This window comes from Apium graveolens, chromosome 5 (genome assembly GCF_009905375.1).
Source record: "Apium graveolens cultivar Ventura chromosome 5, ASM990537v1, whole genome shotgun sequence".
Lineage (NCBI taxonomy): Eukaryota > Viridiplantae > Streptophyta > Magnoliopsida > Apiales > Apiaceae > Apium > Apium graveolens.
In genome coordinates, this window is record NC_133651.1 from 231,357,162 (window position 1) to 231,429,250 (window position 72,089).

At 38.1% G+C, this 72,089-nt stretch overlaps 2 non-coding genes across 2 annotated transcripts; both read left to right on the forward strand.

The window, feature by feature from the left end:
- Window positions 1-32,144: 32,144 nt before the first annotated feature.
- On the forward strand, window positions 32,145-32,251 carry LOC141662912 (small nucleolar RNA R71). Its single transcript, XR_012551014.1, has one exon. It is a non-coding gene; the product is annotated as a small nucleolar RNA R71 (small nucleolar RNA).
- A 12,282-nt stretch (window positions 32,252-44,533) lies between these two features.
- On the forward strand, window positions 44,534-44,640 carry LOC141662439 (small nucleolar RNA R71). The gene has a single exon (XR_012550556.1). It is a non-coding gene; the product is annotated as a small nucleolar RNA R71 (small nucleolar RNA).
- The last annotated feature ends 27,449 nt before the right edge of the window (window positions 44,641-72,089 follow it).

Sequence of the window (72,089 nt, forward strand, 5' to 3'; positions counted from 1 at the left end):
AAAGTTTGCCAAATTGATGCAAAGTAAGTATGAAATGAGCATGATGGGAGAACTAACTTACTTTCTTGGTTTACAAGTGAAGCAAGTTAGTGATGGAATATTCATTAGTCAAACTAAATACATTTATGATCTTTTAAAGAAGTTTGAACTAATGGATTACACATCTGCAAAAACTCCCATGGCCACTGCAACTAAACTTGAATTAAACACTACTGAAAAGTTTGTGGATATTTCAAGTTATAAAGGCATGGTTGGCTCACTTCTATACTTAACAGCTAGTAGGCCAGATTTAATGTTTGCTACATGTCTTTGTGCTAGATTTCAGGCTGATCCTAGAAAATCTCATTTAATTGCTATTAAGAGAATTTTCAGATATCTCAAAGGTACACCAAAACTTGGCATTTGGTACCCTAGAGATTCTGGTTTTGATCTAACTGGTTATTCAGATGCCGATTATGCAGGTTATAGAATTGATAGAAAAAGTACAACAGGAACCTGTCAATTTCTAGGAAACAAGCTTGTGTCCTGGTTTAGTAAAAAGCAAAATTCAGTTTCTACTTCTACAACTGAAGCTGAATATATTGCTGCTGGCAGTTGCTGTGCACAGATTTTGTGGATGAAAAATCAATTGCTAGACTATGGTCTGTAAGTGGAAAGTATTCCTATTTTCTGTGATAAAACAAGTGCAATTGCCATCACTGAGAATCCAGTACATCATTCAAGAACAAAGCACATAGACATCAAGTACCACTTCATAAGGGAACATGTAATGAATGGTACTGTGGAACTACATTTTGTTCCAAGTGAAAAACAGCTTGCAGATATATTTACCAAGCCACTGGATGAATCCACCTTTTCAAGTTTGGTAAGTGAGTTAGGTATGCTTAATTACTCTTGAATCTTTTCAGATAATTTGCAAGTTGTGATGCAGCAAGAAATTTAATTAATTTTTCAGTCTTTGATAAAATTTTGGCTAAGTCAAAATTTACATCCCGACGGATGATCATTATCCATCGGGTTCGATCATCCGTCGATATACAATTTATTAATAAAATCAATTATTTTTCTGGAATATTTTATATCTCGATGGATAACTGATTTATCCTCATCCGTCGAATTATCTCATTCCTAGCCGTTGATTTTCTGAACATTATCCATCGAGTATACTTACAGTTTGTAAGCATAACACGGCGGATAAGTGATGGAATTTTTATAGTTTATTTTTAAATGACTATTTTGGGTAATTTTTATTGGTCACTTTATTTTACTTCATTATTTTTTACAGTTATTTTTGAGATAGTATAAAAGCAAAATTTATTTTCATTTCTTTTCTTTTGATCATTCTCAATTCATCTGCTCTAACTTCTTTCTTTCTCAAAAGCAATTACCTTCTCTCTCTCTCTGCAACTTTTACTCTCTAACAATGGCACCAGTCGTCAAAATCATGTCTCAAACTGGCTTTATCTATGAGAAGGACAATTTAATGGCTCTAGTGAACAAGGGGATTCAACATTCTGGCGACTACCACAAAATGATGGATTTTATGCAAGGCTATAAGCTCAAATATGCCATGTTAGAGTCTCCCACTATCTACTGTGAGGTTGTGGAGGAAATATGGATGACTGCAGTGTACAACTCAACTGACAAGACCATCACTTTCACTATTAAAGGTAAGGAATTATGTGTTAATAGTGACATTGTTAAAGCATGCTTTAAGATTCCTGATAATATTATCACTACTCCACACACAGATACTGATATTGTTAACATGTTAAACTTGTTAGTCCCTAACAATGCAACAAGAATTACAGAAGGGGGTTGAATGGAATTCTTGAAACTTTTTCACAAAGATATAAAATGTTCTATCTTAATAATATATAACTGTGTGAATTGATTTGCAAACTGTGGAATAATAACTTGGAATGAATCAATACACAAGTAATTAAAAACATAAGTCTTTAAAAACTTTCTGGTGGATTTGAATGTATCCACCAGAGATATATATTATATCAAGAGAACTCTGTGTAGCAATTAGCTCACAGCTGCTTACAAATTTTAACAACTAAGAATGCAGAAAAATGCTAAGAATACAGCTTATAAATGTTTCTCTCTTGGTTGCCTAGTTAGTTGTTCTATTTGCTACTTCTTGGTTTATATAACACCAAGATTACAAAGTAATAAGATAGGATAATAAAACAAAAACTATCAAGTCTAATAGTATGCTACTTCATTACTCTTTTCTAGCATCTTTTAATATATATCTTCATAATAGCAAGGAAATGGCAATGCTTCTTTGTTCTCTAAAACCCAGTTGAATAGGCTTCCACATTCTATTTGCATACACTCGACGCATGTGACTGTGTTGTCACTGTCAACAGATGTTTGAATTCTTTATCCGTCGGGTTCATGATTATCCGTCGGGTTGCATGGTTGATCATCCGTCGAGTGGCATTGTTGTTTATCCGTCGGGTAGCAATCTGGCACTTGACTTCATTTCATTTATGCAGAATTACAGGACATCATCTATGTACAATTAATCAATCTATTCTGCATATCTAGTTAAAGTCAACATGACTTGAGTACTACTTACGGAATCTAAACAATGTGTATGCAGAAATGTGCTATAGACTTATTATTACACAAGCTACTCACTCAATGGATAATAAATCATCATCCGTCGGGACTATATTGAGTCATCCATCGGGACTATAATCCTTATCCGTCGAGTGCTACATTTTTCACTTAGTAAAATCTACTGAGGTGTTTTGTTAATGAAATCATCAAGTTCACAACATATTCACAACAATCTCCCCCAATTTATGTCTACTGGAATTGTAGCCATAAATTAAGAGAAACTTGATGATAACAAAACACCCTAAAAATACAACTTTAAAAGAAAGTAGATAATACTGTAACGTGCTTCAAATAACAAAATGTACAAAGTTTTGCTCACAGTCATTTTCAAGGTTCTCCTCTAGCCTTAGTAGATTAATCTATTTTTTTAAAAATCTGGATCTCTTTCCAAGCTTTCTATTATTTTCTTCTATCTGATTTTGGAGTTGTCTGTGGAATTCCAGTTCATCAGATTTTGAGAGATTTAGCTTTTCTTGCATTTCCAAAAGAGTCTCATTGCTAGAGATGCTCAATTGGTCTTCTAATCTAAAAAATCTTCTCACTCCTTTGTCATCCATGAACTCCATCAGCCAGTAGGGCCTTAGATTCACTCTTTTCCCTGTATAGGGAATGATTAGAGTCTTTGGGAGTGCATCTTTAGCTCTAATACTCCTCAGTTCTTCAATCTTCTTTAGAACCAGTCTTCTTGTAGTTACATTGAACCCAAAGTTCTTCTTGAAAGATGAATAAACCTTTATCAGTACAGCTTGGCTTTCTTGAAGGATCCTGTGAAGTGGCCATTGAATCTCCTTTCCTCCCTTGTACTTGAAAACCAACCTTTCAGGTAGAATCCTGTGGGCATCAATTCCTCTCACTTCTTCTAGTTCATCTAGATAGAGATTTAGATCAGAGAATTACTTGATGTCACATAAGTACATGTAATCTCCCTTGTTGACTTTGGATTGAGCTTTAGTTAAAGATTTGGATTTGAGAGGTGACAACTTCACTTTCTTGACTGCTCTTGACTTTGTTCTTTTTGGCTTGCTAAGGATTGGCAAATTGAAGTCAGGAATTGGTAGACTCTCCCAGTCTATTGGTTCATCTTTAGGCACAATTGGTTCACCATGGATGTTCCTGTAAGGATCCACCACTTTAATGTCTTCAAATACCACAAGGGTTTTGATGCTTGAGTTGTAGTTGGAGTGGATTCCTTGGGAAACTGATCCTCCAATTCCTTACCAACAAAGTTCAATTTCCTTTTGGTTCTTTTAACCAATTCCTTGTATCTTTGAGATTTCTTCTGTTGTGGTTCAGCTTGCTTCTTTGGATCTTGAGATTCAGTGATTTCAGATGGCTGAGCAGGAAATTGTTGTGTTGGTTTCATAGCTTGTAGCTTGGCCAAGATAGCAGTTTGCTCTTTCTTTTGTTTATTCTTTTTAGCATCTAGAATAGCTTATTTCTTTTCCTGCTTTAATCTTGCCTTTTCTTCTCTCTTTGCTTGAGCAAATTGAGGATGTCCAGCCACCACACAAATTTCTTTCCCATTCCTGAAAACTTTAGCAATCCTCCTTTTTAAAGCTGAATCAGCTGGATCCTTGTAGAAGGCAATTGATCTTGACAGAAGCTTCTTCTGATCAGGCTTAGATGTCTCATACACTGTATCCAAAGGGTTCTTTAATGATGATTTTGGATAGTTCACCCTTGGATTCAGAATTATTTCAGCCTTTGGAGATTTGATGCAAGATGGCTGTTCACTTTCCAGATAATTCATGCTCATTTCATTCACATAATTCTGCTGAACTTGAGAGTGATGAATGGCTGACTTTTCTGGCTTCTTTACTAGCCCAAACTTCTTTTGTATGTCATCATCAATTTTCTCCCAATTGATTGGCTTCAACTGCTCCTTTTCAGCTTCTCTTAAATTGGATGTTGCTTCATTGATCAGATCAATACTGTCTGTTACTGGTGGCTTGATGAAAGCAATTGTAGGCACAATTACTTTACTGATTTGAATTTTGAGTTGTTTCTTCCCCTCACTTGGTCCTTTCTCCCCCTTTTTGTTATCATCAAGTTGAGTAGAGGAGGAGGTTTGTGCAACCACCAGTTTCTGAAGCAAGTCTATCTGTTGAGCTTGATGCAGATGAATGGCTGTTAGAGATGCTTCCATAGCTGACATTCTTGTATCTAAGGCATCTATCTTTGTGGCAAGATCAGCATTTTTTCTGAGTTGTCTCTTGATGTCAAACATTGTAGATTCTGGAAGTTTAGAGTCCATTTTGTCAGAAATAGCCTTCTTCATCTCATCAATATCTCATTTGATGGTGTTAACATCTCTAGCATGTTGGAAGCCTTGAATCTGTTGTAGTTGTAGAGAAGCAAGATGTGCTTGAAGGAGCTTCTTGGTGTTGGCGTTTATAGTGGTTTGAAGAGCAGAATTTGTCTGATTTATGAGTTGGATCAGGGTTGTCTTGAAGTAGTGTTCATCATAATGTTTTGAAAATTCCCATGATGGCATGCCTGATCTTGAACTAGAACCTACTTCTCCCCCTATGTCCAATGGCTCTTCTTCACTATCTCCACCTTCATCTCCAAAGAAATCTACTGAACCACCAGTCTCATAATCAACATCACCAGTTGTAGAGGGCAAAGCTGTGATGGCATCCTTAGCTCTTAGCATTGACTGAGTGGTATGCACCAAATTGAGCATCCTTTCTGTATTGTCATTGCCCTATTCAGTTAGAAGTTGATAAGCTGGAACAGGGTGAGTAAATGCCTCAGCATCAAGGGAGGTGGATTCTATAACAGCTCGAGGTTGCTGAGATAGTCCCTCCCTGTCTGCATCTTGGACATTCATTAACTCACTAGCAATGACATTCATCCTTATGGCTCCTATACCTGCATTTCTCTCTTGTTCTCTCTTTTGTTGCATCAGGGTCTCACCCTGGCTCCCCAGCCTCACACCCTCACCTTCACCATCTAAGGTGGGACTCCTCTCACACTCTTTTGCCAATCCTGAAGAAATGGATTGCATATTTTCACTCTTTTCCTCTCCTTTTTCCTGGGAGCAACCCAGACTCTCACTCATAACACTCTCTTCCCTCAATCCTAAGAGTGACTGTACAACCACTAAGTGTTCTGCACTGGAGATAATGGATGAAATTTGAAGTTGTGTAGAGACTCCCGATGGATGAAGAACATCCATCGGGTTAGCAGTTTGACTATCTGACGGATAAATATTGTTAAGCGTATCCGTCGGGATGCAATCACTACTCGACGGATTAGCAATATCCATCGAGAGAGTAAAAATGAGTGAACTTGGAATTGAAACTATTGTGGACTATGTGCTGATTGATGAGATTTTGGGCACGGATGTTTCAACAGTTCCTGAAAGAATTGGCAAGTGACCCACAAATTATTCAAAAGATGATGCTCACTTGCACTAGATTTTGGCTTCCCCAACAAAGTTAAAGAAGGGGAATCAGGAATTGATGTGTTGATCATATCCATATGCAGAGAGTTTGTGGGAGAATTTAGTTTTTGAGGTGCTTCTATAACTAATGATTTTGGCTGTGACTCCATATTTATTGGAGCCACATCAAGCTGAATTTGTGAAGGTGCAGTGACTGTGTCTTTAGCACCAGTTTGTACAGTGTGTGAACCATGTGCATCCCCAGAGGTTTTGCATTTCTTCTTTCTGGAATAAGTTTGGGGTGAGCTAGTGTCCCTTACCCTTTTGGCATGTGCTCTTGGTTGAGAGTTTTGTTCAATAGTCACATCCTTTTGGGAGGATGCAACTAGAAATGAGCTTTTGTCCTTATTAATCATTGAAGTTTGTTGGGAAACTGCAGTGTGGTTAGGCTGGGAACCACTCAACTCTCCATCCTTATCCTTAGGGTTTCTTTTATGTTCACCATGTCCCTCACCTACCTTTCCCACCTTCATACTCCCCTCCTTGGTTTTGGTGGATTTTACAACTGGCATCTTTTGAGAGATACCAAAGGGGATTTTCTTTGATTTGGATTTTGAGACTTTTGATGGTTTGGTAGCTTGGGTAGGCAACTGTTAGGTCATTGACACAGTTGCCATAGCTACACTAGAATTCAAAGAAATTTGTGAGGTTGGAATAGTAGGGGCAGATGAACTTACCTCACTTACCTGAGGTGCTTCCATTACAGGGAAATAGAAGAGTGGCCTCTCCTTGTGATGATTTACCCTGTTCAAATCTGCAATAATTCTTCTCTCTTGAACCCAACAATCTAATTTGTTATTTGGGTTCTCAAGCACAATTTCCTCATAGAGGTGGTTAGCTAACATCATGAAAAATCTAGCATAATAAACATTTTTACCCCTCTTATTTAACTCTCCTAATTTAAATCCCAACTTAAACAAAACAAGATCACTAAAATTAAAGAAGTTATCTGTAACTAGCATGTTAAGCATGGAAATATTGACAGAATCAAAATTACCGATTTTACCAGAAAAGACCTTGGTCACTACATCACACATGAAACTCCATTCCTTCCTAAGACCTAATCTCCTAATGTCACTTAACTTAGAAGTAGAGAGTGCATATTTCATGGAATTAAGCATATTAACTATATCATTATTTGTGTGTGGTGAGGTCACAGTATTATCAGGAATCTTGAAACATGCTTTGATAACATCACTATTAATACAGAATTCCTTACCTTTAATGGTGAGTGTGATGGTCTTATCTATCGAGTTGTATGAAGCAGTAGTCCACATCTCTTCAACAACCTCACAGAAGATGGTGGGTGATTCTAGCATTGCATAGTTGAGTTTACAGTTCGTCACAAAATCCATCATTTTGTGGTAGTCACTTGAATGTTGAATCCCCTTGTTTACTAGAGCCGTGAAGTTGTTCTTCTCATAGATGTATCCAGTTTGTGACATGATCTTGACTACTGGTGCCATTGTTAGAGGGTGGAAATTGCAGAGATAGAGATGCTAATTGCTTTTGAGAAAGAGAGAATTTAGAGCAGATAATTTGAGAATGATAAAAGAAAAGCAATGGAAATGAAATAAGCTTTTATACTATCTCAAAAAGAACTGTCAAAAATAATAAAGTAAAATAAAGTACCCAATGAAAATTGCCTAAAATAGCCGTTTAAAATAAACTGTAAAAATTCCATCAATTATCCGTCGTGTTATGCTTACAAACTGTAAGTATACTCGATGGATAATGTTCAGGAAATTAACGGCCAAGAATAAGACAATTCGATGGATAAGGATAAACTGTTATCCGTCGAGTTATAAAATATTCTAGAAAAATAATTGATTTTTATTTACAAACAATATTCCGACGGATGATCAAACTCGATGGATAAAGATCATCAGTCGAGATGTAAATTTTGACTTAGCCAAAATTCCATCTTAGACTGAAAAATTAATTAAGTTTATGGCTGCATAACAACTTGCAAATTATCTGAAAAGATTTAAGAATAATTAAGCATACCTAACTCACCTACCAATCTTGAGAAGGTAGATTCATCCAGTGGCTTGGTAAAAATATCTGCAAGCTGCTTTTCACTTGGAACAAAATGAAGTTCCACAGTACCATTCATTACATATTCCCTTATGAAGTGGTACTTGATGTTTATGTGCTTTGTTCTTGAATGTTGCACTGGATTTTCAGTGATGGCAATTGCACTTGTGTTATCACAGAAAATTGGAATCCTTTCAACTTGCAAACCATAGTCTAGCAATTGATTTTTCATCCACAAAATCTGTGCATAGCAACTGCCAGCAGCAATATATTCAGTCTCAGCTGTAGAAGTAGAAACCAAATTTTGCTTTTTACGGAACCAGGACACAAGCTTATTTCCTAGAAATTGACAGGTTCCTGTTGTACTTTTTCTATCAATTCTACAACCTGCATAATCTGCATCTGAATAACCAGTTAGATCAAAACCAGAATCTCTAGGGTACCAAATGCCAAGTTTTGGTGTTCCCTTGAGATATCTGAAAATTCTCTTAATAGCTACTAAGTGAGATTCTCTAGGATCAGCCTGAAATCTAGCACACAAACATGTAGCAAACATTATATCTGGCCTACTAGCTGTTAAGTACAGAAGTGAGCCAACCATGCCCCTATAACTTGAAATATCCACAGACTTTTCAGTAGTGTTTAATTCAAGCTTAATTGTAGTGGTCATGGGAGTTTTTGCAGATGTGCAATCCATTACATCAAACTTTTTTAAAAGATCAAAAATGTATTTAGTTTGACTAATGAATATTCCATCACTAACTTACTTAACTTGTAACCCAAGAAAGTAAGTTATTTCTCCCATCATACTCATTTCATACTTACTCTGCTTCAATTTGGCAAACTTTTTGCAAAGTTTTTCATCTGTAGATCCAAAAATAATGTCAACTACATAAATTTGAACAAGTATAATAGAGCCATTAACATTTCTAAAGAATAAGGTTTTATCTACAGTACCTCTTGTGAAGTGATTTTCCAAAAGGAACTTTGATAAAGTGTCATACCAGGCTCTAGGTGCTTGTTTCAGTCCATAAAGTGCTTTCAAAAGATAGTAGACATATTCTAGAAAATTCGTATCTTCAAAACCAGAAGGTTGACTGACATAGACTTTCTCCTCCAAATCTCCATTTAGAAAGGAACTTTTGATATCCATTTGATAGACTTTGAAATTGGCATGGGCTACATAGGCTAGAAGATTTTGATGGCTTCAAATCTTGCAACAGGAGCAAATGTTTCATCAAAATCTATTCCTTCTTATTGACAATAGCCCTTAGCAACCAATCTAGCTTTGTTCCTGACTACTATGCCAATTTCATCCATCTTGTTTCTGAATACCCATTTGGTGTCAATTGGATTCTTTTCTTTAGGCTTGGGCACCAGCTTCCATATCTTATTCCTCTCAAATTGGTTTAGCTCCTCCTGCATAGATAAAATCCAATCAGGATCCAACAAAGCTTCTTCTACTTTCTTTGGTTCTTCCTTAGAAAGAAAGCTGTTGTATAGACATTCTTCTTGAGTTGCTCTCCTTGTTTGAACTCTAGAAGATACATCACCAATGATAAGTTCAAAGGGGTGATCCTTTGTCCATTTTCTTTATTGAGGTAGATTAGCTCTAGATGAAGAGGCCTCATTGTTGTCTTGATGTGTGATTGAGTTTTGATTATTAGAAACTCCCCCTGAGTTAATGGATCTTTGATTTGAGAAAGGGGAGCTTTTTGTAAGTGATCTATTCTGACTTCCAGCTTCTTTTGATGACCCGACGGATGGTGATTCTTGAGTACCACTCCCGACGGATAAGGCAGATTGTCTCCCGACAGATGAAGCATTATGCAACTCGACAGATGTTGAATTTTGTGCTTCATTCGTAGTAAATTTTTCTGCATTATCCTTTGATATTGTTCCTTGATCACTTTCATCATCACTGTCATCACTAACCATCTCCACATTATCAAATTTGAGGCTCTCATGGTAATCTCCATTTTGCAGTCCTTCAAACTTTTTATCATCAAACACAACATGTATTGATTCCACAACAATGTTGGTTCTTAGATTGTAGACTCTATATGCTTTACCAACAGCATATCCAACAAAAATTCCTTCATCTGCTTTAGCATCAAACTTCCCATTCTGATCAGTTTGATTTCTCAAGATATAACATTTGCAGCCAAAGACATGAAGAAAATTTAGAGTTGGATTCTTGTTCTTGAACAATTGATAGGGAGTCATGCATTTTGCTTGATTAACCAGAGAAATATTCTGAGTGTAGCATGCATTATTTACAGCTTCAGCCCAGAAATATGTTGGTAACTTAGACTCTTCAAGCATTGTCCTTGCAGCTTCAATAAGTGATATGTTTTTCCTTTCTACTACTCCAGTTTTTTGTGGAGTTCTTGCTGCTGAAAACTCATGCAAAATTCCATTTTCTTCACAAAATGCTCTCATGACAGAATTCTTGAACTCAGTTCCATTGTCACTCCTGATTCTTCTAACTTTGAAATCAGGATGATTATTGACTTGCCTTATGTGGTTGATGATGATTTCACTAGCCTCATCTTTAGACTTTAGGAAATATATCCAAGAGAACTTTGAGAAATCATCTACAATTACTAGGCAAAATCTTTTCCTTGAGATGGACAACAAATTGACAGGTCCAAACAAATCCATGTGTAGCAATTACAAAGGTTCTTCAATTGTTGAATCAAGCTTCTTTCTGAATGATGCTTTGATGTGCTTTCCTTTTTGGCAGGCATCACACAATCCATCCTTAGAAAACTCCACTTGAGGAATGCCTCTTACCAGTTCTTTCGTTACTAGTTCATTCATGGTCTTTAAGTTTAAATGGGATAGCTTCTTGTGCCATAACCAACTTTCATCCTGACTTGCTTTGCTGAGAAGACAAGTAACAGATTCTGCATTTGATGAATTGAAGTCAGCTAGGTACACATTTCCTTTTCTCACACCGGTGAGAACCACTTTGTTGTTCCTCTTGTTAGTCACAACACAGGCTTCTAAGTTGAAGGTTACTGAATTGCCTTTATCACAAATCTGGCTAATACTCAACAAATTGTGCTTGAGACCATCCACTAAGGCAACCTCTTCAATGATGACATTGTCTTTTGAAATCAAGCCATATCCCACAGTATAACCCTTGCTGTCATCTCCAAAGGTAATACTTGGGTCAGCTCTCTCCTTGAACTCTATGAGCAGGGTAGAATTACCAGTCATGTGTCTTGAACAATCACTATCCAAGTACCATAGATTCTTTCTGTTTCCCTGCACACATCAAAATCAAATCAAGTTGATTTTGGTACCCAAGTTTCCTTGGGTCCTGCCTTGTTAGCTTTCTTTTTCTGTTTCTTAGGCTTTATCTCATTTGACTTAGGGATTTCACAGTCATCCTTAGTCATTTGAGTTAGGCCTTTGAAACCATTCATTGCAACAGAATTATCATGCATATTTTAATTAACAGGGAATGGCATGCTATTAGTAAATATGTTATTCCAGTAAGGCATGCTAAATGGCATTTGTGGCATACTAAATGCAGCATAATAAGGATTAGGTGCAAATGGCATATTAGCAAACTGTGCATTCATATTCTGTGTAGACATGGCATTCATAGGCATATAAGGCATGGCATTCATGTTGGGAAAATGAGGTGACACAGATATGGAAGTTGGCATGGCAGTTTTGCAATTAACAGATAAATGATTTACACTACCACACTTGACACAGATTTTTCTAGGAGCATATTTATCAGGTGTGTAGTTATTGTGTTTGTTAATTCCTACTTTACCATTTCTATTACTTTTCCTTTTAGCCTCTATTTTAACCTCAATCTTTTCAAGTCTGTCACTCAATTGCTTGACAGTCATATGTCCAACATTTGCCTTTTTCTCCTTCTTCACTTGACTGGATTCTTCTGGAACAAAATTCTTGGAAACTGATCCATATTTCTCATTTAACTTGACAAGTTTGGCTTTACTGAAAGGCTTGCTCGCAGTCGACGGATGAGGATTTATATCACTCGACGGATAACCTTTTTTGTTATCCGACGGATGATCCTCATCATCCATCGACTCTACATCTGTTAGCAGTCCTTCCACCAAATTGGATTCCAGCTTCTCCTTGTTCTTCTTCCAGGCTGCATCACAAAAGGACTCAATCCCTTGAACTTTGGTGATTTGAGCATGAACATCTCTTGATGTTTTCCATGCATTAATCACCTCATGTTCTCGTTCAAGCTGCTTCTTCAAGATCTCTTATTTCTTCAAGGACTTAGTTAATTCATCCTTAGCAATTTTACACTCAATTCTTATTTTTCAAATTCAATGAATTGAGACTCTAGCATATTATTCCTCTCACTTAAAAACAAATTGTTTTCTTTGATTTTAGCATTTTCCTTAGTAAGAGACTTAAGTGTAACACGTAAATGATATAATTCTATAGACATGTCATTTATGGCATCATTACACTCAGCTTTAAATAAATATGCAAGGTTAGTGGTGATTACCTGATTACTTGAAGAACTTGTCTCTGTTTCATTAGACTTGGCCATTAGGGCTAGATTGACATAGCTGACATCTTCATCTTCATCCAAAGCATTTGCTGCCCAGTCATTTTTATGTTTAATGAAAGCCCTTTCCTTTTGTTTGAGCAACTCAAAATATTTCTGTTTATAATCAACAGGTTCAAACTTCTTCTTGCTGGAATCTGACTTTCTACACCCACTGGCAAAGTGCCCTGCCAAGCCATATTTGAAACATTTGAATTTTGATTTATCCACCATGTTTCTATTTGGCTTGGCTGCTCCAAAGTTCTTCTTGAACTTGAGCTTGGCAAATCTTCTGGAAAGAAATGCTAGATGTTCATCAATATCTTCCGTATCATCTTGGCTCAAAGAATCTTCATTTTCTGCTACCAGCCCCTTGCCCTTGTTTTCATAAACCATTGAAGTTGATTCAACAGCTTCCATCTTCATCTCCTTCTCTTTCTCTAACTCAGCAACTAGTGCAATGGACCCTCCTTTCTTCTTTCCTCTCTCCATCCTTTCATCTTGCTCTATTTCAAGCTCATAAGTCTTCAGGATTCCATCCAGTCTCTCCAAAGTAAACTCCTTATAATCTTGAGAGTTTCTCAATGATACTGTCATTGGTTTCCATTCCTTTGGAAGAGATCTAAGAAACTTCAGATTGGAGTCTTTTGTCTGATAGATCCTTCCATGCAACTTCAGAGCATTTAGTAGTTTTTGAAACCTACTAAAAATGTCAGTGAGAGACTCATTTTCTTCACTATGAAAATGCTCATATTGCTGAATCAGTAGCTGCATCTTGTTTTATCTAACTTGCTCAGTGCCATCACAAATGATCTATATTGTATCCCAAACATCCTTGGCAGTTTTTTAATTGATGATGTTGTCAAACATATCACCATAAACTCCATTGAACAGGATATTCATGGCCTTCTTATCTTTCCTGACTTGTTCAATATCAGGATCAGAACCATTCATGCCTTGGCTTGGGGATAGATGGCTCATTTCCAGTTGCAGCTCTCATTGGTACATGAGGGCCTCTTTCTAGGCAATCTACATAGGCCTCGTCTTGAGAAAGTAAATGAAGATGCATCTTTACTTTCCAATTATGGTATTATCTTTATCCAGAAATGGGATCTTGACTCCAACATCCTTCTTGTTCATCTTGCTGTTTTGTTGTGATCTTTAAACTCTTTGTTTATCAAGAGCTTGCTCTGATACCAATTGTTAGTCCCTAACAATGCAACAAGAATTACAGAAGGGGGTTGAATGGAATTCTTGAAACTTTTTCACAAAGATATAAAATATTCTATCTTAATAATATATAACTGTGTGAATTGATTTGCAAACTGCGGAATAATAACTTGGAATGAATCAATACACAAGTAATTAAAAACACAAGTCTCTAAAAACTTTCTGGAGGATTTGAATGTATCCACTAGAGATATATATTATATCAAGAGAACTCTGTGTAGCAATTAGCTCACAGCTGCTTACAATTTTTAACAACTAAGAATGCAGAGAAATGCTAAGAATACAGCTTACAAATGTTTCTCCCTTGGTTGCTTAGTTAGTTGTTCTATTTGCTACTTCTTGGTTTATATAACACCAAAATTACAAAGTAATAAGACAGGATAATAAAACAAAAACTATCAAGTCTAATACTATGCTACTTCATTACTCTTTTCCAGCATCTTTGAATATCTTCATAATAGCATGGAAATGGCAATGCTTCTTTGTTCTCTAAAACCCAGTTGAATAGGCTTCCACATTCCATTTGCATACACTCGACGCATGTGACTGTGTTGTCACTGTCAACAGATGTTTGAATTCTTTATCCGTTGGGTTCATGATTATCCGTCGGGTTGCCTGGTTGATCATCCGTCGAGTGGCATTGTTGTTTATCCGTCGGTTAGCAATCTGGCACTTGACTTCATTTCATTTATGAAGAATTACAGGACATCATCTATGTAAAATTAATTAACCTATTCTGCATATCTAGTTAAAGTCAACATGACTTGAGTACTACTTACAGAATCTAAACAATGTGTATAAAGAAATGTGCTACAGACTTATTGTTACACAAGCTACTCACTCGATAAATAATAAATCATCATCCGTCGGGACTATATTGAGTCATCCGTCGGGACTATAATTCTTATCCGTCGAGTGCTACATTTTTCACTAAGTAAAATCTACTGAGGTGTTTTGTTAATGAAATCATCAAGTTCACAACATATTCATAACAAAGCTCCATGGGTTATGCACTCACCATCTCTAAATTAAGTAAAAATTAGGAGATTGGGTCTTAGGAAAGAATGGAGTTATCTGTGTGATGTAGTTACTAAAGTATTTTATGGTAAAATTAGCAATTTTGATTCTGTTAATATCTCCATGCTCAATATGCTATACATGCTAGTAACTGATAAATACTTCAATTTTAGTGATCTAGTCTTGTTTGAGTTGGGGTTTAAGTTAGGGGAGCTTAATAAGAGGGGTAAGAATGTTTATTATGCTAGATTTTTCATGATGCTTGCTAACCACCTCTCTGAGGATATTGCGCTTGAGAACCCAACCAACAAGTTAGATTGTTGGGTTCAAGAAAGAAGAATTATTGCAGATCTCAATAGAGCAAATCACCACAAAGAGGTGTCACTCTTCTACTTTCCAGTAATGGAGGCACCTCAGGTAAGTGATGTAATTTCAATTGTCTCTACTCTTCCAACCTCAACCATTTCTTTGCCTTCTAGTGTAGCAGTGGCATCTGTTTCAATGACCAGACAGATACCTACCCAAGCTACCAAAACCAAAGTTTCAAAACCAAAGACAAAAAAAGCCCCCTCTGGTGTCTCTCAAAAGATGCCAGTTGTAAAATCCACTAAACACAAAGAGGGGAGTGTGAAGGTGGGAAAGACAGGTGAGGGACAGGGTGAAAATCAAAGAAGCCCTAAGGATAAGGATGGTGAGCATAGTGTACCCAAACCAAGCCACACCACATTTTCCCAACAAACTGTGGTTGTTAATAAGGATAAAAGCTCAATTCTAGTTTCATCCTCCCAAAAAGATGTAACTATTGAAACAAGCTCTCAACCAGGAGCACAGAACAAAAGGGGTAGGGACACAAGTTCACCACAAACCTATACAAGAAAGAAGAAATCTAAAACCCTTGGGGATGCACAGGGTACACATACAGTGCAAACTGGAGCTAAAGACCCAGTCACTACACCATCTCAAAGTCAAATTGATGTGGCTCCAATAAATGTGGAGTCACAACCAAATTTTGTACAAATTCAAACACCTCAAACACCAAATTCTCCCGCACACTCTTTGGATGTTGACATGATTCAAGCATCACAACTATATTCTTCATCTTTAACTCTGTTGAAGAAGCCAGAAATCCATGCAAGTGAGCATCATCTTCTAGATGATTTGTTGGCTCACTTGCCATTTCTTTCTGAGACTGTTGAGACATCTGTGCAAAAATTTTCATCAATCTGCACAGAATCCACAATAGTCTCCACTCCAAACTCATTCATTTATACTCACTCGATGGATATTGTTCATCTCGAGTAGTGATTGTATCCAGACGGAAGCAGTCATCCGTCAGATAGTCAAATTACTACCCTGATGGATATTTCTCATCCGTCAGGTCTCTGCACAACTCCAAAGTTCAACTATAGTTACAAGTACAGATGATCTAGTAATTGTGCAATCACTATTAGGATTGAGGGAAGGTAGTGCATGAGTGAGAGTCTGGGTTGTTCCCAAGGAAAAAGAGAGGAAAAGAGTGATCCAATACAGTCCATTTCTTCAGGACTGGCAAAAGTGAGTGTGAGGAGTCCCATCTTAGATGGTGAAGGTGAGGGTGTGAGGGTGGGGATCCAAGGTGAGACCTTGATGCAAGAAAAGAGAGATAATGAGAGAAATGCAGGTACTGGAGATATAAGGGTGGATGTCATTGCAAGTGAGATGAATGTACAGGATGCTAACAGGGAGGAACTATTTCAGCAAAGATTCCACCTCCTTGGATGTTGAGGCATTTACTCACCCTGTTCCAGTATATCAACTTCTAGCTGGATAGGGCAATGACAATGCAGAAAGGATGCTAAACTTGGGATACACCACACAGTCCATGCAAAGAGCTAAGGATGCCATCACAGCTTTGCCTTCAATAGCTGGTGATGTTGATTATGAGACTGGTGGCTCAGAAGAATTCTTTGGAGGTGAGGGTGGAGATAGTGAAGAAGAGCCATTGGACATAGGGGGAGAAGTAGGCCCTAGTTCAAGATCAGGCATGCCATCTTGGGCATTTTCAAAGCAGTGTGATGAACACTATTTTAAGACCACTCTCATCCAACTTATCAGCCAAACACAGTCTGCACTTCAATCAACCACAAATGCTAGCACCAAGAAGCTTCTTCAAGCACATCTTGCATCTCTCCAACTACAGCAAATATCAGGCTACCAATAAAGTCAAAATGTCCCCCTCATCAAAAAAGAAGTTGATCAACTTAAGAAAGACATGTCTGACAAGTTGGAAGCTAGACTTCCAGAGATAAAAATGATAGACATCAAAAGACAGCTCAAGAAAAACTCTGATCTTGCAACCAAGGTGGATTCCTTGGACAGAAGAATGGTTGCTATGGAAGCTTCTCTTACAACAATCCATCTACACCAAGCACAACAAACAGACTTGCTTCATAAACTGGTGGCTGCACAGACCTCCTCCTCTACTCAGCTTGATGATAACAAAAAGGGGGAGAAAGAGAGTTCTAGGAGTGAAGGGGAGCAAAAGGTGCTTAACATTCAAGTGAGTAAAGCAATTGTGCCAACAATTGCTTTCACAAAGCCACCAATCAAAGATAGCATTGATCTGATAAATGAAGCAACAACCACTTTGAGAGCAGCTGAGAAGAAGCAATTTAGTCCAATAAATTGGGAGAAAATTAATGAGGATATTCAAAAGAAGTTTGGTCTAGCAAAGAAGCCAGAAAAATCAGCCATTCATCACTCTCAAGTCAGGCAAATTTCTGTGAATGATATGAGCATGAACTATCTGGAAAGAGGCCAGACATCCTGCATCAAGTCTCCAAAGGCAGATCTAATCATGAAGCCAAAGGTGAACTACCAAAAATTTTCACTAAAGAACCCTTTGGATACAGTGTATGAGACACCAAAGCCTGATGAGAAGAAACTGTAATCAAGATCTATTGTATTCTACAAGAATCCAGCTGATTCAGCATTGAAAAGGAGAATTGCCAAGGTTTTCAGAAATGGTAAAGAAATTTGTGTGGTGGATGGACACCCTCAATTTGTTGAAGCAAAAAGGGAAGAAAATACAATATTGAAGCAAGAAAAGAAGCAAGCTGCTCTAGATGCTAATAAGCTCAAACAAAAGAAGGAGCAAGCTGCTATCTTGGCCAAGTTGCAAGCTGTGAAACCCACACAACAAATTCCTGAACAACCATTTGAAACCACTGGATCTAAGGATCTGAAAATGCAAGAAGAATCACAGCAGAAAAGAAGGTTTAGATACAAACTTCACTCCAAGAGAAAAGTGAACTTTGATGAAGAAGGATTGGAAGAGCAGTTTCCCAAAAAGTCTACTTCTACAACAACTCAAACATCCATGCCCTCTGTGGCACATGAAGAATTCAAGATAGATCCATCCAAGAATTTCCATGGTGAACCTATCATTCCAAAGGATGAGCCAATAGACAGGGATAGTCTACCAATTCCTGAACTCAATCTACCTCATTTCATGAAGCCAAAGAAGATAAAGACCAGAGCGATCAAGAAAGTGAAGCCCTCAACTCTCAGATCCAAGTCCCAAACCAAGGCTCAAACCAAGGTCAACAAGGGAGATATCATGTACGTCTGTGACATCAAGGAATTCTCTGATATAAACCTCTATCTAGATGAACTGGAAGAAATTAGAGGAATTGATGCTTACAGGAATCTACCTGAAAGGTCAGTACTCAAGTACAAGGGAGGAAAAGAGATACAATGGCCACTTCATAGGATTCTTCAAGAGAGCCAATCTGTACTAATAAATATTTATTCATCCTTCAAAAAGAACTTTGGATTCAATGTGACAGCTAGAAGATTAGTTCTAAAGAAGATTGAAGAACTGAGGAGTATTAGAGCCAAAAATGCACTCCCAAAGACTTTAACTATTCCTTACAAAGGGAGTAGAGTGCATCTAAAGCCCTACTGGCTGATGGAATTCATGGATGATAAGGGAGTTAGAAGATTCTTCAGATTAGAGGACCAGTTGAGCATCTCTAGCAATGAGACTCTTCTGGAAATGCAAGGAATGCTAGATCTTTCAGAATATGATGAACTTGAATTCCACAGACAGCTCTAAAATTAGATAAAAAAAATAACAGGAGGCTTGGGAAGAAATCCAGACAATCAAGGAAATAGATCAATCTGCTCAGACTAGAGGAGCACCTTGAAAATGATTGTGAGCAAATCTTTGTACACTTTGTCTTGTAAATTTTTTAGTAAATGTTGCAACACTTTTTAGTTTTACCTATTACTTTTTAAATCTATATTTTTAGAGTGTTTTGTTATCATCAATTTTCTCTTAATTTATGGCTACAATTCTAGTAGACATAAATTGGGGGAGATTGTTGGGAATATATTGTGAACTTGATGATTACATTAACAAAACACCTTAGTAGATTCAACTTAGTGAAAAATAAAGCACTCGACGGATAATAAAATATAGTCCAGACGGATAACTTAATATAGTTCCAACGGATGATGATTTGACATCCATCGAGTGAGTAGCTTATGTAACAATAAGTCATGTAGCACATTTCTGCAAATACCTTTGTATAGATTCTGTAGTAGCATACAAGTCATGTTGACTTTAATTAGATATGCTGAATAGGTTGATTAATTGTAAATATAAGATGTCTTGTAATTCTGCATAAATGAAATGAAGTCAAGTGTCAAATAGCTACCCGATGGATGATCAACAAAGCTACCCGACGGATGATCAACAAAGCAACCCGACGGATGATAATCATGTACCCGACGGATGATCAACAAGGCAACCCGACGGATGATAATCATGTACCCGACGGATGATCAATTCAAACATCTGTTGACAGTGACAACACAGTCACATGCATCGAGTGTTTTCAAAAGGAATGTGGCAGCCTATTCAGCTGGGTTTTTGAGAACAAAGAAGCATTACCATTTCCATGCTATTATGAAGATATTCAAAGATGCTGGAATAGAGTAGTGAAGTAGCACGGTATTAGACTTGATAGATTTTGTTTTATTATCTTGTCTTATTACTATGTAATCTTGGTGATATACAAACCAAGAGTAGCAAGTAGAACAACAAGAAGACTAAGCAAATACATTCTCAGAGAAACAATTGTAAGCTGAATCATGTAGCATTTCTCTGTAAGTTTAGTTGTTCATATTTGTAAGCAGCTCTGAGCTATTCAAGCTTCACAGGGTTCTCTTGATATATATATATATATATATATATATATATCTGGTGGATACATTCAAATCCACCAGAATGTTTTAAAGACTTGTATTTTTATTACTTGTGTTTTGATTTATCTAACTCTTCATTCCGCACTTTGCAAATCAAACACTTATATATTATTAAGTTAGAACCATTTTCATTAATCTCAAAAAGTAGCCAGAATTACATTCAACCCCCCTTCTGTAATTTTTGTTGTATTGTTAGGGACTAACACATTGTCATGGCATACATGGTTTGGGAAATTTAAAGTAAGAGTGCAATGCAACCTTTATAAGGCTTGCCCTTCAAAGAATGTTTTAAACTAAGGCCGCTATTTTCTAAGTTCACCCACCCTCAAAATATGAGGACGCGCTTTAATGGTGAAAGCTCCCTAAGTATTTGTACTTAGAGAATTTTGTGTACTAATGGTAAAAGTTAGAAAAGATAAAAAAAAGCAGCATACAATTGTCATGATCAAAGCAAACACAAAGAGTAGCAGAATACTTAGTCTTACAACTTTGTACAACATCAAAAGAGGGCTGAAGTATACATGGATCTAGTTCAAACAGAATATAAAGGTAGCAAGAAGTTAGGGCGCGCCCTGAGTATCATCAGTTGGAGGAATTGACTGAAGAGGAGAAGAAGGGTCAACTTCGGGCACGCCTTTGGGCGCGCCTTCTTCTTTTTCTTTTAACCAAGTTCGATTCTCCTTTCCCTGATGTCAGCAGCATACTCCTTCTTAAATTATGCCATCTCTGCGACAGTCTCCTCACTAAACTTCTCGAAAGAGTATTCAGGGTTGTTTGCTACAAACCCAACTCTGTAGAATGGAAGCCACGAGCAAAGCCATCATCAGTAATTTCTCTCTTTTCATCCAGCCAACCATCTTTTTGTTGTTCTTCAAGATATTCAATCCTGAGCTTTGCTTCTGCTAGCTCAGTATGAAGCAGTTCAGCCTTTTTGTTGGCAGTCTCAAGCGGGGAACCCAGGTTCTCCATTTCCCCTTTGAGAAAAGAAATTTGAGAGTCCTTTGCCTTAATATCCTTGGAGTAGAGGAAATCTTTGTTTTTGATATTTTTATGCAGGATGTTATTGTCCCCCTGTAACCTCTATAGGCGCGCTCTCTCTTCTAGGATCATGTCCATTGCCTGTGTAGAATGAAACATGAGCTTGCAAGAAGCCTTGACTAAAGCCCTAGTTGACTCTTCCAAGCTCATGGACTGCCACTGTTGAATCTCCTCATAAGTAACATAGAGAGACCCTAGAGGGCCAAGATGGATAAGTACTGTAGAAGAGCCGGTGGGTGCGCCCTCTGTCTGAGGCCTCTTAGGCGCACCTTGTTTTACAGTCAAGTTTACCACTGTCATTTTGGGCACTGGAGTAGTTTGAAGAATAGGGGCAGGAGTAGGAATGGGCGACTAGGTTTTTGGAACATCTTTCTTCTGTGTGCACGGCTTAGGCTTATCACCAGGGCGCGCCCCAAACGACTTGGGATTTCTAGGAGGAGCCATTTCTGCATAAAACATATGGAAAGTGTTAGGAATATATGGTGTACTTGATGATAACTTGAACAAAACACTTAGTAGATTTTATTTAAGTGATTTTGTATCTTTCAACGGATGATCATTTCAACATCCGTTAAAAGAGTAGCTTATGTAATAATAAGTTTAGTAGCACATTCCTGCATTTTATAATGCCTTAGTGAACTAGATGTTGCAGAATGTTTAAATCATGTTGACTACTAGTTTGATATGCAAGATAGGTTGGTTAATTGTAAATAGTAGATGCCTTGTAATCTTGTATAAATGAAATGGAGTTAACTTCCAAGAAACAGTCTTAACGGATGATTCACAAAGTTTCAACGGATGCTCAACTAAAGCTTCAACGGATGATTCACATAGTCTCAACGAATGATCAACCAAAGTTTCAACGGATGATCAACCACAGTTTCAACGGATGATTCAATGAAGTTTCAACAGATGTTCAAATTCAAAAGAGCAGTTGATAGTGACTTGACAGTCACATGCGTTGATTGTATGCAAATGGAATGTGGCAGCCTATTTGCAGTATTTAAAGAACAAAGAAGCATTTCCATTTCCATTTCCATGATAAACTGAAGATATTCGAAGATGCTGGATAGAGAAATGAAGAAGCATGAAATTAGACTAAAAACATTTTGTCTTATTTGTTTGTCTTTTTATCATGTAACTTGGTGATTTATAATCCAAGTGTAGCAAGTAGAACTTTAAGAAATCTATCAAAGTTAGTAAGCAATTACCAGAGATATAGATAAGGCAAAATCTGTAAAGAATTTCTCTGTTCTTGTAGTTTAACTTGTAAGCAGCTGTGTACAATATTGTAACACAGATTTCTCTACTTAATATATATCTCTGGTGGAAAAGTTTAATCCACCAGAAAGTTTTTAAATACTTGTATTTGATTACTTTGTGATTTGATTTCTTTACTACTTTCATTCCGCATCATTGCTAAATCAAACACATTTATATATTGATAGCAGAACTGTTCTTAAAATTGAAAAAAAAGACAGAATTACATTCAACCCCCTCTTCCATAATTCTTGTTTAGATTGTTTGGGAATAACAATTGGTATCAGAGCAAGCTCTTGAAGAACAAAGAGTTTAAAGATCACAACAACTAACAAGATGAGCATAAAAGATGTTGGAGTAAAGATTCCATTTCTGAAAAATACAACTATCACCATTGGAAGGTGAAGATGCACCTGCATCTCTTATCTCAAGATGAAGTATATGTGGACTGTATTGAGAAAGGTCCACATTCCCTATTGAACAAGTTCATAAGAAGGCCATGAACAAGTTCATAAGAGCTGCTACGGGAAATGAAGCATCTATCCCAAAGCCTAGAGCAGAATGGTCTGATCCAGATATTGAACAAGTTCATAAGAAGGCCATGAACATTTTGTTTAATAGTGTTGATGGTGACATGTTTGACAACATCATAAACTGCAAAACTGCAAAAGAGGTATAGGATATAATTCAAGTAATATGTGACGGTACTGAGCGGGTTGTTAGGGCGAAAACACGCGCTAATATTCACGCAAGTATACGCGTTCGCAAGTAATATAGAATATTTTCTAGTTCGTTCCCTCAGAGACTCAGACTAAATTATTGTCTAATTAAACTCACTCACCAATGTATGATTACTTCTCAATGTTAAGATGATAACACTTAAAATTGTTGATTAAATATTAACTATAATTAACTACTTAATTAACCACTTAACTAACACTTCAATTTATCAATAATAAAACACTCATGAGATCACAACTTCATTATTACTTCCTTCTATAGCCATTGTTATTACCTTTAGCATGTGACAGTGATGATATTAATCGAATAACACGAAACTGATAAAAGCCAACTTTCATTATACTAATACCATTCTACCAAGCATCCACAATTAAGATAGAAGTTGAATAGTCATCAATTATGTTGAGTTCCTATATGTCTACAGAAATTGACAACACAACGATTTAAGCTCAAGTTATTCCTTTTGATTACATAGGGCAAATAAAACTGTTAGAGTTACCCACTAATCATGCTCAACATACATGAACCTATACTAGCATGGCAAGTTCTAAATCTCAAGATCCACGATCGCTTCACAAGAGATTAACACCCTATCTTATATGTTCGCGACGCACATAAGACGAATACGCACAACCAATACTAGATATCATGCAATCATCACACACTAAAGTATTAAACAATTAACTAAAGAATTCCATAATAAATCCGTTGCAACCCCATGATCACGATTAGCCCATAATAGAACTTATCGCCATCATGGGTTCATATGAAATCATGACAAACAAACACAAGAAAATAATAACTAAACTAATTATATTAAAACAGAGTACGTCACAAGAGTAAATAAGTCAAAGCAAGAAAACTAGCATCCAACGTTACAACGAAATAAGAATCATAAGAAAATATGCTTCCTCTTCGTTGCGGTGTGCTAAATCGGTCTTCTTCCTTATCTCCTTCGCTTCTTGCGTAAAACACAATCTAAAACATAATCCCCTTAATACTCTCTGTGAAAACGTCTCAAATCTACCTATATAATAGTCCCATAAAACTCAGATTACATAGAAGTTGGAAGCCAAACAGAAGTAGAAGTCTAAAATAATTTATCTTTTTCCCCGACCCTGCGCGGCCGCTCAGCATAGCTGCGCGGGCGCGCAGGTTGCTGCGCGGCCGCTCAGCATTGCTGCGCGGGCGCGCAGGCCTCTACTGGAAAAAATCCAGGTTTGCTCCGTTTCTTCGCCGTAATCTGCCCATTCCTTTCCTCTCGCAATGGTGAACACATGCCAAGGCTTATTCTTGATGATTCCTCCCCCGAAATGCAACTAATACCCTGAAATGCATAAACACTAGAAAAACGCATCAAATACACAAAATACTTGATTTCAAGACACCAATTTAAGCCATTTTAAGACGTTCTAAGTGGTATAAAATGCCATTTATCACACCCCCAAACTTAAATCGATGTTTGTCCTCAAGCGTCACAGACTCAAAAACAAATAAAAATATGCATGAATGCAATCTATATGAAAATGCAACGATCCCCCTTACTACAATTAACCAACCAAATTGTCACATCTCAACGAATGCAGTTAAACAACTAAAGATCAATAAACTCATGCAAACGGACATACAACCAGAAACGTGGTGTGTGCAAATGCTTAACAGATATGCTTCGGAACTAGACCAATTACTATGACTAGACTATCCTCAAGGCAATCCTACGATTATACAAAGAATAAAAATTCTAGGCACAAAGTGATATACAACACTACAAGAACTCTGGAGCTTACTACGGAATCGTGCTTTTTATTTACAACTCAAATACTTATTTGACCGTGCAATGAGTGAGGTCCACAAAAGACTTATACAATGGTATCCATGTAACGAGCGTTAGGTTAGCGGATCCCAGACTCTAAAAGCCTTAGGTCACTAGGCACAAAGTCCCCTAAGAACTTAATAACTCGAATACCAAAGAGCCCACTCTTGATCAATTATGCAAAAAATAATTTTTTTTTAATAACTTCTGAGCAAGTGCGTTTCGCTCCATCTTGCTCAACCCTAGACTACTCGCAACATATGCGAGCCGGCTACTAGCCATTTGACGCCTAGCCACAACTAGCAACAACTTCCATATTTTTTTCTCCAAAATTTTTTCTTTTTTCATGTCTTTATCACTAAGAACCTATAATCGAATTCTAAGCATAATAAGTAGATTGACCTTGAAAATAACCAAATCATAACAACAATCTAGCCCTTACGCATTCTTTAAGACTTAGTGGACTTACAATTGTTTCTAGCATGCATATCAACCTACACAACTTAATATCACTTTAATGCTATCACTACACTCGCATCAATATCACAATTCAGTCGATAACTTATTGCAAAAAGGGATCATGGTAAATGCATGAGCTACATGACATTCATAAAAAAAAAACTAAATGGCATAAATTATGCAACTATATGAACTAAACTATCATGAATATGCAACTAAATGACACACACAATATTCCTTAACTACCACCCTCAAACTAAAAATCTTCACTGTCCTCAGTGAAAGTAGTAGAAAGGAACACAGGGTATACCTACTCGGAGTCATCATCATCATCACCCTCAGTGGGTGGAGTATCAGGCGGTGGGTATGCAGAGTCCTCACCAAAAACTGGCCACTGGATATCAGCTCCAAGGCCTCGAAAAGCAGTCCCTAACGCAAGGGTGAGCTCCTGAGCAAACCTGCTCTGCGTCTCATACATGGCATCCATCCGCCGTGAAAGCCTCCTATACTGGGCATCACCCATCCCAGCACCCTCCTGAGCTCTCAAAGAACCAGCCTCACCACGCCCTGGCCTAGCCATAGTAGCACCTCGTGCTGGACGCCCTCCTAGAAGACGATAACCCAGCCCATGCTCCTCAGGCTCACCACCGGTCCACTCCTGCATCCCATTTAGAGTGCCAGAATCAATCAGAGCTGCTGGCAACTGCAACTGCTCATGAGCCGGCCAGTTCACTCCCACTACTCGGCATAGCTTCGTAACCGTGGATGCATAAGGGATGTTCATATGCTTTGCTCCCCTCAAAACCTTCAGAATTCCTTGGTAGATAAACTCACCAAGGTCCACATAGTACTCATCATGCAGAATTCCCCACAACAACTGTGCTCTCTCAACTGTGACCTCGTGTGCATGTGAAGAAGGCAAAATATTAGCACATATAAATGCATTCCATGCACGGGCATACCTGTTCATGGCGATCGCCGGAAAGTGACGATACTCATTATTGCCTGGACTGCGGGTCCAAACTGTGCCCGGTCGATAGAGAGTCGCACAAATCAAATCCAAGTCAAAATCCTCAGCAGTCTTTTCATTCCAGTTCTCCTCCTCGGGCTTCCTCTCTCGCTGTCCAATCACACGGCGAATCGCCGCAGAATGATAATCAACCGTCAGCCCACGGACTACAGAAAACCCATTCTTTTCAGCCTTCGCGTTCGCGTAGAACTCGCGAACAATGCTCATCGGTACTGCTTCGGGTGACTCACAAAAAGCTATCCACCCCTTCTCTGCAATCATGGGCAACAACTCACCATCCCTCCCTGATGGTAAAAACCCCCTCTCCTTCAGAATCGGCTTCCCCAACAGCCTAGTGTACTCCTCCTCCGCGGCTCTGTCAGTTAACCGAGGCCTTGCAGCAGTACCCCTCGATGAATCAGCAGTAGGAACTGTGCTGCTGCTGTCAATAGTGCGTGCTCTCTTGGGTGCCATTGATTCGTGAATAAAAGTGTGTAAGAACTGATTTTTGATGTTTGTGAGAGGGTTTAAGTGTAGGAAGTTTTGTGGGAGATATGTAGGATAGGTGTATGTATATATAGGGTGTGGATTAGATTAGGGTTTGGGAATTAAGGGATAAAATGATGGGGTAGTGGGAACAATTCGTGGGTTTATGGGCTAAAACTGTTTTTGTGTTTTTGTTTTTTTTTTTTTCTGAACTGTAAAAAAATTTCTGGAACTCGACCCCTGCGCGGCCGCTCAGCATAGCTGCGCGGGCGCGCAGAGGGTCTCTAGAAAAAAAAAATTTCAGCCCCTGTTTTCTGATTTTTTTGTGTTTTTGGATAGGTTATTAACTTCTAAGGGTTCCTGTAACAACAATTCATGGGTTGCCTCCCACGCAGCGCTTCTTTTTCGTCATTAGCTTGACGTTCCGTACCTTTCTCAAGTAGTCAACAAAATGGCACTAACCACCTCTCGGTTTGCCATGTCCCCATAGTAGTGCTTCAACCGCTGACCGTTAACCTTGAATGCTTGGTCCGAATCATTCTCAAAAATTTCCACCGCTCCATGTGGAAACACAGTTTTGACAATAAAAGGTCCAGACCACCTTGATTTCAACTTCCCAGGAAAAAGTCGGATCCGAGAGTTGAATAAAAGAACTTGTTGCCCTGGCACAAATAACTTAGGATGTAGCTTCCTATCGTGCCACCTCTTCACCTTTTCCTTATACATTTTGTTATTCTCGTACGCTTGAAGTCGAAATTCATCAAGTTCATTAAGCTGAAGCATTCTTTTCTTACCAGCTGCATCTAAATCCAGGTTCAATTTCTTCAATGCCCAGTAGGCCTTATGCTCAAGCTCCGCCGGTAGATGACATCCCTTACCGTACACCAACTGAAACGGTGACATCCCAAGTGGAGTTTTGTATGCTGTTCTGTAAGCCCAAACAGCTTCATCGAGCTTTAAAGACCAATCCTTCCTTGACGGACAAACAACCTTCTCTAGAATATGCTTTATCTCTCTGTTAGACACTTCCGCTTGACCATTTGTTTGCGGATGATAGGCAGTAGCTACTCGATGATTCACATTATAACGCTGCATCATAGAAGTGAACTTACGGTTGCAAAAATGCGATCCTTCATCACTTATGATTACCCGAGGTGTTCCAAACCTTGTGAAAATTTGCTTATGAAGAAAATTTAGCACTGCCTTTGCATCATTTGTCGGTAAAGCTTTAACTTCGACCCATTTTGAGACATAATCGACTGCCAGCAAGATGTACTGATTATTGCAAGACGCGATAAAAGGCCCCATGAAATCGATTCCCCACACATCAAAGACCTCGACTTCAAGCATCACATTTAATGGCATCTCATCCTTCCTTGACAAATTTCCCACTCTTTGGCAACGATCACACCTTAAAACAAACTGATGAGCATCCTTGAACAAAGTAGGCCAGAAAAAACCTGCTTGCAGAATACGAGCTGCCATCTTCTCACCTCCATAGCGTCCACCATAAACCGTGGAATGGCAGTCTCGTAATATCCCCTCCGTCTCACAGAACGGGATACATCTCCTGATGATCTGGTCAGCTCCCTGTCTAAACAAATATGGTTCATCCCACATATACCACTTCACCTCATGCAGAAACTTCTTCTTTTGAGCGGATGTCAAATTAAGAGGCATTATATTGCTGACGAGATAGTTTACAATATCTGCAAACCATGGTTCTTCCTCCTGAATTGCAAACAACTGCTCATCCGGAAAAGATTCATTGATTAACGTCCTATCTTGTGAAGTAGAATCGGGATTCTCCAACCTAGAGAGATGGTCAGCTACTTGATTCTCAGTACCTTTTCTATCTTTGATCTCTAACTCAAATTCCTGAAGTAAAAGCACCCAATGAATGAGTCTCGGCTTCGAATCCTTCTTAGAAACCAGATAGCGAATAGCTGCATGATCAGTGAATACTGTTACTTTCGTACCAAGCAGATAAGATCGAAATTTCTCAAAGCCAAAGACTATAGCCAAAAGCTCCTTCTCAGTAGTGGTGTAGTTCAATTTGGCACCATTTAAAGTCTTACTCGCATAGTAGACCACATGGAAGAGATTTTTCTTGCGTTGTCCCAGAACTGCACCTACCGCATAATCACTCGCATCACACATCATCTCAAACGGTTCTGTCCAATCTGGTGCTGTAATAACTGGTGCAGTGATCAAACTCTTCTTGAGAGTCTCGAATGCTGTCAAACATTCATCATCAAATTTGAACGGCACATCTTTCTCAAGCAAATTGCACAACGGCTTAGATATCTTTGAAAAGTCCTTGATGAATCACCGATAAAAACCCGTATGACCAAGAAAACTACGGATTCCTTTTACAGAATTAGGTGGGGGAAGATTTTCAATGACTCCCACCTTGGCCTTGTCCACCTCCAGACCCTTGCTAGAGACCTTATGCCCAAGGATAATGCCTTCACGCACCATAAAATGACATTTCTCCAAATTAAGCACCAAATTAGTTTCCACGCATCTTTTGAGTACGGCGCGCAGATTATTCAAACATTCATCATATGAGTGTCCAAAGACGGAGAAGTCATCCATGAACACTTCGACATTATTTCCAATCATGTCAGAGAATATAGCCATCATACATCTCTGAAAAGTGGTCGGAGCGCCACATAAACCAAACGAAACTCTGCGAAAAGCAAATGTGCCAAATGGACAAGTGAAGGTAGTCTTTTCCTGATCCTCTGGTGCAATACAAATCTTATTATACCCGGAATAACCATCCAGAAGACAAAAATACTCATCACCCGCCAATCTGTCAAGCATTTGATCAATAAATGGAAGGGGGAAGTGATCCTTCCTTGTGGCTTTGTTCAATTTTCTATAATCCATGCATACTCTCCATCCTGTAACTGTTCGAGTAGGAATGAGCTCATTCTTTTCATTTGCGACCACAGTGATACCTCCCTTCTTAGGTACACATTGTACGGGGCTCACCCACGAGCTGTCAGAAATAGGATAAATGATGCCTGCATCTAGCCATTTCAGAATTTCTTTCTTCACCACCTCCTTCATGATGGGATTCAGTCTTCGCTGCTGTTCCACAGTTGGCTTACTACCTTCCTCTAGCAGAATTTTATGCATAAAATATGAAGGACTTATCCCCTTGATGTCTGCTATGGTCCATCCTATAGCCGATTTGAATTCTCTCAAAATCCTTAAGAGCTTGTCTTCCTCACTACCTGAAAGGTCAGATGAAATAATAACAGGTAACGTAGATGAATCACCTAAAAAAGCATACCTCAAGTGTTCAGGTAATGGTTTGAGCTCTAAGGTAGGTGCTTCCTCTATTGATGGTTTGAGCTTCCCTTCAGCATTCTTAAGGTCAGAAGTACCAAGAGATTCAAATGGTATGTCCAGCTTTCGCTTCCATGGAGAAGCGTTCAGATATTGTAATTGCTCGTTGCTATCTTCATCATCGCTGTCAAAATCCCCCACTAAGGCCTTTTCCAATGCATCAGACATTAGCATGTGATCGAGTTCCGAAGTAACCGCAGTATCAATCACATCCACTTTTAAGCACTCCTCATCTTCTGTAGGGAATTTCATTGCCTTGAATACATTGAAGGTCACATCCTGATCTTGGACCCGCATAGTAAGTTCACCTTTTTGCACATCTATCAAGGTACGGCCAGTAGCCAAGAAAGGCCTTCCCAAGATTATGGGAATCTTCTTATCTTCCTCAAAATCCAGAATAACAAAATCTGCTGGAAAGAAGAGCTTATCCACCTTGACGAGCACATCCTCAACTATGCCCCTTGGGTAAGTAATGGAACGGTCAGCCAATTGTAGTGACATGTATGTGGGTTTTGGATCAGGCAGATCCAGCTTTTTAAAGATCGACAACGGCATCAGATTAATGCTTGCTCCCAAATCACAAAGGCACTTGTCAAAAGTTAGATTGCCAATGGTGCAAGGAATGGTGAAGCTTCCTGGATCTTTCAGTTTTGGTGGTAACTTTTGCTGCAGAACAGCGCTGCATTCTTCCGTGAGAGCAACGGTTTCAAGGTAATCCAGTTTCACCTTCCTTGCAAGAATAGTCCTCATAAACTTCGCATAACTAGGTATTTGTTCCAGAGCCTCAGCGAAAGGTATATTGATGTGAAGTTTCTTGAACACCTCCAGAAACTTCCCGAACTGTCTATCCAGCTTTTGTTGCTGCAATCTCTTAGGAAAAGGTGGTGGAGGATTGAGCTGTTTCTCCCCTGTATTAGCCTCAGGCAGAATGTGTTCAACAGTACTCTTCCTTGGTTCCGCCGCTTTCTCCTTTTGCTTAGATTCTTCATCTCTAACTTCAGCTTTGACTTCCTTTGCCTTTTCAGCATCAGCCACTTTTCCAGACCTTAAGGTAATAGCCTTGACTTGTTCTTTAGCTTCCTTCCTGCCTGGTACTTCCATGTCACTGGGAAGAGTGCCAGGTTGATGATTGAGCACTGCATTGGCTAATTGACAGATTTGATTTTCCAAGGTCTTGATAGAAACCGCCTGACTCTTGCACAACAGCTTAAGTTCCTCAAAATCAGCACTAGTGGGTGCAGCTGTACTTCCCTGTTGAGGATATGATTGCCTTGTAGCATACTGCTGTGGTTGCTGGAATCCAGGTGGGTTAAACTGTTTACTCATTCCTTGCTGATATGGTGGCTGAATAGCATTCTGATTATTCCCCCAGCTGAAATTTGGATGATTTCTGTTATTAGGATGATAGGTCGCTGGTACAGGCTGCTGTTATCGCTGATAATTATTCACATACTGAACAGATTCGTTGACAAGAGAACACTGATCCGTAGCATGAGAACCTACACAAAGCTCACAAACTATAGCTATTTGATTAACTCCATACGTAGCCAGAGAATCAACCTTCATTGATAGCGCTTGGAGCTGGGCTGCAATAGCGGTGGCTGAATCAACTTCCAGAATACCTGCTACCTTGCCTGACGTCATCCTCTGAGTTGGGTTTTGATGCTCATTTGCAGCCATCGTCTCTATAAGATTATACGCCTCAGTATAGCTTTTAGCCCATAAGGCTCCTCCAGCTGCTGCATCGAGCATGGGCCGAGATTGGGCCCCCAAACCATTATTGAAACTAGTGATCACAATCCAATCCGGCATTCCATGATGTGGACATTTTCTCAACATTTCCTTGTAGCGTTCCCAAGCCTCGCACATAGATTCTGTAGGTTGCTGCACAAACTGAGTAAGAGCACTCGTCATAGCAGCAGTCTTTGCCATTGGATAAAACTTCACCAGAAACTTTTGCGCAAGATCTTGCCACATAGTGATGGACCCAGCTGGTTCAGAATGTAACCAGTCTTTAGCCTTATCCCTCAGTGAGAATGGGAAAAGCCTCAACTTGATAGCCTCATCAGTCACGCCATTATACTTAAAAGTGCTGCAGATCTCGACAAAATTCCTTATGTGCATGTTGGGGTCTTCAGTTGCCGCTCCTCCAAAAGAAACAGAATTCTGCACCATCTGAATAGTGCCCGGCTTGATTTCAAAGGTGTTAGCTTGAATAGCCGGATGAAGGATGCTTGACTGAATGTCATCAATTTTAGGCCAAGAAAAATCCATAAGAGCTGGATCAGCTTGAACAATACGATCTCCCATGTTTACTGGTTCTTTCTGCTCAGTTCCTGAATCCGAATCCTCAAAATCTAACTTCTCCGGAATATCAAGAACTTCGTCTGTCTCCTCAGCTGTATCTAAAGTCCTCTTGCGAGCACGAGAACGAGTTTGCATAAACGCTTGCTAAAGTACCTGAAACACAACCGAAAAGAGTAAGTAACTACTACGTCCTAATCACTGAGTCCTAATGACCAATGATGGTAAGTACATAAACTAAACAAATACGTCGAGTCCCCGGCAGCGGCGCCAAAAACTTGTTAGGGCGAAAACACGCGCTAATATTCACGCAAGTATACGCGTTCGCAAGTAATATAGAATATTTTCTAGTTCGTTCCCTCAGAGACTCAGACTAAATTATTGTCTAATTAAACTCACTCACCAATGTATGATTACTTCTCAATGTTAAGATGATAACACTTAAAATTGTTGATTAAATATTAACTATAATTAACTACTTAATTAACCACTTAACTAACACTTCAATTTATCAATAATAAAACACTCATGAGATCACAACTTCATTATTACTTCCTTCTATAGCCATTGTTATTACCTTTAGCATGTGACAGTGATGATATTAATCGAATAACACGAAACTGATAAAAGCCAACTTTCATTGTACTAATACCATTCTACCAAGCATCCACAATTAAGATAGAAGTTGAATAGTCATCAATTATGTTGAGTTCCTATATGTCTACAGAAATTGACAACACAACGATTTAAGCTCAAGTTATTCCTTTTGATTACATAGGGCAAATAAAACTGTTAGAGTTACCCACTAATCATGCTCAACATACATGAACCTATGCTAGCATGGCAAGTTCTAAATCTCAAGATCCACCGTCGCTTCACAAGAGATTAACACCCTATCTTATATGTTCGCGACGCACATAAGACGAATACGCACAACCAATACTAGATATCATGCAATCATCACACACTAAAGTATTAAACAATTAACTAAAGAATTCCATAATAAATCCGTTGCAACCCCATGATCACGATTAGCCCATAATAGAACTTATCGCCATCATGGGTTCATATGAAATCATGACAAACAAACACAAGAAAATAATAACTAAACTAATTATATTAAAACAGAGTACGTCACAAGAGTAAATAAGTCAAAGCAAGAAAACTAGCATCCAACGTTACAACAAAACAAGAATCATAAGAAAATATGCTTCCTCTTCGTTGCGGTGTGCTAAATCGGTCTTCTTCCTTATCTCCTTCGCTTCTTGTGTAAAACACAATCTAAAACATAATCCCCTTAATACTCTCTGTGAAAACGTCTCAAATCTACCTATATAATAGTCCCATAAAACTCAGATTACATAGAAGTTGGAAGCCAAACAGAAGTAGAAGTCTAAAATAATTTATCTTTTTCCCCGACCCTGCGCGGCCGCTCAGCATAGCTGCGCGGGCGCGCAGGTTGCTGCGCGGCCGCTCAGCATTGTTGCGCGGGCGCGCAGGCCTCTACTGGAAAAAATCCAGGTTTGCTCCGTTTCTTCGTCGTAATCTGCCCATTCCTTTCCTCTCGCAATGGTGAACACATGCCAAGGCTTATTCTTGATGATTCCTTCCCCGAAATGCAACTAATACCCTGAAATGCATAAACACTAGAAAAACGCATCAAATACACAAAATACTTGATTTCAAGACACCAATTTAAGCCATTTTAAGACGTTCTAAGTGGTATAAAATGCCACTTATCACGGGTAAGGGAAAAAAAATGCAACTCATGATTCAACAATATGAGCATTTTTATAGTGAAGAAAGTGAGTCACTCACTGACATATTTAGTAGATTTCAAAAGCTACTAAATGCTCTAAAGTTGCATGGTAGAGTCTTCCAAACAAAGGACTCAAACCTCAAATTCCTTAGATCTCTGCCAAAGGAATGGAAGCCTATGACAGTCTCATTAAGAAACTCTTAAGACTACAAGGAATTCACCTTGGACAGACTGTATGGGATTCTAAAGACCTATGAGCTTAAAATAGAGCAAGATAAGAAGCTGGAGAAAGGAAGAAAGAAAGGAGGATCCGTTGCATTGGTTGCTGAGCAAGGAAAGGAGAAAGAGATAAAGGTTGAAGCTGTTGAATCTGCACCAAACCCTAGAGTTTGTGAAGGCAAGGGAAAAGGGCTAGTAGCTGAACATGAAGACCAACTTAGTCAAGATAACATGGATGACATAGATGAGCATCTTGCTTTTTCTATGCAGGAGGTTCGCCAAGCTCAAATTTAAGAAGAATTTTGGAGCAGCCAAGTCAAACAGAAACATGGTTGATAAGTCTAAATTCAAATGTTTCAAATGTGGCTTGGCAGGTCAATTTGCTAGTGAATGCAAAAAGTCCGATTCTGGTAAAAAGAAGTTTAAGCCTGTTGATTATAAGTAGAAATATTTTGAGTTGCTCAAACAAAAGGAAAGGGCTTTCATCACACAGGAAAATGACTGGGCTGTAGATGGACTAGAAGAGGATGATGATACAAGCTATGTCAATCTAGCACCTATGGCCAAGTCAGATAAAACAGAAGTAAGTTCATCAAGTAATCAGGTAATCACCACTAACCTAGCACATTTATATGAAGCTGAGTGTAATGATGCTATAAATGACATGTCTACTAAGTCATATCATCTGCGTGTTACTGTTAATCGCTAAACACGCGCTAATATTCACGCAAGTATACGTGTTCGCAAGTAATATAGAATAAATTCTGGTTCGTTCCCACAGGGACCGGTTTAGGTTAAATTTAATCAATGTATCATTGCAACAATGGTATGGTTATTATCCAATGCTAAGACGATTAACAAATTGAGATTTTTTATCACTACGATTAACTAAGAGATTAAACTAAAGAATATTAACTAAGAGAAGTAAAGAGAGCTGAATACTATATAACACAAACATGGGATTCTATCTTCATTAAATACTTCATTCAACAGCCTTTTCATTCTTAATTTTAGCATGTAATGGTGATGACACTAATCAGATAACACGAAATTGATAAACGCCAACTTTCGTTGTACGAATACCATACTACCAGACATCCATAAAAGAGATAGAAGCTGAATAGACACCAATTATATTGAGACCCTATATGTCTATAGAATTTGAAAACATAACGGTTTAATGCACAAGTTATCTATCATGATTACATAGGGTAAGTAAGATGGTTAAAATTACCTACGAATCATGCATATCAAATACATGAACCTATGGTAGCATGGCAACTTCTAAATCCTTAAATTCACTTTCGCTTCATTAAGAATTAACACGCTATCTTGTAAGTTCGCGACGCTCATAAGACGAATAAGCACAACCAAAACTAGGTTATCATAAAATCACCACACACTAAGGCATTTAAACGAATTAACTAAAGAAATCCATAAATAAATCCGCTAGAACCCCACGATAATGATTAGCCCATAATCGGACTCATCATCAACGTGGGTTTCGATGAAAGCATGGTATAATAAATGTAGTCTTTATACTGAATAAATAATAAACCAAGTACGAAACAAGAATTTAGGTTCACGAATAAGAAAATTAGTATCCAAGGTTATAACTTAAAACAAAGAATCACAAGTAAAACTAGATCTTCTTCGCCTTGGTTGAATTGTGCTCTTCGATCTTCTTACACCTTCTCCTTAAGCTTTGGTACGTCTTGTTGTGAAAAACGATCATAAATTATGTTTATATAGCAGCCCATGCAGATTAGAAGTCCAACAACTCAAAACTCTAGAAGAAAAAGGATTTAATTTTCCCGACCTAGCGCTTGACCAGCACGGGCGCACTTGACCAGCGCGGGCGCGCTGACATTCTGCTCTTCGGGCGCGGTCGCGTGCTATCACAGTGCGGGCACACCGTCTCTTTGGAGAAATTTCTGACTTCTTCTTTTCTTTGCTGATTTGAGTTGGTCTTTTCACGATCTTTTATTCTAGACATCCTCCTAACACCATATTAGCATCAAAACAATGCTAATTCACCTGCAATCTTGATAAATGCCTGAAATGCAAAAACACTACAATACGTTAAAAATAATAACAACTTGAGTACAAATCATCAATTCAAAGCTTTACGGAGCGTTATAAAGTATCATAAATGCCACTCAATATACCCCCAAACTTGAACCAATGTTTGTCCTCAAGCATAAACAAATTCAAAGAACAAGAAATAAAAATGCATAAATGCAAACTTTATGAATACAATGATCCCGATAGAATAACTAAACCAATCAACAAGCAACATCTTGAGAAATGCAGTTATTTGCACAAAGATCAATTAAGCCCTACAAATCAACCTACAAGCCATAAACATGCGTGTGTGCAAATGCTTACAGATATACTATTGTGACTAGATCAATAATCATGACTCGCTACTCATCAAAGCAATCGCAAGGTTATAAATAGAATAAAAATCTAGACTAAAAATGACTTATAACATTTCAATTCTTATATAGGAGTTTTAATATGGATTCATGTTTTTATTCACAACATAAAAACAACACAAATATGCTTATTTGACCGTAAAATGAGTGAGGTCCACAAAAGACTTATATAATAATACCCATGTAGCGAGTGTTAGGTTAGTGGATCCCAGACTATAAAAATTCTTAGGTCACTAGGCACAAAGTCCCCTAAGAACTTAATAACTCGAGTATTAAAGAGCCCACTCGTGATCAATTATGCATAAACACATATATTCTTTTTCTTTTTCTTTTTTTTCACTTTTTTTTCTTTTTTATACAAATTTCTGAACGAGTGTGTTTCGCTCCATCTCATTCAACCCTAGACTACTCATATAAATTGAGCCGACTACTAGCCATTTGACACCTAGCCACAACAACTAGCAATGAAATCCAATTTTTTCCAATTTTTAAATATCCATGTTAATTTATCATTAAGAGAATATCCTAAATCCTAAATCTAAACAAGCAATGAAACTCCAACAAACAAATAAACCATGATCATGATCTAGCACTCAAGCAACCTATAAGACTTAGTGAATTACAATTGTCTCTAGCGCAAATCAACTCGATATGACTTTACTTCACTAAATACGACATCACTACACTAGCATCAATATCACAAATTAATCGTAAAAATCATCTAAGGGATCATGTTATTATGCAAATGCATGAAAATATATGCAAATTATCATAAAAACTACAAAAAAACAAAAAAAAACTACATGATAAAATATGCAACTATATGAACTAACTAGCATGAATATGCAATCTATATGTGACTCACATAAACACATATAATCCTTAACTACTACCCCAAACTTAAAATATTCATTGTCCTCAGTGACGGTAATAGCAAGGAATCAGGCATACCTAATCAGAAGCAGGGTCATCACCCTCAAGGGGTGGAGTGTCAGGAGTGTCTGGAGGTGGATACTCGGCATCTCACCGAATACTGGCCACTAGATGTCAACTCCTGTGGCTCTGAATGCAGTCCCCAACGCCTGGGTGAGGTCATGTGTAAACCTGCTATGGATGTCATGCATCGCATCCATCCTCCTAGCTAAATGCCTATATTGCGTCGAACTCAAACCAACACGGCCCTGTGCTTCCTCCTGCTGCTGCTGTGATCCCGAAGGACTGGCCTCTTCTCCCAACTGAGCTCTCCTAGCTGCTCTACGGGCCTGCGAAGAACCTCCTGCATACGCATAATCAGCTGGCTATCCTTCTTGTAGATGATCATAAGAATATCCAAGCCCCTTAGGATCGGGCTTCCCACCATACCACCTGTGCATACTCAACAGTGTAGAACTGTCGATAGGAGCACTGGGAAGCTGCAGCTGCTCATGTGCGGGTCAACAAACACCAACCACCACACACAACTTCGTCACAATGAACGCATAGGGTATTATACCCGTAGTACTCCCTCTCAAGAACCTCAAAATACCCGGATGAATAACCATCCCATGATCCACATAGTCGCCCTGAAGAATACCCCACAACAAACGAGCATGCTCCATAATAATCTCATGCACGTGAGAAGATGGCATAATGTTAGCACAAATAAAAGAATTCCATGCACGTGCAAACCTGTTCATACACGAAGCCATAAATGTGGTATACTCGCTCGTGCCCTTATTGAACCTCCAATAAGTCTTAGGCACATACAAGGTAGCGATAATCAAATCCAAATCAAACTCCTCCAGAGTTTTCGCGTTCCAGTTCTCCTGATCCTCCCTCCTCTCGGGCTGCTCAATCACCCTACGAATCGCCTCGACACTATAGTCCACAGTCATCCCCTTCACCATGGTGAAACCATTCTTCTCCGCCTTAGCATTAGCATAAAACTCATGCACCACACTCATGGGCACAGCAGCGGGTGCCTCACAAAAAGCAAATCAACCCATCTGCAAGATCATCTCCAACAACTTACCATCTTTTCCCGATGGCAGAAAACCACGCTCCTTGGCTATAGACATCGATAATAGCCTCACATACTCCGCCTCAGCCTCAGGAGTTGAAAACCTTGGCCTCACACCACCTGCACTCAAAGAATCAGTGGTGTTGCTGCTTACTTGAGTTCATTGCCTTTTTGGTGCCATGGAAATTGAATAAATTTGAGAGAATAGAAGTTGTGAAAGAGATTTGTGTGTTTGAGAATTTGAGAAGTGATGGAGAAGTTGTGTATAAGTGTATGTATATATAGGAGTTTGGGAGAGAATTAGTTATGGAAAAAGAGTGGGAATTGATTATGGGAATAATGGGAGTAATGGTAATTGATTTGGAGAGGGAAATATGGGAAATGGAAGAGTAAAAATTGGGTTTGAATTGATTTGGGAATAAAAGTCCCGATTTTCCTCTTTAATCTGCTATTTTTTTTTCAAACTCAGGACCCAGCGTGGCCGCGCGCCACCTTGGCGTGGGTGCGCCGTACTTCTGTTAAATCAGTGGGGCCGCGCGCTAGGTCAGCGCAGGCTCGCCCAGTTTCTGGAAAAGCAGCACGGCCGCGCGCTAGGTTAGCGCAGGCGCGTCGTGCTACTGTAGTTGGTACTGATTTTTTTTGTTTTTTAATTTTTTTGTGTTTTTCTCCTTTATTTCTTCTTCCTCTAGCTACTAATGTACAACAAACTTGGGTTTCCTCCCAAGAAGCGCTTGGTTTATGTTATTAGCTTGACGTAGAATTTCAAGATCAAATAGATAATAAAATGGCACTAACCACCTCACGGTTTGCCGTATCCCCATAGTAGTGCATCAACCTCTGACCATTTACCTTGAATGCTTGACCTGGATCATTCTCAAAAATCTCCACAGCTCTATGCGGAAACACAGATTTGATTATGAAAGGCCCTGACCATCTCGACTTCAATTTTCCAGGAAAAAGACGGAGACGAGAGTTAAACAAAAGAACTTGTTGCCCCGACACAAATTATTTGAGCACTAGACCCCTATCGTGCCACCTCTTGACTTTCTCCTTGTATATTTTATTGTTCTCATACGCTTGAAGCCGAAATTCGTCAAGTTCATTCAATTGAAGCATTCTTTTCTTACCAGGTGTATCCAAATCAAGGTTCAACTTCTTTAAAGCCCAATACGCCTTATGCTCGAGCTCCACAGGCAAATGGCACCCCTTACCGTAAACCAACTGAAATGGCGACATTCCTAACGGAGTCTTGTATGTTATTCTATACGCTCAAACAGCTTCATCAAGCTTCAAAGACTAATCCTTTCTTGATGGACATACCACTTTCTCTAGAATACGCTTGATCTCTCTATTAGACACCTCAGCTTGACCATTCGTCTGAGGATGGTAGGCAGTAGCAATGCGATTATTCACATTATATCTTTGCATCATGGAAGTGAACTTACGATTGCAAAAATGCGATCTCTCGTCACTGATTATGACTCTTGGAGTCCCAAATTGTGTGAATTTTTGCTTATGAAGAAAATTAAGCACTACATTTGTATCATTTGTCGGCAAAGCCTTGACTTCAACCTATTCTGACACATAGTCGACCGCCAGTAAGATATACTGATTATTACAAGATGAAACGAACGACCCCATGAAGTCGATTCCCCAAACATCAAAGACTTCAACCTCGAGAAGCACATTAAGAGGCATCTCATCCCTCTTAGACATATTACCTACACGCTAGCATCGATCACACTTAAAAACAAACTGATGCGCATCCTTAAATAAAGTAGGCCAGAGAATCCCGCTTGAAGGACACGAGCTGTTGTCTTCTCTCCACCATAGTGGCCTCCATAAACAGTTGAATGACAGTCTCGTAATATCCCCCTGTTTCGCTGTATGGAATACATCTCCTGATGATTTGGTCAGCTCCTTGCCTAAACAGATATGGTTCATCCCATATATACTACTTCACCTCATGAAGAAACTTCTTCCTTTGAGCATAAGACAAGTCTGGAGGCATGATATTACTCACAAGGTAGTTCACAATGTCTGCAAACCACGGTTCTTGCTCCTGCACTCCAAACAACTGCTCAACGGGAAAAGACTCATTTATCAATGTCTTATCCTGTGAAGTTGCACTAGGATCTTCCAAATGAGAAAGATGATCAGCTACTTGATTCTCAGTACTCTTTCTGTCCTTGATCTCTAATTCAAATTCCTAAAGTAAAAGAACCCGTCTAATCAATCTAGGCTTCGAGTCCTTCTTTGAGACGAGATATCGAATTGCAGTGTGATCAGTGAAAACTGTCACTTTTGTCCCAAGAAAATAAGATTGAAACTTCTCAAAAACGTAGACAATGGCTATGAGTTCTTTCTTAGTAGTATTATAATTCAGTTGAGCACCATTGAGGGTCTTACCAGTATAGTAGACCACATGAAATGTATTGTTCTTTCTCTGCCCAAGAACTGCTCCAACTACATAGTCACTTGTATCGCACATCATCTCAAAAGGTTCATTCCAATCAGGTGCAGTTATGACAGGTGTCGTAATCAAACTCTTTTTCAAGAACTCAAAAGCAGCCAGGCACTCATCATCAAAATTGAACAGGACATCCTTCTCTAGCATATTGCACAAAGGTTTAAAAAATTTTAAGAAGTGCTTGATGAACCGCCTATAAAAATCCGCATGACCAAGAAAGTTGTGAACTCCTTTAACAGAAATTGGTGGAGGATGATTTTCAATAACCCCCGCCTTGGCTTTGTCCACCTCAAGACCTTTATTAGAGACCTTATGACCAAGAATAATGTCATGTCGCACCATAAAGTGACATTTTTCCCAATTGAGAACCAAATTGGTCTCAACACACCTTTTAAGAATGTTACCAAGATTCTGCAAGCACTCATCAAAAGAATCGCCAAACACAGAGAAGTCTTCCATGAACACCTCCACATTCTGACCAATCATATCAGAAAAGATGGCCATCATGCATCTCTGAAATGTGGCAAGTGCACCACACAGACCAAAAGAAACTCGTCTGAAGGCGAAGGTACCAAATGGACAAGTGAAGGTAGTCTTTTCTTGATCTTCTGGAGCGATACAAATCTGATTATAACCCGAATAGCCATCCAGAAGACAGTAGTACTCATGCCCAGCCAACCTGTCAAGCATCTGGTCAATAAAAGGCAGAGGGAAGTGATCTTTCCTTGTGGCCTTGTTCAGCTTCCTGTAGTCCATACAAACTCTCCACCCCGTGACTGTTTGAGTAGGAATTAGCTCATTCTTCACATTAGCGACAACGGTGATACCACCTTTCTTCGGTACACACTGAACCGGACTCACCCAAGAACTGTCAGAAATAGGATAGATAATCCCTGCATCTACCCACTTGAGAATTTCCTTATTCACCACTTCTTTCATGATTGGATTAAGTCTTCTCTGTTTCTCAATAGTAGGCTTGCTACCTTCCTCTAGCAGAATTTTATGCATGTAATAAGAAGGGCTGATTCCCTTGATATATGTTATCATCCACCCAATTGTCAATTTGAACTCTCTCAGAATTCTTAAGAGTTTTTCCTCATCGCTACCTGAAAGGTCAGATGCAATAATCACAGGCAAAGTAGATGCATCACCTAAAAAAGCATACCTTAAGTGTTCAAGTAATGGTTTAAGCTCGAGTGTAGGAGCTTCCTCAATAGATGGCTTGAGGCATTTTGGAGATTTGTTCAGCTCCTCCATTCCAAGAGATTCAAAGGGCATATCCAACTTCTGCTTCCAGGGAGAAGCATTCAAATATTGTAGTTGCTCATCACCTTCGTCATCTTTACTATCTGAATTCCCCAACAAGGCTTTCTCTAAGGCATCAAACCTTAGCAATTGATCAAGTTCTGACATAACCACATAATCGACCAACTCCACCTTTAAGCACTCCTCATTTTACATAGGAAATTTGAACACATTAAAGGTCACATCCTGATCCAGTACTCGCATAGTAAGCTCACCCTTCTGCACATTTATCAAGGTACGGCCAGTAGCCAAGAACGGTCTTCCCAAGATTATGGGAATCTTCTTATCCTCCTCGAAATCAAGAATTACAAAATCAGCAGGAAGGATGAGTTTATCAACTTTGACCAAAACATCCTCCACAATGCCACGTGGGTATATAATAGAATGATCGGCTAACTGCAAAGTCATATAATTCGGCTTTGGATCAGGTAGGTCCAGCTTATTATAGATTGACAAAGGCATCATATTGATGCTAGCTCCCAAGTCACATAAGCATTTGTCAAATGACACTTTTCAAATAGTGCAAGGAATAATGAAGTTTCCAGGATCTTTAAGCTTCGGAGGCAACTTCTGTTGCAGCACAGCACTGCATTCCTCTGTGAGAGCAACGGTCTCTAAGTCATCAAGCTTCACTTTTCGAGAGAGAATACCTTTCATAAACTTCGCATAACTAAGCATATGTTCAAGAGCTTCAGCGGAAGGTATGTTAATATGAAGTTTCTTGAACACCTCCAGAAACTTCTCAAACTTCTTATCCAGCTTTTTTTTCTACAGCCTTTTAGGAAAGGGCGATGAAGGATAGATCTGTTTCTCCCCTGTATTACCCTCAGGAGGAGTGTGCTCAACAGTAGTCTTCCTTGGTTCCACTTCTGCTTCCTTTGGCACTTCTTCTTCAGCCACAGTTTCTTCATCCGAAGTTTGAGATTGTTCGGGATTTGCAACCTTCCCAGACCTCAATGTGATTGCTTTTACCTTCTCTTTAGCTTCACTCTTTCCTGGTACTTTAGTGTCACTAGGGAATGTACCAGGTTGACGATTTAGCAAGGCATTGGCAATTTGTCCAATTTGATTTTCCAAGGTCTTGATAGAAACCGCTTGGCTCTTGCACATAAGCTTCAACTCCTTCAATTCAAATTTTTCATTAGCCTGTTACAGCTGGAGTTGCTGCCTTGGTGCATATTGCGGTTGCTGAAAACTATGGGGGTTGTACTGCTTTGCTGGATACTGTTGATAAGGCTGTTGAACCGCATTCTGAATGTTGCTCCAACTGAAGTTAGGATGATTGCGGTTGTTGTGATGATAGGTGGTTGGTATAGGTTGATGCGACCTATGAAAGTTGCTCACGAACTGAGCTAATTCACTAGAAATAGCACATTGATCAGTCTCATGGGCACCAGCACAAAGCTCACAGATACTAGTGATTTGATTAACTCCATAATTAGCCAAAGAATCCACCTTCATCGTCAAAGCCTTAAGTTAAGTAGCTATAGCAGTAGCTGCATCCAACTCCAGAATTCCTGCTACCTTGCCCTGAGTTAGTCTTTGAGAAGGATTCTTGTATTCATTCACAGCCATTAGTTCAATCAATTCATAAGCTTCATCGTAACTTTTATCCCACAAGGCTCCTCCTGATGCTGCATCAAGCATGGGTTTGGAAGTAGCACCCAATCCATTATAGAAGCAGTTAATGATCATCCAGTCAGGTATCCCATGGTAAGGACACTTTCTAACCATCTCCTTGTAGCGATCCCAAGCCTCACATAAAGATTCTCTATATTACTGAGCAAATTGAGTAAGTGTGTTTATAATTGTCGCAGTCTTCACCATAGGAAAGAATTTGGTTAAGAAATTTTGAACAAGATCCTCCCATTTGGTGATAGACCCTGGTGGTAGAGAATATAACCAGCACTTAGCTTTATCCCGCAGAGAGAATAGGAAAAGCCTCAACTCGATAGCATCTTCAGAAACTCCGTTGAACTTAAAAATATCACAGATCTCGATGAAATCTCTGATGTGCATGTTGGGGTCTTTTGTCGGAGAACCCCCAAACTGAACTAAGTTCTAAATCATCTGAATCGTGCTTGACTTGATCTCAAAAGTATTAGCCGAGATGGCTGGTCGAACAATGCTAGACTGAATATCATCGATCTTCGGTTGAGAGTAGTCCATCAAAGCCTTTGGATTCCCTTCTGGTTCTACCATTGCAACAAGTGCTTCTTTTTCTTTCTCAACTAAGATCTCTTCTTCAACTTTCTCTCTAACTATTACAACTTCTTCCTCATCTTGATCTAGAGTTCTTTTACGAGTCCGAGAACACGTATGCATACACACTCGCTTGAGTACCTGAAACACGATAAGGAAACAAATAAGTAACAATGTCTGAGTCAATGAACTTTAACAACCACTGATGATAAACACATTAACTAAAAGTTGACACTATAGTCCCCGGCAGCGGCACCAAAAACTTGTTAGTCACTAAATACGCGCTAATATTCACACAAGTATACGCGTTCACGAGTAATATAGAATAAATTCTGGTTCGTTCCCACAGGGACCGGTTTAGGTTAAATTTAATCAATGTATATATGCAACAATGGTATGGTTATTATCCAATTCTAAGACGATTAACAAATTGAGGTTTTTTATCACTACGATTAACTAAAAGATTAAACTAAAGAATATTAACTAAGAGAAGTAAAGAGAGCTGAATAATATATAACACAAATATGGGATTCTAACTTCATTAAATACTTCATTCAACAGCCTTTTCATTCTTAATTTTAGCATGTAATGGTGATGACACTAATCAGATAACACGAAACTGATAAACGCCAACTTTCGTTGTACGAATACCATACTACCAGACATCCATAAAAGAGATAGAAGCTGAATAGACACCAATTATATTGAGACCCTATATGTCTATAGAATTTGAAAACATAACGGTTTAATGCACAAGTTATCTATCATGATTACATAGGGTAAGTAAGATGGTTAAAATTACCTACGAATCATGCATATCAAATACATGAACCTATGGTAGCATGGCAACTTCTAAATCCTTAAATTCACTTTCGCTTCATTAAGAATTAACACGCTATCTTGTAAGTTCGCGACGCTCATAAGACGAATAAGCACAACCAAAACTAGGTTATCATAAAATCACCACACACTAAGGCATCTAAACGAATTAACTAAAGAAATCCATAAATAAATCCGCTAGAACCCCACGATAACGATTAGCCCATAATCGGACTCATCATCAATGTGGGTTCCGATGAAAGCATGGTATAATAAACATAGTCTTTATACTGAATAAATAATAAACCAAGTACGAAATAAGAATATAGGTTCATGAATAAGAAAACTAGCATCCAAGGTTATAACTTAAAACAAAGAATCACAAGTAAAAACTAGATCTTCTTTGTCTTGGTTGAATTGTGTTCTTCGGTCTTCTTACACCTTCTCATTAAGCTTTGGTACGTCTTGTTGTAAAAAACGATCATAAATTATGTTTATATAGCAGCCCATGCAGATTAGAAGTTCAACAACTCACAAATCCAGAAGAAACATGATTTAATTTTCCCGACCTAGCGCGGCCGCGCGCTTGACCAGCACGGGCGCGCTGACATTCTGCTCTTCGGGCGCGACCGCGCGCTATCACAGTGCGGGCACGCCGTCTCTCTGGAGAAACTTCTGAGTTCTTCTTTTCTTTGTTGATTTGAGTTGGTCTTTTTATGAGCTTTTATTCTAGACATCCTCTTAACACCATATTAGCATCAAAACAATGCTAATTCACTTGCAATCCTGATAAATTCCTGAAATGCAGAAACACTACAAAAAAATGTTAAAAACACTAATAAATTGAGTACAAATCATCAATTCAAAGCTTTACGGAGCGTTATAAAGTGTCATAAATGCCACTCAACAGTTACACTCAAATCTCTTACTAAAGAAAACACTAAAATTAAAGAGAACGATTTGTTTTTAAGTGAAAGAAACAATGTGCTAGAGACTAAATTTGTTGAGTCTGAAAAATTGATAATAGAGTGCAAGATTGCCAAAGATGAATTAACTGAATCCTTAAAGAAAGGGGATATTTTAAGAAAACAGCTTAAATGAGAACATAAAGTAATTAAGGCATGGAAATCTTCTAGAGATGTCCATGCTCAAATTACTAAAGTTCAAGGTATAGAATCCTTCTGTAATGAAGCCTGGAAAAAGAGCAAGGAGAAACTAGATTCTAATTTGGTAGAAGGACTTTCAACAGATGTGGATTCGATAGATGATGAATGTTATCCATCGAATGACCAAAAACATTATCCGTCGAAAGATAAGGAATCACATACGTTGAGTGAAAGAAAGGTAGTTAGCAAAGCCAAACTAGTTAAGCTAAATGAGAAATATTAATAAGTTTCTAAGAACTTTGCTCCATGAGAAACAAGTCAAGTGAAACAGAACAAGAGAGTTAATGTATGGCATCTGTCTATTAAGCAATCAAATGACAAATTGGAGAAAACTGAAGGGAAAGCAGAGTCTAAAAGGAAAAACAATAGGAATGGAAAAGTAGGAATTAACAAACATAACAACTACACACCTGATAAATATGCACCAAGAAAAATTTGTGTTAAGTGTGGTAGTGTTAATCATTTGTCTGTTAATTGCAAACTTGTTATGCATGTTCCCATGTCTACACCTCCTTCATTTCCCAGTATGCATACAATGCTTGTGAATGTTATGCCTGCACATAATTTGAATGCACGGTTTGCTAATATGCCATTTGCACAAAATCCTTACTATGTTGTATTTAGTATGCCACAATTGCCATTTAGCATGCCATACTGGAATAACATGTTTACACAGAATATGCATTTCCATGTTAACCAGCATGTGTATGATAATTCTGCAATGATGAATGGTTTTAAGGGTTTTACTCAATTGACTAAGGAAGAATTTCAAATGCCTAAGTCAAATGAGGACAAGCCCAAGAAACCTAAGAAAAAGGCTAACAAAACAGGACCCAAGGAAACTTGGGTACCAAAATCAACTTGATTTGACTTTTTGTGAGCAGGGAAATAGAAAGAATCTTTGGTATTTAGATAGTGGGTGCTCAAGGCACATGATTGGAGATTCTACCCTGCTCACTGAGTTCAAGGAGAGAGCTGGCCCAAGTATTACTTTTGGAGATGACAACAAGGGTTATACTGTGGGATATGGCTTGATTTCAAAAGATTATATCATCATTGAGGAAGTTGCCCTAGTGGATGGACTCAAGCACAAGTTGTTGAGTATCAGCTAGCTTTGTGATAAGGGCAACTCAGTAACATTTAATTCTGAAGCCTGTGTTGTGACCAACAAGAAAAGCAACAAAGTGGTTCTCACTAAAGTGAGAAAAGGAAATGTGTATTTAGCTGACTTCAACTCATCAAATGCAGAATTTGTCACTTGTCTATTTAGCAAGGCAAGTCAAGAAGAAAGTTGGCTATGACACAAGAATCTGTCCCACCTTCACTTCAAGACTATGAATGGTTTGGTCAGAAAAGATTTGGTAAGAGGTATTTCTTAAGTGGAATTCTCAAAGGATGGAATGTGTGATGCATGTCAGAAAGGAAAGCAGATCAAGGCATCATTCGGAAAGAAGCTTGATTCAACAATTGAAGAACCTTTGCAACTACTGCACATGGACTTATTTGGACCAACCAAAGTATTTTCCCTCTCAAGGAAAAGATACTATCTACTAATTGTGGATGATTTCTCAAAGTTCTCTTGGACATAGTTTCTCAAATCCAAAGATGAAGCTAGTGAAATCATCATCAATCACATAAGACAAGTCAACAATTATCCTGATTTCAAAGTAAGAAGGATCAGGAGTGACAATGGAACCGAGTTCAAGAATTCTGTGATGACATCATTTTGTGAAGAGAATGGGATCATGCATAAATTTTTAGTAGAAAGAAATCCACAACAAAATGGAGTGGTGGAAATAAATAATAGATCTCTTATTGAAGCTGCAAGAACAATGTTGGAAGAGTGAAAGTTACCAACATATTTTTGGGCAGAAGCTTTAAATACTGCATGCTACACTCAGAATATCTCTTTGGTTAATCAAGCAAAATGCATGACACCCTACCAATTTTTCAAGAATAGGAAGCCAACATTAAACTTTCTTCATGTCTGTGGCTGTAAATGCTATATCTTAAGGAATCAAACTGATCAAAATGAAAAGTTTGTTGCCAAAGCCGATGAAGGCATCTTTGTTGGATATGCAATTGGAAAAGCATATAGAGTCTACAATCTCAGAACCAGCATTGTTATGGAATCTGTACATATTGTGTTTGATGATAAAAAGATTGAAGGACTGTAAGATGGAAATTTGCATGAAAGCCTCAAATTTGACAATGTTGAGATGATTTGTGAAGATAGTGATGATGAAAGTGATCAAGAACCAATATCTAAGGACAATGCAGAAAAATCTACAATTAATGAAGCACATAATTCAACATCCTTTGAAAGACCAAGTGCACCATTCGTTGAAAGACAATTTGCATCATCCGTCGAAAGACAAAGAACAACATATGTTGATCCATCAATAGGAGTTGAAATCCAAGTTAGATCACAATCAGAAAGAACCCCAACTTCCAGTCAAAGATCCACAAACTCATGGGGAGCTTCTTCTAATCAAAACTCTATCACACATCAAGATAACAATGAGGCCTCTTCATCTAGAGCTAATCTACCACAACAGAGAAAATGGACTAGAGTTCACTCATTTGAACTAATCATTGGTGATGTATCTTCAAGGGTGCAAACAAGAAAAGCAACTCAAGAAGAATGTCTTTATAGCAGCTTTCTATCTCAAGAAGAACCTAAAAGGGTAGAGGAAGCTCTGTTGAATCCAAATTGGGTTTTAGCTATGCAGGAGTAGCTAAACCAATTTGTGAGGAATAAAGTATGGAAGCTAGTACCCAAGCCTAAAGGAAAGAATACTATTGACATCAAGTGGGTATTCAGAAATAAGATGGATGAAAATGGCATAGTAGTCTGGAACAAAGCTAGATTGGTTGCTAAAGGCTATTTTCAACAAGAAGGAATAGATTTTGATGAAACTTTTGCTCCTGTTGTAAGACTTGAAGCCATCAGAATTTTCTTAGCCTATGCAGCCCATGCCAATTTCAAAGTCTATCAAATGGATGTCAAAAGTTCCTTTCTAAATGAAGATTTGAAGGAGGAAGTTTATGTTAGTCAGCCTCCTGGTTTTGAAGATCCAAATTTTCCAGAATATGTCTACTATCTTTTGAAAGCACTTTATGGACTGAATCAAGCACCTAGAGCCTGGTATGACACTTTGTTAAAGTTTCTCTTAGAAAATCATTTCATCAGAGGTACTGTTGATAAAACTTTATTCTATAGAAATGTCAATGGCTCTAGTATACTTGTTCAAATTAATGTAAATGATATTATATTTGGCTCTACTGATGAAAAAGTTTGCAAAAAGTTTGCCAAATTGGTGCAAAGTAAATATGAAATGAGCATGATGGGAGAACTAACTTACATTCTTGGTTTATAAGTTAAGCAAGTTAGTGATGGAATATTCATTAGTCAAGCCAAATATATTTATGATCTTTTGAAGAAGTTTGACTTAATGGATTGCACATCTGCAAAAACTCCCATGGCCACTGCAACTAAACTTGAATTAAACATTAATGAAAAGTATGTGGATATTTCAAGGTATAGAGGCATGGTTGGCTCACTTTTGTATTTAACAGCCAATAGGCCTTACATAATATTTGCTACCTGTCTTTGTGCTAGATTTCAGGCTGATCCTAGAGAATCTTCACTTAATAACTATTAAGAGAATTTTCAGATATCTCAAGTGAACACCAAAAATTGGTATTTGGTATCCTAGAGATTCTGGTTTTGATCTAACTGGTTATTCAGATGCAGAATATGCATATCCTAAAATTGATAGAAAAAGTACAACAGGAACCTGCCAATTTCTAGGAAATAAGCTAGTATCCTGGTTCAGTAAGAAGCAAAATTCAGTCTTTACTTCTACAGTTGAGGCTGAATATATTGCTGCTGGTAGTTGTTGTGCACAGATTTTTTGGATGAAAAGTCAACTGTTGGACTATGGTCTACAGGTGAATAGTATTCCTATTTTCTGTGATAACACAAGTGTCATTGCAATTACTGAAAATCCAGTACAGCATTCAAGGACCAAGCACATTGACATCAAGTACCACTTCATTAGAGAACATGTCATGAATGGTACTATGGAACTTCATTTTGTTCCAAGTGAAAAACAACTTGCAGACATCTTTACCAAGTCACTTGATGAATCCACATTTACTAGGTTGGTAAGTGAGTTAGGTATGCTTAATTATTCTTCATTCATTTTAAAGTCTAAGCAAATTGAAATACAGCCAGAGTAAAATTTGATATTTCATGACAAAAATAAAATTTTGGCTAAGTCGGAATTTATGTCTCGATGGATGTTCATTATCCGTTGAAAATGAATATCCGTTGAATCTTATCATCCGTCGAGGTATCAATTATTACTCTGGGTACTTTTATCATTATCCGTCGAATTGTACTCAATCTTAGCCATTAATTTTAAGCATTATCCGTCGAATTTACTTACAGCCTGTATGTATATTTCAATGGATAATCTTAGAATTTTGACAATTTTCTTTATTTTTTTAAACGGCTATTTTGGGCTAATTTGATTGGTTACTTTATTTTACTTTTTAATTTTTGACAGTTTATTTCTGAGAAAGTATATAAGCTAATTTCATTTATGTTCTTTACTTCTATCTTTCTCAAGCAATTTCTCTAACTCTCTCTTCTACAAAGCAAAATCTTTTTCTCTCTGGAAATTACTCTCATTCTCAGCAATGGAACCAGTAGTCAAGATCATGTCTCAATTTGGGTTTGTATATGAAAAGAACAACTACGTCGCACTAGTGAATAAGGAGATTGCTGCTTCTGAAGATTACCATAAAGTGATGGATTTCATTCGAAGTTGTAAACTGAAGTATGCTATGCTAGATTCTCCTGTTATCTACTGCGAAGTGGTTGAAGAGATATAGACCACTGTTGTTTACAACTCAAGTGAAAAAAACCATTACCTTTACTCTCAAAGGTATATATTACTGCATAAACAGTGATATAATTCGTGCATGTTTTCAATTGCCTGAGAATAATACACTAACTCCACACACAGACACAGATGTGAGTTCTATGCTCAGTTCTATGGGCTATGCTTTTGACCCCACCAAGGTAGGTGATGTTAGAAGCAATGGCCTCAGAAAGAAGTAGAGCTTTCTCTATGATTCCTTTATTATAGTATTTTCTAGAAAAAATTAGTAATTTTGATGATGTGACTTACTCACTTGTAAACATGTTATATATGCTGCTTAGTGATAAGTATCATAACTTTAGTGAGTCTGTCTTGTTTGAATTAGGTTTTAAGCTAGGGGACATTAAGAAAAGATCTAAAAACATATATTATGCTAGATTCTTTATGTTACTGGCTAACTTTGTTTCTGAAGATCTTATCATTGAGAACCCAACCAACAAGCTTGATTGTTGGGTTCAAGAAAGAGGGTTATTGCTGACTTGAACAGGGCAAACAACCTCAGTGAGATTCCCCTTGTTTACATGCCAATCATGGAACAGCCTCAGGTAAGTGAGGTAAATGTTTTTGTCCCTACTACTTCTCAACCACCTATCTCTTTGCAGTCAACCGTGGCCATGGCACCTGTGACAGTGACCAAACAGGTGCCTACCCAATCCACAACACCAAAAATTTCAAAATCCAAGTCAAAAAAGCCCCCTCTAGTTTCTCTCAAAAGAAGCTAGTTGTAAAATCCACTAAAAACCAAGAGGGGAGTGTGAAGGGAAGTAAGTATGGTGAGGGACAGGGTGAACATAAAAGAAGCCTTAAAAATAAGGATGGAGAGGTATGTGTAACCAAACCTAGCCACACTGCAGTTTCCCAACAAACTGTAGTGATTAATAAGAATATAAGCTCATTACTAGTTTCATTCTCCCAAAAGGATGTTACTATTGAAACAAGCTCCCAACCAAGAGCACAGGACAAGAGGGTTAGGGACACAAGCTCACCCCAAACTTATGCAAGAAAGAAGAAATCTAAAACACTTGGGGATACACAGGGTGCACACACTGTGCAAACTGCAGTAAAAGACTCAGTTGCAGTACCTTCTCAAATTCGGATTGATGTGGCTCCTATAAATATGGAGTCACATCCAAAATCTTTAGTGATAGAAGCACCTCATACACAAAACTCACCCATAAATTCTCTGGATATGGACATGATTCACACATCAATTCGTGATTCTCCATCTTTAACTCTCATGGAGAAGTCAAAATCTACAGCAAGTGAGCATCATTTTTTAGATGATTTGTTGGCTCACTTGCTATTTCTTTCTGATTCTACTGAGAAATCTGTTTAAAAACTCAAATCAATCACCACAGATTCTACAGTAGTCTATACTCAAAACTCAGTCATTTCTACTATCTTAACGGATATTGTTCATCCGTTGATTAGTGATTGTATCTTGACGGATGTGCTTAACAGCAATCATTCGTTGACACTTTCAACTACTGTTGCGGCCGATGTTTCTCATCCGTTGACAATCACTGCACAACTTGAAATCTCAATTGTTGTCACAAGTGCAGATGATTAAGTAGTTGTATAATCATTCTTAGGATTGAGGGAAGGGAGTGAACAGAGTGAGAGGCTGAGTTGCTCTCAGGCAAAAGGAGAGGAAAAGAGTGAAAATATGCAAGCTATTTCTTCCAGCTTGGCAAAAGTGAGTGAGTGAAGTCCCACCTTAGTAGGTGAAGGTGAGGGTGGGAAACCAAGGGGAGCCCTTGATTCAAGAAAAGAGAGATTATGAGAGAAAAACAGGTACTGGATAATAGGAAGAGCCCATTATAAGTAAGTTAAGGGATGTCAATGAGGCTGAAAAGAAACAGCTATTTCAACAAGATTATCAAGTTGTCTTAGACTCTGTTTCTTATGAAGCTGAGGCATTTACTCACCCTGTTCCAGCTTATAAGTTTTAGCTGAACAGAACAATGTGTCTACTGAGAGGATTCTCAACTTGGTGCACACAACTGCTTCTATTCAAAGGGTCAAGGATGCAATCAGTGCCATGCCCTCCACAGTTGGTGATGAATTTGACTGTCCAGCTGGTAGTTCTGAGGAGTTTGGGGATGAAGATGATGATGAAGAAGATTTTATGCACACGGGGGGAGAAGCAGGCCCTAGCTCAAGTATAAACACTCCATCTTGGATGTTTAGCAAAGACTGTGATGAACACCATTTCAAATCAACTCTCTTTCGCATCATTCAACAAACTCAGATAGCTCTTCAAGCCACTACAAATGCCAACACCAGGAGACTTCTTAAACCTCATATAGAGTCTATTCAACTGCACCAAATTCAATCTCTAAAGCAAAATTAAGATGTCACTGAGCTCAAGACAGAAATTGGTCAAGTCAAAAAGAACATTACTGCAAGATCGGAGGCTACCTTTCCTTACACAACAATGCTGGATATCAATAGATAGCTTAAGAAAAACTCTGATCTAGTCAACAAAGTGGACTCCTTGGACACCAGGATAAAGATCCTGGAAACTTCTATTACTCAAATCAACCTCCATCAAGCTCAACAAACACTGCTACTTCAGAAACTGGTGGATGCACAAACCTCAACCTTCACTCAACTTGATGCCAACAAAAAGGGGGAGAAAGACTCTATTATTCCAGTTATCCAGAATTACAGTTTCTGACTTTTAAAATTAATTAGAAAGATTTAACATCCTAAGCTCACTAACCAACTTCGAGAAAGTATTTTCATCAAGTGGTTTTGTGAAGATGTCTGCAATTTGATCCTCTGTGGGTACAAAATATAACTTTACAGTGCCATTTGTGACATGTTCTCTGATAAACTGATACCTGATATCAATGTGCTTTGTTCTTGAGTGCTGAACTGGGTTGTTTTAGATTGCTATTGCACTTGTATTGTCATAGAATATTGGGATCTTCGATACCAACAGACCATAATCCCGGAGTTGGTTCCTCATCCACAAGGTTTGAGCACAACAGCTTCCAGCAGCTATGTATTCAGCTTCAGCAGTTGATGTGGATACTGAGTGTTGCTTCTTACTATGCCAGGATACCAATCTTCTCCCAAGAAACTGACAGCTTCCTGATGTACTTTTCTGGTCAATCTTACAACCTGCAAAATCTGAATCTGTATAGCCAACCAGGTCAAAACCTATACCTTTAGGGTACCAAATACCAAGATTTGGAGTTCCCTTAAGATACCTAAATATTCTTTTAACAGCTATAAGATAAGACTCTTTTGGTTCAGCTTGAAATCTAGCATATAAGCATGTTGCAAACATAATGTGGTCTACTTGTTGTGAGATAAAGTAATGAGCCTATTGTAAGTCGTTAAACACGCGCTAATAATACACGCAAGTATACGAGTTCACAAGTAGTATATAATCTTTTCTAGTTCGTTCCCACAGAGACTGTATTGGTTAACTATTTTATTTATGCACCTAAGCAACAATGTATGGTTATTATCCAATGGTAAGACGAATAACAAATGAAGATTGTTTATAACTAAGAATTACGCTAACAATTATAACTACGAGAATAAGATTGACTGAATTAATATATATGACAAATATGGGATTCTAACTTCAATAAATACTTCATTCAATAGCCTTATTATTCTTAACCTTAGCATGTAATGGTGATGTCACTAATCAGATAACACGAAACTGATAAACGCCAACTTTCGTTGCGCGAGTACCATTCTACCAGACATCCACAAAAGTGATAGAAGCTGAATAGGCACCAATTATATTGAGACCCTATATATCTATAGAATTTGACAACATAATTGTTTAAGCAAAAGTTATCTATCTTGATTATATAGGGCAAGTAAGATGGTTAAAATTACCAAATCCAAGTTAAACTCCTCTGAAGTCTTCTCGTTCCAGTTATCCTGATCGGGTCTCCTCGCGGGATGATCAATCACCCTCCTAATCGCCTCAGCACTGTACTCCACATTCAACCCCCTTACCACAGAAATGCCATTCTTCTCCGTCTTAGCATTCGCGTAGAACTCGCGAACCACACTCATGGGCACAGTAGCGGGTGCCTCACAAAAAGCAACCCAACCCATCTCCAAGAGCATCTCTAACAGTTTACCATCTCTCCCTGATGGAAGAAAACCTCACTCCTTAGCTATGGGCTTCGAGAGAAGCCTTATATACTCACCTCGAGAGTTGCAAACCTAGGCCTCACACCCCCAACACTCGAAGAATCGGTGGTGCTGCTACTAACTTGAGTTCTTTGTCTCTTGGGATCCATTGATATTGAATAAGAAAGAATAAGAGATAAGTGTTTGAGAGAGATTTGTGTTTGAGAATTTGAGATCTGATGGAGAAGTTTGTGTATAAGTGTGTGTGTGTGTATATATAGGAATTTGGGAGAGAATTAGTTATGGGATAGAAGTGGGAATTGATTATGGGAATAATGGGAGTAATGGGGATGATTGAAATTGATTTGGAGAGGAAAATATGGAAGTGGAGGAGAAAAATTCGGGTATGAATTGATTTTGCCTTCAAATTCCCGATTTTCTGTCATATTTATTTCAGAACCAGGGACCCAGCGCGGCTACATGCTACCTCAACGCGGGCACGTCGTATTTCTGCCAATCCAGTGCAGCCGCCCCGCAAGGCAACGCGGGCGCGCGCAGTTTCTGTAAAATCAGCGCGGCCGCCCCACCTTCACAACACGGGCGCGCCGTGCTACTGTAGTTGACACTGTATTTTTTTGATTTTTTGATTTTTTTTGTGTTTTTCTCCTTTCTTTCTTCTTCCTCTATCTACTAATGTACAACAAACTTGGGTTGCCTCCAAGTGAGGGGGAGAAAGTGCTTAACATACAAGTTAGCAAGGTAATTGTTCCAGCAACTGCTTTCACTAAGCCACCAACCTTTGACAGTATTGATCTTATCAAGATAGCAGCAGCTAAGTTGGAGTTAAATGACAAATTGAAAAAGCTTGATGTAGCAGCAGTTGAGTTAGAGCTAAATAAAAAATGGAAGAAGCTTGATGAAAACATCAAGAAGAAGTTTATTCCAATTGGGAAGTGAGACAAGGTCTTTTCTCACTTCTCTCAATTGAGACAAGTCTCAGCAAATGAAATGAGCTTAGGGAACATGGAAAGGGGTCAACCCTCAACAATCAAATATCCAAAGGCCAATATGATTTTTCAGCCAAAGAGAAACTATCCAAAGAACTCAGACAAAAATCCATTGGACCTTATGTATGAAACTCATAAGCCAGATGAGAAGAAGCTACTTGGAAGATCTATTGCCTTCTTTAAAGATCCCAGAGACTCAGTGCTAAAGAAAAGAATTGCTAAGATCTACAGGAATGGTAAACTAATATGTGTAGTGGCTGGACATCCACAGTTTGCAGAGGCTAAGAAAGAAGAAAAGGTTAGGCTCAAACAATAACAAAAGTAAGCTACTTTAGAAGCCAAGAAGCCTGCAACCACAGAAGTTGCATTTCCTGTTGTGACACCTGAGAATCTGATTGAAGGAAAGCAAAAAAAACCAAAGCAGCCTAAGAAAATAATGTACAAACTCCTAGCAAAGAGGAAGATAGATTTCAATGAAGATAAGTAAGAATACATGTGAACCCAATCTATAACTTCAAGTCAACCAGCCATACCTACATTGGAGGAGGCTGAATTCAAGGTTGATCCCAACATTACTTTCCATGGTGAACCTGCCCATAGATTGGGACAACCTGCCTCTTCATGATCTAAACATTCGAATCTATGCCAAACCAAGAAAGATAAAGAAAAGAGCAGTCAAGATGGTCAAGCCTGTCAAACTTCAATCCAAGTCAGTGGTCAAACCTAAACCTATTGTCAATAAGGGAAATCAACTCTTCATCTGTGACATCAAAGAATTCTCAGACATTAATTTTATCTGGAAGAAATAAATGAAGTTAGAGCTATTGATGCTTACAGACATCATCCAGAAAGATTAGTCTTCAGGTACAAGGGTGGAAGAGAGATGACATGTCCCCTTCACAGAATTCTCAATGAAGGCTATTCTACATTGGTGGCTATCTTCTCCTCAATCAAGAAAAAACTTTGGATTCAACATAGTTGCCAAAAAAATGGTACTAAACAAGATTGAGGAGATAAGAAATAGCTGGAGAGGGCCAAATACACTCCCAATAGTATTGACAATTCCTCTCACTGGAGATAGGGTGCATCTGAGGCCTTACTAGATAATGGAGTTCAAAGATGAAAAATACATCAGAAGATTCTTCAGATTGGAAAATTAGCTAAAGATTTCAAGCAATGAAACTCTCATGGAGATGCAAAAGAAGCCGGATAGGACAATTGGAGATGAACTTAAGTTCAACAAGCAACCCCAATATCAAATTGAGGAAAATAATGTGAAACTGGGAAAGAAATCAAGACAATCAAGGAAGTAATCTAAATTTGCTCAGTCTAAAGGAGCACCTTGAAAATGATCTGTAAGATGCTCTATAAATCTTCCTCTATAATTTCAATAAATTGCAACACTTGTAAAATTTATCTACTTTATTTCATTCTATATTCATAGAGTTTTTTGTTATCATTAATTTTCTCTTAATTTATGGCTACAATTCTAGTAGACATAAATTGGGGGAGAATGTTAGGAATATATGGTGTACTTAATGATAACTTGAACAAAACACTTAGTAGATTTTATTTAAGTGATTTTGTAGCTTTCAACAGATGATCATTTCAACATTCGTTGAAAGAGTAGCTTATGTAATAATAAGTTTAGTAGCACATTCCCGCATTTTATAATGCCTTAGTGAACTAGATGTTGCCAGATATTTAAATCATGTTGACTACTAGTTTGATATGCAAGATAGGTTGGTTAATTGTAAATATTAGATGCCTTGTAATCTTGTATAAATGAAATGGAGTTTACTGCCAAGAAAACAGTCTCAACAGATGATTCACAAAGTTTCAACGGATGCTCAACTAAAGCTTCAACGAATGATTCACATAGTCTCAACAGATGATCAGCCAAAGTTTCAACGGATGATCAACCACAGTTTCAACGGATGTTCAAATTCAAAAGAGCAGTTGATAGTGACTTGACAGTCACATGCGTTGATTGTATGCAAATAGAATTTGGCAGCCTAGTTGCAGGATTTAGAGAACAAATAAGCATTTCCATTTCCATGCTAAACTGAAGACATTCAAAGATGCTGGATAGAGAAATGAAGAAGTATGAAATTAGACTAAAAACATTTTGTCTTATTTGTTTGTCTTTTTATCATGTAAATATATAAGCCAAGTGTAGCAAGTAAGACTTTAAAAAATCTATCCAAGTTAGTAAGCAATTATAACACCCTCCAAATCCGGGGTATAGATTTGGGGAATTATTAACAACAACTACAACTAAACCTGCACAAGCGGAATATAAATATAATAATTACCCCGAACTATCACTACTCAGGATCTTTTAAGGCTTGAGTTGAAAACAAGAACCACATACTACACTTTATTACAAACCCAAATAAATAAAACCTGTCTCAAGAACTCTCTTTGCTACAAAACTTTATTCTATCTACAATCTTACCACACAACTTTTATTCAAACTACACAAGACTTTTATTCAACCCAACATTACTACTTATCCTGCTACACCTGATCTGGCAATTCAAAGCTCTCTTCGGGAATGGGAAGGAACACTCTTGGTAAAAGAGGGTCCCGCTACTTGACTCGCTTCTTGACTACGCGGGTCCTGATGGGTTTCATTCTCTACCTTAACTGTAAAACAATAGGAATAACAATAAAAGGGGATGAGCCAAAATTTCTCAACAAGCCTGCAACAATATATATAGTATAAGAGAGAAACAGGTGAACCAATAAGCTGCTGGTTGAAACAACCATCTGAATCTGTATAGGATAGTAATTTGCCAATGCTGGCGAGCACCAAATGAACAAGACTGGAAACAAGAACCAACATATGCACTATAACCTGCTGATCAGTCAGAATATAGTGCGGATCTATACCCAACCAACATAAAGAGTACTCAGGCAACTATGGCCTATTAAATAATGGTCTGGGTAAAACCCAGCCCGTATAGTAACCATCCAGTCCAAGGCTTAGCATCCGGAATAATCGGAATGCTTTTGATATATCCCAATACCAGGATATACCAGAGTATATGTAACAAGGGTAAAAGAATTGAAATATGAATAGGGAATTCAATAAATTGGGTGAATCAAGAATTGAAATGAAATTGAAACAAGCATTAATAAATGGGTAACAGTGTATATGAACAATGATTATCAAAGGTAAATGATATGATAAAAGGAAATATAAATCACTATTCTGAATTTAGAATAGGGGAAAAACCGGCCTTGCGCGTACTTAACCTGGTTCAACTCACCGTCTTCTGATCCTAGCTTGCTCTGCCTTGCTAACACTGGACCAATCATGGAAAGATAGTCGTTTAGATAACTTACTATATACGTGTATCTTGAATTGATATCATGCAACCTTATCAGTCTACCCATGTGTTTCTATCTGACTCGCATATATACACATACATTTATACAGCACATATATTCACATAATCACGTAAAGCACGTAGCACATAATCAATTTTTTTAGACTTATAATTATTTTTAGAATCGATTCTAGACTCATACCTGCATTAACTAGCCTTATCAGATTTTATTATAATTTTTCGAGATTTATTCGACTCAATTATACCCCTATTAGGACCTACGAACTATTAATTATCACCAAACCACTCTTTTTCGGAATAAATTATAACTTACAACTATTTTTATTGAATTCATCTCATTTTTCTGAGTCTAGGGGTCTTCGTTTCGCTCAAATCGGACTAACGATTGAATTATTATGAATTAAACAAGATTTAATTAATTAATAAATAATTTATAAATAATTAATTATAATTAAACAATCCTTAATTATATTTTTAAATATTTAATTAATAATTATTGTATTTTAAAATAATTAATCCCTAATTGTTAGGAATTATTATTATTTATTACAAATTATTATTACTTATTCGATCAAATCGATTATTTACAAATAATCAATCGATTTAATTAACCGATACGCTACTTATCGAATAACTATGAATTACTCGAATTATAAACTAACTGTTAGGAATATATGTGCATTAGTTTGATGATATGTTTAACAAAACACTTAAGTAGAAATTTAGTGTCTGTAGCCTCAACGGATAAGACCACTTTGGCTATCCGTTGATGGTGTAGCTTTACTTAGAAATAAGTCTAGTATTGTAGCATATTTCAGTCTCTGTATTTAAAATGTAATTCTTAGAAGTTGAGAGAAACTATGAGTCATGTTGACTACTAGATGATATGCAGATAGGAAGGCCAATTGTAGATATTTCATGCCTTGTAATTTTGTATAAATGAAGTGGTATCAACGGATGACTTAAAGACCTTCAACGGATGAGAAGCTAAGCTTCAACGGATGTCTCTAAAGCTTCAACGGATAACATCCTTCAACGGATGAGAGCATCAACGGATGAAAGCTTCAACGGATAACATCCTTCAACGGATGAAGTCATCAACGGATGAAAGCTTCAACGGATGTTCTGCTAATTAGCCGTTGATAAGTGGTAGTTGTACCTACAAACAGAGGCACGTGGGTTGACAGAGAAAACCTGAGATGTGGTAGCCGAATTTCAGGATCAACAGAAAAAGCAGCCGTTCTTCTTTAGTACAAAGTTGCAATAGTCAACAAAGTACTTGATTGAACAGGAAAAGAAGCAAGTGAAGAACTTATTTTACTATTGTAATTTTATATTGTTTTTCACTTGTACACTTGGTAATATATAAACCAAGAAGAAGCTAGTAATTAGAGAGAGATTTTCCAGAGCTGTTAAGAAATATCTTGAGAGAAAATTCATCTAGTTTGTACTAGGATGCAGCTGTGATCAACATTGTTGAACACAGATTTTCTAATATACCATCTCTGGTGGAACAACAAATCCACCAGAAAAGTTTTTAAAGTTTGTTGTGTTCTTTACATTTTGTGTTTGAATATATATCTGTCTGCATTAGCTCAAAGCAATTCATACACTTGTTCATCTAGAACACACTGCTTTAATAAACTTCTCAAAACCTGAAAAAGTTTTGAGATTTACATTCAACCCCCCTTCTGTAAATCTCATTGTTAGTCCTCTAGGAATAATAATTGGTATCAGAGCAAGCTCTTGACACACAAAGAGTTTAAAGATCTTGGAATCTAACAAAGATGAGTAAGAAGGATATTGGAGTAAAGATCCCAGTTCTTGACAAAGACAGTTATCACCACTGGAAGGTGAAAATGCACCTTCATCTACTCTCCCAAGATGAAGGTTATGTAAACTGCATTGAGAATGGTCCTCACATTCCCCACAAAGTAGCCACAGTTGCTACGGCCACAATTGCTGTTGGTCAATCCATTCCAAAACCTAGAGCAGAATGGACAATGGAAGACACAGAAGAAGTCCACAAGGATAAGAAGGCTATGAACATTTTGTTTAATGGTCTTGACAAGGATATGTTTGATAATGTGATAAATTGTTCAACTGCCAAAGAGGTTTGGGACACAGTTCAGCTGCTGTGTGAAGGTACAGAACAAGTAAAAGAGAACAAAATGCAGCTTCTCATTCAACAGTATGAGTACTTTCATTTTGAAGAGAATGAATCTTTAAATGACACATTCAATAGATTCCAAAAACTGTTGAATGGACTGAAGCTGTATGGTAGAGTGTACCAGGTGAAGGATTCAAATCTTAAATTTTTGAGATCCTTACCAAAGGAATGGAAACTCATGACTGTTTCCTTAAGAAACTCTCAGGATTATAAGGACTTTACTCTTGAAAGATTATATGGAATCTTGAAGACTTATGAACTAGAGTTGGAACAGGATGAGGTATTGGAGAGGGGGAGAAAGAAAGGAGGTTCAGTTGCATTGGTAGCTGAAAATGAGAAAGAATGCAGAAAAGAAACTGTGAGATCTACATCAAGCTCCAAAGATGGTGTAAGAAATCCAGAATCAGACAAGGGTAAAGGGCAAGTTGCTGAAAATGAAGACAACTCCAGTCAAGATGACTCTGATGGTATTGATGAGCATCTTGCATTTCTGTCCAGGAGATTTGCAAAGATGAAGTTCAGGAAAAACACTAGAGCCACTAAACCCTATAAGAACATGGTGGACAAATCCAAGTTCAAGTGTTTTAATTGTGGTATAAGTGGACACTTTGCAAGTGAGTGCAGAAAGCCAACCTCTGAAAAGAAGAAATTTGAACAAGTAGATTACAAAAAGAAATATTTTGATCTACTCAAACAGAAGGAAAGGGCTTTCATTACTCAAGAAAAGGACTGGGCAGCTGATGGAGATGAAGAGGATGAAGATGTGGATTATGTCAACCTTGCTCTCATGGCTGATTCTGAAGAAAACGAAGTTAGTTCATCAAGCAATCAGGTAATCACTACTGATTTAACACAGCTTACTAAAGAAGAGTGCAATGATGCTTTCAATGACATGTCTACTGAATTGTATCATTTGCGTGTGTCTCTTAAATCTCTTGCTAAAGAAAATAGTAGGATCAAAGAGAACAATCTGTTTTTAAGCAATAGAAATACTGTGTTAGAAAATAAGTTGATTGACCTAGAGAAAACCAAATTGCATTGTATATCTGTTGAGAATGAACTAGCTGAATCTGTTAAGAAAGTAGAAATACTTTCCAATCAATTAGAGAAAGAGCAAGAGGTGATTAAAGCCTGGAAAACATCTAGGGATGTAAGTGCTCAAATTGCCAAAGTCCAAGGAATTGAATCATTCTGTGAAACTGCCTGGGATAAAAATAAAAAGAAACTGGAATTAATTGATGGACTGTCAACGGATGTGGAATCAACGGATGATGAAAGTTATCCGTTGAAGGAAGAAAAGGAACATCCGTTGAAGGTTCCTCAATTAAAACAGGCAGATGTTTCTAAAAGAGAAAATCTAAAGAAACTCAACAAAAAGTTTGGTTCAACTTCAAAGAACTTTGTCAAAGAAGAAGCAAGCACATCCAAAGATGTCAGAAAGGTGAATGTAGGGCACATGACCTTAGAACAGTTAAACAATAGGCTCAAGATGGTTGAGGATAAAAAGGAATCCAAAAGGAAATCCAACAGAAATGGGAAGGTAGGAGTTAACAAACATAACAATTACACACCTGATAAGTATGCTCCTAGAAAAAGCTGTGTGCATTGTAGTAGTGTTAATCATCTATCTGCTAATTGTAAATCTATTAAGAAATCTCCCATAACTGTACCCTCTTCCATGCCTAACATGTCTGTATCACCTCTACATGCTATGCCTGTTATGTCTCAACAAAATCCTTATGCACATTTTGCAAACATGCCATATTTTAACAATCCTTATCTTGCTGCATTCAGTATGCCTCAATTGCCATACAATATGCCAATGTGGAATAACATGTATGCACAATCCATGCCTAATAATTCTATAAATGTGCTGGATAATGTTGTGACTAACCCTACACCTCAACCAACCACATCTAAGACCAAGGTTGACTCAAACTCACCTAAGTCTAAAGATGCAGGAGGAATGAAGTCTAGGAGAAAGGCTAACAAGAATGGACCCAAGGAAACTTGGGTACCAAAATCAAATTGATTGATTTTGTGGTGTGCAGGAAAATAGAAGAAATCTATGGTACTTGGACAGTGGCTGTTCAAGACACATGACTGGAGATTTCTCCCTGCTCACAGAGTTTAAAGAGAGAGCTGGCCCCAGCATAACCTTTGGAGATGACAGCAAAGGGTTTACTATGGGATATGGCTTGATTTCAACAAGGAATGTCATCATTGAAGAAGTTGCATTAGTTGATGGTCTCAAGCACAACTTACTGAGCATCAGTCAACTATGTGATAGAGGGAATACAGTTTCCTTCAATTCTGAAGCCTGTGTTGTCACTAGTAAGAAAGACAACAAAGTGGTTCTAACTGGAGTTAGAAAAGGAAATGTGTACTTAGCTGACTTCAACTCTACAGATGCAGAATCTATTACTTGTCTCTTCAGCAAAGCAAGTTCAGTTGAGAGTTGGCTATGGCACAAGAAGCTATCCCATTTGAATTTCAAGACAATGAATGATCTAGTCAAAAAGGACTTAGTAAGAGGAATTCCTCTTGTTGAATTCTCAAGGGATGGTCTGTGTGATGCTTGTCAGAAAGGCAAACAAAGGAAAGCATCATTTCAGAAGAAGCTTGAAACAAAAATTGATGAACCATTACAGCTGCTACATATGGATTTGTTTGGACCAGTCAATGTATTGTCAATAGCAAGAAAAAGATATTGCTTAGTGATTGTAGATGATTTCTCAAAGTTCTCATGGGTCTGTTTTCTTGGATCAAAGGATGAAGCAAGTGAAATCATTATCAATCACATCAGGCAAGTCAATAATCATCCTGACTTGAAGGTAAGAAACATCAGGAGTGACAATGGAACTGAGTTCAAGAATTTGACATTAAGGTTGTTCTGTGAAGAAAATGGAATCATGCATGAGTTCTCAGCTCCAAGAACACCTCAGCAAAATGGGGTAGTTGAAAGAAAGAACAGATCTTTAATTGAGGCTGCCAGAACAATGCTTGAAGAATCAAAGTTACCAACATATTTTTGGGCTGAAGCTGTTAATTGTGCCTGTTTCACTCAAAATATTTCTTTGATCAATCAAGCTAAAGGCATGACTCCTTATCAGTTGTTCAAGAAAAGAAAACCAACTCTAAACTTTCTTCATGTCTTTGGATGTAAATGTTTTATACTGAGGAATCAATCTGACCATAAAGGGAAGTTTGATGCAAAGGCTGATGAAGGAATATTTGTTGGTTATTCAGCTGGAAAATCTTATAGGGTCTACAATCTAAGAACCAACATTGTTATGGAATCTGTGCATGTTGTGTTTGATGATAAAAAGATTGATGGACTAACAGATGAGGAACATTATGAGAGACTCAAATTTGACAATATTGAAATATATTGTGATGATAGTGAAGAAGAGATTGATGGAGACGACACTTCAAAAGGAATACAAAATTTGCTCCTGGGTAATGCACAAAATTCAGCATCCGTTGAAAGACATTGTGCATCATCCGTTGAAGTACTTAATGAAGCATCCGTTGATCATAGCTCATCAACTGATAATCAATTTACATCATTAATTGATGGAACTCCAAGTTCCCTGCAAAGGACCAACAACTCAGGGGGAGTTTCAACTAATCAAAACTCTATCTCACATCATGACAATACTGAGATCACCTCATCTAGAGCTCATCTTCCACCTCAAAGGAAATGGACCAAGAATCATCCCTTTGAACTGATCATTGGTGATGCATCATCTAAAGTGCAAACAAGAAGAGCTACTCAAGATGAATGTCTGTATAGTAGTTTTCTATCTCAGGAGGAACCTAAGAAAGTGGAAGAAGCCTTATTGGATCCAGATTGGATATTAGCTATGCAGGAAGAGCTAAACCAATTTGAGAGAAACCAAGTTTGGAAGCTGGTACCCAAACCAAAGAACAAGAGTCCTATTGATACAAAATGGGTATTCAGAAATAAGATGGATGAAAATGGCATTATCATAAGGAATAAAGCCAGATTGGTTGCTAAAGGCTATTCTCAGCAAGAGGGAATAGATTTTGATGAGACATATGCTCCTGTTGCAAGACTTGAAGCTATCAGAATCTTTCTAGCCTATGCAGCCCATGCCAATTTCAAAGTCTATCAAATGGATGTCAAGAGTGCATTTCTAAATGGGAAATTAGAGGAAGAAGTCTATGTAAGTCAACCTCCAGGATTTGAAGATCCAAATTTTCCAGACTATGTGTATTATCTGTTGAAAGCACTCTATGGACTGAAGCAAGCACCTAGAGCCTGGTATGAAACATTATCAAAATTTCTTTTGGAGAATCACTTCACTAGAGGTACTGTTGATAAAACTCTCTTCTTTAGAAATGTTAATGGCTCTAGTATACTTGTTCAAATTTATGTAGATGACATAATATTTGGTTCTAAAGATAATAAACTTTGTAAAAAGTTTGCTAAGCTAATGCAAAGTAATTATGAAATGAGCCTAATGGGAGAACTAACCTATTTTCTTGGTTTACAAATTAAACAAGTTAGTAATGGAATTTTCATTAGTCAAACTAAATATATTCATGATCTTTTAAAGAAGTTTGACTTAATGGAATGTTCATCTGCAAAAACTCCCATGGCCACTGCCACCAAACTTGAATTAAATAAGACTGAAAGGTCTGTGGACATTACAAGTTATAGAGGCATGGTTGGTTCACTTTTATATTTAACTGCTAGCAGACCAGATATAATGTTTGCTACATGTCTGTGTGCTAGATTTCAAGCTGATCCTAGGGAGTCTCACTTAATTGCTATCAAGAGAATTTTCAGATATCTCAAGGGTACACCAAATTTAGGAATTTGGTATCCTAGAGAATCTGGCTTTGATCTAATTGGTTATTCAGATGCAGACTATGCAGGTTGCAAAATAGACAGGAAAAGTACAACAGGCTCCTGCCAATTCCTGGGAAACAAGCTTGTATCATGGTTTAGCAAAAAGCAAAATTCAGTCTCTACTTCTACAGCTGAGGCTGAATACATTGCTGCTGGAAGTTGTTGTTCTCAAATGTTATGGATGAGGAATCAACTCCTTGATTATGGACTTCATGTTGATAGAATACCTATCTTTTGTGACAACACAAGTGCCATAGCCATAACAGAGAATCCTGTGCAGCACTCAAGGACCAAGCACATTGATATTAAGTACCACTTCATCAGGGAGCATGTCATGAATGGTACAGTGGAACTACATTTTGTTCCAAGTGAACAACAAATTGCTGACATATTTACCAAGCCACTTGATGAATCAACATTCACAAGATTGGTAAGTGAGCTAGGTATGCTTAATTACTCTTAAAATTCATGTCTTCTTTGCAATTTGATGTGAAGCCTGAAATATATTAGTTGCTAGAACAAATTTGACTTTTAACAAAGTTTATTCCATCAACGGATGTTCCCTATCCGTTGAAAGTCAAAATTGCTCTATCAACGGATATTCATTATCCGTTGAAAGACAAGTATATCTCTGGAACTTTTATCCGTCAACGGATAAAGCTGAAGTACCTTTCAACGGATGACAATTTACATTATCCGTTGAAATGTCACATCAGACGTTTGAGGTGTTTCACAGCCGTTGATTCTATTTTCTTAACCGTTGATACCATACATACATCTGTATGTATTGGTTTTAAAGGTAGTTATTAGAATACTTACAGTTTATTCTTAAACGGCTGAAATTCACTAACACCTATGTATTGATTAATCCTTTATTTATTTCTTTTTCTTTGAAAGCATATAAGCCCTTCTGATTGTTCATTATTACTTTACCCTTTCTTAGAATTTCAAGCATTTACCATTTTCTCTCTGCAAAACCTTCAAGTTATTCTCTGCAATTTCTACTCACAACAATGGCACCAGTCGTGAAGATTATGTCTCAATCTGGGTTCATCTACGAGAAGAACAATTTCATAGCTCTGGTAGAAAAGAATGAAGCCCACTCAGATTATCACAAAATGATGGACTTCATCAAAAACTGTAAACTTAGCTATGCAATGCTGGAAGCCCCAACGATTTTCTGTGAAGTAGTTGAGGAGATTTGGACAACTGCTGAGTTCAACTCCATGGATATGACTATCTCCTTCACTCTCAAAGGTAAAAATCACTGTATTAACTGTGATGACTTACAAGCATGTTTTAAATTACCTGAGAACAATGCCATGACACCACACACTGATAGTGATGTATCCAGCATGTTAGATTCCATAGGTTACTCTCTTAACTCTGCTAATTTAGGGGGTATTAGACGAAAAGGCCTTAGGAAAGAATGGAGTTTTCTTGGGGATGCCTTCATAAAGGTTTTCTCTGGGAAAATTAGTAATTTTGATGCCATAACTTCATCTCTTGTTAATATGTTCTATATGCTTGTTTCTGATAGGTACTTTAACTTTAGCAACTATGTGATGCTAGAATTAGGTACTAGATTAGGTAACAAAGCTAATAGACCTAATAACATCTATTATGCTAGATTCTTTATGTTATTGGCTAACCATGTTGCTGAAGGTTTAGTCATTATCAATGAGAATAATAAACTCAAGTGCTGGGCACAAGAGAAAAGAGTTCTTGCAGACTTATTGAGAATGGATCTCAACAGCAGTGTGCAATTGGTATATTTACCAATCATGAATGCACCCCAGGTAGGTGAGGTAATTGCTTCTACAACTCCTACTTCTTCCAACCCCTCTATTTCTTTATCTTCTAGTGTGGCCATGAAATCTGTGTCAATGCCCCAACAGATTTCTACCAAGGTCACCAAATCTAAACTTTCAAAATCCAAGACAAAGAAAACCACCTCTGTTGTTTCTCAAAAGACAACAGTTGTAACAACAACCATTAACCCTGAGGGAAGTGATCAGGGTGTGAGTGGTGAGGGGAGGGGTGAACATCAAAGAAACCCCCAGGATAAGGAAGGAGAGTTGAGTGCTTCCCAAGCTAGCCAAGCCCCAGTTTCTCAAAAAGCTGTGGTGGTTGAAAAGGTTTCTAGCACATCCCTAGTAGCATCCTCCCAAAAGGATGTTACTATTGAAAAGAGTTCCCAACCAGGAACACAGAACAAAAGAGGGAGGGACACTAAAGCCAAACACTCACCTACAAAAGCTTTTATTAGAAGGAAGAAGGCTAGAACCCAATCTTCTACACAGGGTGCACACACTGCACAGATACATCCATCTGTCTCTGTGCCTTCTCAAACTCAGTTTGATGTGACTCCAATAAATGTGGAGTCACAGCCCCATTCTCTCACAATAACTACACATCAATCACCAAATACTTCTTCACCATCTCTGGATGTGGATATGTTATTCCCATCAATTCCTGATTCTCCCTCTTTACAACTCAGGGAGGAGCCCCACTCAAATACAGGTGATCATCATCTTTTAGATGATTTGTTGGATCACCCGCAAATTCTTTCAGATATAATTGAAGGATCTGTATCAACACATATCAAATCAATCTATACAGATTCAACAGTTATATCACTTTCAATTTCATCTTCTTTTCCTTCTTCAACGGATATCACTCATCCGTTGACAAGTGGTTGCTCTTCAACGGATAAGCTTAACAGCAGTTATCCGTTGATAACAACAGTTTCAACTTCAACGGATATTCCACATCCGTTGATAGTCTCTACACAAATAACTGAAATGATTCCAAGTGTAGAAGACATGAATACTGTGCAATCACTTTTAGGATTGAGGGCAGGGAGTGAAAATTTGAGTGAGAGGCTGGGTTGCTCCCAGGCAAAAGGAGAGATTGAGAGCACAAAAATGCATGCTATTTCTTCCAGCATGGCAAAAGTCAGTGAGTGGAGTACCACCTTAGAAGGTGAAGGTGAGGGAGTGAGATGTGTGAGCCAGGGGGAGCCCCTGATGCAAGAACATAGAGAAAAAGAGAGAAAAGCAGGTACAGTTGATACAAGGGTGGAACCAGCCATTGCTCATGAGTCAATGATTGTGGATGATGCTGAAAAGGAAAGACAATTTCAGCAACATTACAAAGCTGTAATTGATAACATTTCCTTGGATGCTGACACTTTTACTCATCCTGTGACAGCCTTTCAAATGTTGGCTGCTCAGGGCAATGAGGAGGCAGAAAGGACACTACATCTAGTGCACACAACAGAATCTCTTCAAAGGGATAAAGCTGCTATTAACAGGATGTCTTCTACAGCTGGTGAGCCATCTGAGGAATTTGGAGTAAATTCTGATGATGATGACTCTAGTTCTTCTGATGGAAGCATGAGCATAGGGGGAGATGAAGACCCTAGTTCCATTCCTAATCTACCTGAATGGGCCCTGACTAAGGAGCATAGAACAGGTGAATTCAATGTCCACTTGGTCAAACAAATCATCACTATTCAACAGGCCATTCAGAACACTTCAAATGCAAATATCAAGGCTATCCTCCAAGCTCACCTGGACTCACTGCATCTCATGAAGTTGCAGAAAGTAAAGCAAAATATGAGTCTAGATGATCTCAGGAAAGATATTGCTGACTTGAAATCCTTCACTTCAGAAAAATTGGATTCAGTCATGCCCTATGGTACTTTGCAGGACTTGGTTTCGAGATTGAAAAAGGAATCAGTTACTGAACAAAGGCTGGCCAAGTTGGAAGACAGAGTTCAAGGAATTGAAGACTCTGTGGCCACCCTTCTTCTCAACCAACAATCTCAAACCAATCTCCTAATGCAGCTGGCAAAAGCACAAGGCTTGACCCCTCTCCTTGATGATAACAAAAAGGGGGAGAATAAAAGGGAAGGGGAAGGAGAGCCCTCTACAAAGATTCAGATATCTAAAGTGCTAGTTCCTGCCATCACTACCTCTCCAATCATTCAAATCAAGGGAAAACCTGATGGAATTGATTTGATTCAGCTAGCAGCAGCTGAAATACAAATGAAAGAACAATGGAGGAAAATTGATGAAAGGTTACAATTGGTGTTTGGTTCTACACAAAATAAATCAACATATGTGAAATTTAGCACAAAGATTGAACCAATCAACATGGAGCTCAAGCCAGTAGGGAGAAATAAGGTTGGAGAGACTTCTTTCAAGAATTTAAAACCTATGGTTCTAAAGCCTAACACTAGATCCAGTATGGACTCCACAAAGAATCCCCTAGACTTTGCTCAGATAAAGGAAGTAGACTTTCCTCTTCCAAAACCTGATGGAGACAAAGTTCTAAGTGCAAGCATCATAAAGAAGAAGGAGACCAAGGACAAGGGTGAGAGAATGAACATGGCCTTTATCTATAGAGAGGGAAAGAGTATCTGTGTGATGCAAGGACATCCCAAATTTCTAAAGGCTAAAAGGGAAGAAACCAGAAGGTTGAAGAAAGAAGCTGTAAAACTCAAGGCTGACAAAAGAGCACAAGCAAAGCTTGAAAAATAGCTAAAGTCAAGCCAAGTTGAAGAAATGAAAGGAATTGAAGTCAGGGGTGAAGAAAA